Source organism: Phalangium opilio, unplaced genomic scaffold, assembly GCF_054372755.1.
Source record: "Phalangium opilio isolate 3A_F unplaced genomic scaffold, DU_Popi_V2 ptg000042l_1, whole genome shotgun sequence".
In the NCBI taxonomy this organism is placed as follows: domain Eukaryota; kingdom Metazoa; phylum Arthropoda; class Arachnida; order Opiliones; family Phalangiidae; genus Phalangium; species Phalangium opilio.
This window is the reverse complement of record NW_028324166.1, coordinates 8,584,905-8,656,306: the sequence shown is the minus strand read 5'-3', so window position 1 is coordinate 8,656,306 and position 71,402 is coordinate 8,584,905. Positions and strand designations below refer to the sequence as shown.

Below are 71,402 nucleotides of genomic sequence, written 5' to 3'. Positions count from 1 at the left end.
TGGGATTTTAGAACGTTTTAAAGTGTAGCAGTTCCAAAGTGAAGGTTCGCATATTTTTACATGTTCATTTTTTTTGGTAAAAATAATTTTAAAAATCTTAAAAAGTGCAAGCCACATTACCTTTTCCATTTCGAGTATAAATCTCTTGTTTCATACGATTTTCCAACGAGTACTGCAGAGAATGAGCTCTCCGTGTATTAGTGTTATCCTTTCAGCATGTATGTACCTACGTATTCAAAATTCAGTTCAGAGAATTAATGTCTTTGTGACAGCACTTTTTGTTGTGAAAATTATTATCTACCTACGAAATTTCTAATCACTATACGGTTGCGCAACTTTAAACGGGAAAACAACTGGTTGAATTTTAAAATTCTTTCTTTTATTTCATGTACTCATTATAAGTTGGTTTCATTTTTGTAATCATCGTCCCAAACGTCACATAAGGAATACTGCTTGAGCGCATAGGCGTAGAGTTCTATAGGCCCGTGGGGCCCGAGCCCCCCCAAAAATTTTAGAAGTGGCCACGGGCCCCTCCAAAAAATTGTCATCCATAATACCGAAATGGATGAAGATAGTGACCTCATAAAAATAATTTTTGCGTTTAACTGACTGCAAAAAAACCATTAAAACCACTACAGAGCAGTGTTTTCCGAACAGAATAGTTTTATTTTGTTCTGTAAAATGTAAACAAGACGACCCAAGGGCTGGGCCATAATAGTAGCCACATCGTTATCTACTTAATTATTCTCACTTCAATAAATTCACTTATGTTATAATTGAAATAGTGCGACATAAACAGAGAATTTGAAATTTACTTCTGTTATATTTGTAATAGTGCGGCATAAACAGAAAACTTGAAATTTACTTATGTTATAATTGTAATAACCCGGTTCCGAGAAGCTTTTGCTTTTAAAAGTCCCCACGATTTCTTTGAATGTTGAAATAGGGGAGTGGGATTGAAAGCGTGAAATACTTGTCGACGGGTGATAGGAATTTTAAAGGGAGTATTAAACCTTCCATTTTAAGGCTATATCATAATCCTCTCTCTCTCGCTTGAAACATAGAGCAAATGTGAACCAAACAAAGCTTAACCTTACTAGTTAAATATAATGCAATGCTTAATCATCTCATATTAACTCTTACTTCAATGACGAACGAAAAATATCACCTCACCACAATCCTCTCCCATCAGCTCCCATTGACTCTCCCTTCAGTGAGGAAAGAAAAATTTTATACTGCCAAAGGCAGTACAGAGATACTCCTACAATGCCACCGCCAACAGGACAGGTCATACAAATGTCCACATCGTAGATGTATATCATACGATGTGGCTAAAAATTGTAGTTTCTAAGAGATTTTTTTTTCATTTCGTTGAAAAAGTGAATTGACCGGTCAAGGCAGCAGCGGCTGGCAGCCCATCCTGGCTGGTTTTCATGGTTTTCACGTGAAATAAATTTAGATACTACAACAATTTCGTTGACCGTTGACACAAATAATGGAAGGAATGAGGGATGGGATTGAAAAGTGCAACTTGTCTTCTGAAAATAACCCGTTTTTAGCATGCTCTAGTCTAGTAAAGTCTGAAGCCGATTAGGCTTTAGACATGAAGTACGTAACATGTGCCATTGTGCCAGGAGAAGCTACACGATATTCTCCAAGCTCCGAGGAAAGAACCCCCCTTATGCGGAGGAATATAATTCGGTAGGGCGGCTCCTTCGGATCCTTGCGATCCTTCCGCTTTAAGAACCGATTTACCAGGTACATAAATTAGGGAACTAATATAAAGACTGAATACTCTGTAGTTAAAACTATACACAATACCATAGATTTTTTGGGAGTAAGGCACGAAGATTTTATCAATCTGGATAGCTTTTGCTTAGACTATTTAAGACGCCGTGAGTATTTTTTTCTGTTCTCGCGGCAACGGCGAGCCCAGCCGCTGGAGGGTCGGGAATCGGGATACCGCCGATACCTAGCCGAGGCTTAGTGTAGTTTTCGAGTCTACTATTATTCGCAGAGCTATTTTTCTGTTGAAATTAAAAAAATCTTTTAATATTTAGTTGAAGAGTTATTAAATGACTCGAAAATTTTCGAAACTTGAGCTTTAAAACGTTGAATATAATATTACGACTAACGAACGATACCGCAAATTGCCTTTCAAGCTTCCCGGTTATGTCGCCGGCGAGGTCGAGTCGAGGTTCCATGCAAGAAAATAGTAATAGCCGTCGCCGATTGGTCTGGCATTAAAGAGCCTATCTACGGTTAGGGGACTTATGATTGGTTAAGAGCTTTTTTGTTCGTCTGTTTTTACTTCGGGAATGTCATGAAATATATGGCCAAAGCTATAGAAAATTGGGACTTACGTACTTTATGTGTGAAGCATAATCCGCTTTTGGAATAGTGCGACGAATGTAAGGCCAGGGATACTAGATGCTTTAAGAGGGATTCGAAGGGAGACGGAAATTGCGACAGAGTTACCGGCGTGTCATGCGCAGTACAGTCTACCGGACTTCTAGATTTTAGTGCAATTCAAAGCCGAATCAAGGATGATGGCGGAAGGATGCGAAATATGAGAGAAATAGGCGCGCTGTGGAACGGCTTAGGTCCGGTGGAACGCAATAAATGGGGGAATACTCGGAATAGGAATTCAATTTGTCCTTGATAGTGAAAAACAAGACGGCGCGCATTATAGATCGCTGTTAAAAAACCCTCTGCCGCAGTCTCGTACGTGAAAGGCTTGGGCTGATAATCCTTCTTTAAACATCTAGTATCCCTGGTAAGGCGCGGCGCTGGTGAATTTCCATAGAGTAGATTAACAATTTTCAAAATGTTTTTCGAGGCACAAGTATAAATTAGTCTTATGGGTTAAGTTGCTCTGATGGTTTCCTAAGTTGGTGATTTTCCCGAGTTTTGAAAGTGGTCTCGCAATTTTTGTAAGGATTTTTACATTCGCATTGTAATGGGCAAATACGGATACATTTGTTTTAAAACGGCCTAGATTATCTTTAGAGGAAAACATAGTACATGGATATACTGAATAAATATACTATATAATGTAGTATATATAAATTTAGAACTTAATATTAGTTAGGGATTTATATACATCATATGCATGCATCATGCATGATGCTATCTATGTATTGGTCCAGGCCGGTTGGTCGGGCCCCACCAAACATTTTCGAAACTCTACGCCTATGTTGGTTAGATTGTATGGACAAAAAAAGTAATTATGAGATTTTAACATCGTTGTTTTTTTAGTAAAACAAAACTTCTTGAAGTTGCTAATTCACAGTTTTCATATACCATTAGAGGATTTTTTACCCCTTCAAAACCTTTCATTTTTTTAACCTTAACATTTTTTTCCTTTACTTATTTGGAATCATTGTTTAAAGGAAAAGTTCAGGATACCTAACATTAGACCTTAAATTAACGGCCTCGTTTAGAAGATATCGAAATGATTGATAAAAAAATTATAATTTCCCTAATTACGATTAAAATCCAATTAATTGACCCAAAAGTTGAATAGATCAGCCGCGCCATTTTTTAAAGTCACGTGATAAACTCGCACACACGCCGTTATTGGCCAAATGGCTAGCGAATAGGAAAGTTAGGTTTCTCTACTGCAGACGACGATATTTATTGATATATTCAAGGTTGACTTTCAGCATAGCCCATTCGATCACGCGCATCACGACGTAAGCTGCTCGCGCTATAGAAGCCCGTTCAATCGGCCAAATAGTGCAACTTTTGGGTTCTTGGCGGGAAATTCGAAGTCAGCGAAAATTATCATTAAGTTCTATGGGATGAGGTAGGTTTTTTGGCCAGATCCTCTGTCCTATTGATCGAAATGACCTGAAATTTTAATTGGACGTGTCTTTTGACGTGTTTTATTATTCTAAAAGGGATTCAAGCTTCTAGAGTGGAAAGGTTTTTTTTTAAAAATTATTTTCATAGCCAAAATGATGGGTTCAGTGCTAAGACTGAATATATCTTCAGATCTACTGGTCCAAATGTCCTGAAATTTTAATGAGAGGTGTGTTACAATCTATTATATTATATTAAAAAGGATTCAAGCTTTAATAGTGGATAATTATTTTAATAAAAATTTAGTTCCAATGTCATAATTTTAAACTAAGTACTTAATGCACTATATCTTTGAATCTAATGGCCCAAATGTCCCGAAAATTTAATTAGAGGTATGTTACAATCGATTATATTTAAAAAAAATTAATATCCCATGTCACAATTGTAAATTAAGTACTTACAACCTTTTTCCGCGATAAAAAACCAGCCCCATTCTACTTGTCCAAAACATGACTTTTGGGGATTAATAGATTATAAAACCTAGACCTCTTGAACCAATTTTCTATGATTTGTAAACATGCAGAGGGGCAGATGTCTCGAAAACCCTTGGCGATTTTTAATTGTTATCCTTACTTGTTGGGCGGGGCATTTAAAAGATTAATCGATTAAAATATAAAATATATCGTCAAAATAAGAAAAGTTGACAAATGCTAAAACAAAGCTTCAAAACTAAGATCAAGCACCACTCAATAAGCTTCAGAATGTCATTGAACAAGAAGAGGATCGCTGCGAGGAAGCTTTTTCTTCTTGGACCTCTATGACAATTAATTATAATTTAAAAATATCTCTCCACTAAATCTTTGTTTTTTACCAACTGCAACTGGTATTATGATACTTTTCACCAACCCCTTTCAGTTCGTTTCTTAATCATGATTTTTCTATGCTTAATTTTTGGTTTTGTAAAATATGTGATTTTTGCAATAAATATATTTTTGAGCTAAAATTGCGTTTACATAATAAAGTGCTTTTGGCAGAAAAACAGGGGTTCTTCTGAACTTCCCCAAAATAGGTGTGTTTTAGGCTTTAGGGCCTATAATTTTGTTTAATTCTAAGATTTTTAGCGTAATGTTTAAGCAATACGTTTAATCTTGGAAAGGGAGTGAAAGTTAAATTATTTTAACACACCTCTCATTAAATTTTCAGGACATTTGGGCCAGTAGATCCAAAGATATAGTGCATTAAGTTCTTAATTTACAATTATGGCATTGGAAACTAATTTTTATTGAAATAATTATCCACTCTAAAAGCTTGAATCCTTTTTAATATAATAGAAACGATTGTAACACACCTCTCATTAAGATTTCAGGACATTTGGACCAGTAGATCTGAAGATATATTCAGTCTTAGCACTGAACCCATCATTTTGGCTATGAAAATTTTTTTTTTAAAAAAAAGCTATCCACTCTAGAGGCTTGAATCCTTTTAAGATTAATAAAACACGTCAAAACACACGTCTCATTGAAATTTCAGGTCATTTCGATCAATAGGACAGAGGATCTGGCCAAAAAACCTTCCTCATCCCATAGAACTTAATGTTAATTTTCGCTGACTTCGAATATCCCGCCAAGAATCCAAAAGTTGCACTTTTTGGCCGATTGAACTGGATTCTTTAGCGCGAGCAGCTTGCGTCGTGATGTGCGTGATCTAGTGGGCTATGCTGAAAGTCAATCTTGAATATATCAATAAATATCGTCGTCTGCAGTAGAGAAATCTAACTTTCCTATTCGCTAGCCATTTGGCCAATAACGGCGTGTGTGCGAGTTTATCACGTGACTTTAAAAAATGGCGCGGCTGCTCTCTTCAATTTTTGGGTCAATTAATTGGATTTTAATCGTAATTAGGGAAATTATAATTTTTTTTTATCAATCATTTCGATATCTTCTAAACGAGGCCGTTAATTTGAGGCCTAATGTTAGGTTCCCTGAACTTTTCCTTTAATAAAGGTCTTCGGAAATTTTCAAAAACATTTTTTAACTATCCGCGACCTCGGCTTCACCGCTCTACCTTGCCCTAATATTGTAGCGGTCGACGGGGTCATGAGGCTGAACTTGTTTATTTTACGGTGCTGAAAGCGCCACCAAGCGGGAAAACACGGCGAACTAAATTAGTCAAAAAAATATTCTCGCTTCGCTACATGCATGGGCCTAGATATCTCGGAGGTTCCGATCAAAATGATACACGGAATGGGTAGATTTTACTGACGACTAATAATTTTGTAGCACCCTAGGAGCGAAGGCACTCGGCGTTGCCCGTCAGCCCGTCGGGACATTTTTTTATTACTTTTCACGCGGACATTACTCCATAAAGAAGGGTTTTTAAGTTTAGGTCGCCATTTAAAAAGATGGCAACAATTCGAACCCAAAAGACCATTCATTCCGTCTTTAGGTTAAAGGAAACTAGTGTACTAAATATTTGTGAAATCGGTTGAAACGCGCGGACTTTGTTGCATATAGAACATTTTTTACATTTCTGGGCGCTATTTTTTAAGATGGCGTCGGACTGGAAAACATCTTTCTTAGTACGCGCCTACTACTCATGAGTAACGTTCCTGCAAATTTTCAGTCTTCTAGGGCAAGCGGTTTGGGCTGGGCGTTGATTATCAGTCAGTCTGTCAGTCAGTCAGTCAGGACTTTGATTTATATAGATATAGATTATTTAATAATAATAACAATCTAAGTTTTGTCTATGAAGGGATGACCTCACTAAGCCTGTGGCTTATTTACAGGTGGGTGCCTTTACAGTGCATATAGTGAAGAGTTTTTTTTCTTTTTAAGGGCATTAATTATTATAATGTTCCGTACAGAGAAGAATTTAAATTCATTATACAATACAGATCTAGATTCTAAACGAGTTTTTTTAAACCAATTCTATTTATTCTCCTTTGCATATTAAATAGTGGTTCAATACATTTTAAAACGTTCCTCCTCAACATATGGCAATATTCTAGCGCTCTCTTAGATAAGACTGCCTTTAATATATAAGGGTGGTTTTTTAATTGGATGTAACTTTTTTTCGTATGGTTTTTCTTTTGTTTTGAAAAGAAAAAAAATCCACTGAACTACTAATTTGTCGTTAAAATTTCTAAAAGATCCTTCCAATACTTTGTTTTATAGAAGATAAAATTTCTGAGGGTGTTTTTTTTTCATAAAATTAATCAGTGCTTTTGGCGAAAATGTTGAAAACTTTCCTTATAAATAACATGTAATCTTTTTCCAAACTAAGCCATTTGGTCGCCTCCGTTTTGCAAAGAAATAGATTTTGCTAAGCATCGGTCAAAACCATAGCAGTTTTCGACTGTAGTCGGGGACGGAAATAAACACAGGACATTGCACAAAAAATGTTTAAATGTCTCATAGTGTTGACCAATAAATTTTCCTTAAGTTGTAGCTTGACTATGAAGATGCGAATATATATTTGCACACTCCAGTGGACAATGTCCTATAAATCTTTCAGTCAAATATATTTGATATTAAATATTTTTATCGAGTGATACTTCTCATACTTCTAGTTAAATCGTTTTAAGAGACTTTTCACCTAACATCATTTGAACCTAGCTATTATTGACGTTTGACGCCTAGAATATGCCTCTTATGTGATTGCCTGAAATTCTCGGTGGTGTTGTTAAACACATCGGTGATGAGAGATAATATAATAGTGCCCAGAACAAGTTTTTCATTGGTCTTAAGTGGAATACAATACAATTGTCCAGATATCCGTGAATTGTAAATGCGATCCGGAAATAAAGACCACTTTTGCTCCAATCGGGAAAGTGCTTACGCGGTCTATTGGGGTGTTACAAAGTAAAGACAGTCACATAGACAGAGACCTTGATAACAGAATCTCTCCGTGATGAACGTCAATTAAAGATCTAGCTGCTATATTGGCTTAATCTGAGAACAACATTGTTTGATACCTGTCCAATATCAGTTAGATAATAGTCCAATATCAGTTAGATAGTAGTCCAATATCAGTTAGATAATAGTCCAATATCAGTTAGATAGTAGTCCAATATCAGTTAGATAGTAGTCCAATATCAGTTAGATAATAGTCCAATATCAGTTAGATAATAGTCCAATATCAGTTAATTAATAGTCCAATTCTGAGAGAGCGGTTGCTCTCTTAGATAAGACCTCATACTGCGTTTAATGTATAAGGGTGGTTTTTTGATTCGATGTAACTTTTTTCCTATCATGGTTACTGCTTTGAAAAAATTCCACTGAACTAAAATTCGGACCCTTAATATGTGGTTAAAATTTCAAAGAGTTCCCTCTATTAGTTTTCTTCATAGAAAATAAAGTTGCTAAGGGTGGTGTTCATTTCCATAAAAAATTAAGACATTTTGGCAAAAAAAGGGAAATTTTCCCATAGGAATAACATGGCAAATGTTTGCTGTGATGGCCAAATTGACTCGAGCATTTTTTGAAGACTATTTATTCGATAGGTCTGAAAATGGTTTTAAATGAAAGGTTGAACATTTTTCTGGTGCCTTTCGAAGTTTTATTGAAAACAATTAATATTAAGTATTATTTTTTGTACTTTTAAGCACATACTTAAACTTACGACCTTTTATTCTGTTGGACTTACGTGGTTTAATCCTAGCTAAAATCATAGAGAAACGTACTGTTGGACTTACGCTGTTTTACCGCTAATAGAGCGACTGAGCGAAGATTTTTGTTTAGACAACGCGTGTGGCTATGCCGAGCTTAAGGCGAATTTTTTAACTTTTCACATAAAAGAAGGGGTTAATTCGTCCTCATTTTATTTTAATTTCGTAAGTTAAACCTTATTATAATTTAATACAAAAGAATTTAAATTTAGGATTTAGCCGATAATTTTTAAATTGACTGATTTCACTAAGCCTCGGTCAAAATTTAAATCCAGCTGATTGTATGTAGAGACTAGAGACCAATTGGCCGTGTAGCGTACGTTTTAAGGTGTTTCACCTGGTGCCATCGGCCCACGATAGCCGCTAATTAGGTAATTTGTTTAAATTAAATCAATTTTTGTTGTTTAAAGTAGATTAATGCAAAAGACGCACAAGGGTTCGTTCCCTGGTTTTTGACTGTTGCCACCAGCCAACAGTTACCGCTACGAACATACCTTTTTTACTGGTAAAATAAATGATAGATTCAATCACACTATCACTAAACCCTGTCACCAAATCATACAATATTTTTAAATGACGCTTTTCCAATAATTCTTGTAGGTTAACAATTTAAATTTTAATTATTTAGTGCTTATTCTAACATAACCTCAAAACAGTAAACAATGGCCATTTTTCCAACGATAACTGCGCAGATTATATTTGGTGCCACCGATAACCACTATGTAGATCATTTTATTGGTTTAAATTAATGGTAATATAATTGAATAATTAAACACACGATCACTAAACCCTGTCAACAAACCAACCAATGTTTTTTATCCCGGCTCTTGCAATCATTTTTATTAGGTAACAGTTGCGTTTTTAAGTACTATTTATAACCGCTATTTAGAATAAACCTTTTTGTTTAAATTAGATACATTTTTGATGTGTAAAGTAGATTAATTCAAACTACGCAGAAGAGTTCATTCCCTGGTTTCTAGACAAGGGTTACCGCTACGAAGATATGTTTTTTGCTGGTAAAATAAATGATAGATTCAATTCAATCACACTATCACTAATCCCTGTCTCCAAATCAATATTTTTAATTCAGGCTCTTCCAAGCGCGAAATTACAAATTACAGTGTGTTAATTAATTAATATAAATTTTGGATAAATATGTAACACACTATCATTATTAAATTTCTGAAGAGAGGAAAAAAGGTTGAAATTAATTTTTTTAAATTTAAAAAGCAAATTTGGCTCGGAAAAAACCCAGCGCCAGAAGCCTGGCTTATAAAATTTTCACAAGATGATTCGTTCAAGAATGTCTAGAAATAAGTCGCATAGAAGTAATGAATATTTCACCTAAGTCAGCTGACTTGGCCAGGCAGGGCATAGCCCACTCGATCCATGCTCACGGACGCTGCTCTGCATCTTGCGTAGTGTTACGCGTGATCGAGTGGGCTATGGGCAGGGTAAACAAATACGGGGCTGCCAGGCTGTCTCTTACACAATAATGATACAGGGCAAATGACTAGTTTAAAAATAAAACCATGGGACCACAAAGAAAATGCAAAGGTAACCAGAGTCCAGACATTAACTCAAAAAGTTTAATTGTTCAATTCCTAAGTTTAGCAGACGACGTGGTCAAATATTATTATATAGCGCGAGCAGCTTGCGTCCATGAGCGCGGATCGAGTGGGCTATGCTTGCAGGAAGAAACTTTGTCTCAGTTACACCAAAGAGAATATAGGGGAGGAGTTGAAGATCCCCCGCTCCACAAGGCTAAATTACATTGTTGCCCCTAAATTATACTAGTGGTACGAGGGAGTTTCCGGCTCAGTCGCGCCACCAACGTTACCGTTAAATGTCTCAAACGGAAATGCCTCGGTACTGCGCATTGAAGATGCGCGGTAGAAAAGAGCAACAAGATTTTCCCCTCTTTCCACTCCTCCCCTATATTCTCTTTGGTTACACCTTGTATTGGAAACCCCCATACCTATAGCGTTGCCTGTGTACCCCCACCTACGGCACCGTAGTCCTCCCAGCATCCTCAGCGGTTAGGTAGGGTCGTACTGGATGAAATTGTAAAGGGCGCCCCCTCTATCTTAAAATTAGAAGCTAGCTCTCATACAAATAAAATGGCGCTACGCGGCAGCACTTAGCAATCGCCTACCGAAGGGTAGGGGCGTGCGCGAGGTACATTGGGAGAGATACGGTGCCGTAGGTCGCCCATCTTCATTTGCAATCCATCTCAATTCCCTTATCCCTGGTTACACTGCTACAACGAAAACCAAATACCAGCAACATAAGTCCAAGCCAGTCATCTGAAAGACTTAAAACGATGACTCTGATTCTTCTGAATTTGAAATATCAGTAGAAATGTTTCTAGATAATCCTCAGAGTTATTTTAAATATTTTATTGCTCAAAGCCAGGGGATAAGGAAAGGCCAAAATAATTTTATTATGAAAATTTGATGTTTTCAGTAATAAATTAATCTCATTGGTAATAACTGATTAAGTGGTACCTGAAAGCATTAGTAACTAACTAGCAATATTAGGTCCCTTATGCTTACGCTCCCCTATATTTATGTTTGTGCTTAGTGCAGATTTTAAAAATGCCACAGTTTCTTAACAATCTTAATTAAAATGAAGACTGAAGGAACAGATATTATTAAAAAATGTCTTCGTGGACAAAGACTTGAAAAAGTAAATGATAAGAAAACAAAATGGAATGACCGAAGCAACAGATATTAAACTTTTTCTTTAAAGACATGATTATAAAACATCAATTATTTGAAAAAAAAATACTTATCTTCGTTTTTTTCACCAAAATTACATTTGCCCAAAAATATTGTATCATTAAATTTTCCATTCTTTTCAAAATGGTTCGTGTCAAAGATTTACTATATAACAGAAACATGCGACATCGTTTATATTTACAGCTAGATTTCCAGTGTAGACCATGATAGAAACAGTTCCTCGTTAGTGATATTTAAAAGGATTGCAGCTTTTAATTTGAACTACAATGCGTTTTAATACTGGAAACTAAGCCCAATAGTGAAATAAATACGCAGCCCACCATTTGTCGGTGTCCATTTACGTGTTTCGTGTTATACGTTTGCTCTACAATGTGTTCCTCATAGCGAGTTGAAGTCATACCAAACTAATTCAATCACAACTTTTAAAACAGTTCTCACGCACTCAATAATATACCAAAGGTTTTTTGTTAATAATGTCTTTTATCCAGATTTTAATGATTCATTTATAAAACATTTTAAATCATCGACCCAAAAAATGGGACCCAAATTGAATCGTGGTCGTATAAATGCAGGCGCAAAACCAAAGCACCCTAAAGCGACGTTTAAAATGTCAATCATGATGAAAGATAAAATTTCTTCCTTCGGTTGAATTTAGTCGTTTTAAACCACGTTTTGCCTTATAGTTCGAAAAGAGAAACCTTTAAAAATAACCTATATCCATACTCGGATATTTATTCTAATCCTTTTCATTCGAAAACTGTTAATACCACAAAGGATATATAGAATGAATAATCTGTCTTTCGAAAACAATGCAAATGTAATTTTGGTGAAAAAAACGAAGATAAGTATTTTTTTTTTCAAATAATTGATGTTTTATAATCATGTCTTTAAAGAAAAAGTTTAATATCTGTTGCTTCGGTCATTCCATTTTGTTTTCTTATCATTTACTTTTTCAAGTCTTTGTCCACGAAGACATTTTTTATTAATATGGGCTTGATTTTAGTCCAATATCGGTTTGAAATTTGTCCAGTGTGGGCTTGATTTTAGTCCTATATAGGTTAGATATTAGTCCAATATCGGTTTGAAATTTGTCCAGTGTGGGCTTGATTTTAGTCTTATATAGGTTAGATATTAGTCCAATATGAGCTTGATATTAGTCCAATATTGGGACGATACGAGCTAATTTTTGTCCACTCGCGTAAAATATGGATATTATCCTGACCATTTATGGATAATAGTTGATCCCTTAATAGATGATACTCGATCCAATTTTGGATGAGACTCCAAATCTGGCTTATCATTCGATCGTCCCTTTTTGGACACTAGTTACGTTATCCAAAAATGGACGAAAAACTGTCCTGTCTCAGAGTCAGCCGTTTGGATCCATTTAAATACAATTTTGGTCAACATTTTGAACAGTGTACGTGTAACCAGAAGGGGAGAATTGAAGAAGGATGACACTCTGTAATTCTTTGGTTACGTAACCAGGGGCGGACTGGCCATAGGGCCCCAACTGCCACTGGCAGTGGGGCCCCAGTCAATGGGGCCCTCCTTTTCGTTGTTGCATATTAGAAAATTAGACCTTGACTAATTCAAAATAGTTACGTATCTCGTAAGATAATGTTCATTTAATAATTTATAAAGCGGTAAGAGATATTTTTGTAATCTTATTGTTTTCGATTCCACTTTTATACAGGGACGGAAATAAGCACAGGACACTGGACATTGTCCAATAAAAATTTAAAATGTCCCATAATATTTCTAAAAACTAGGGGCCCACTGGACATTTTGAAGTATAACTTTTTCTGAAATTTTGATAGCTTGACCATGAATATGCGACACTATTTTTGCACACTCCAGTGGACAATGTTCTATAGATTTTCCAGTCTAAGGGGGCATCACTAGGCACATGTCTTAAGAAAGTTTCCATATTTCGGGCCCTGCTTTTATACCGCCTTTCAGACTTTGCCGCTTTCTCTATATCCGGCAAAAATAGTCGTCTGCTGCTGGGTCTACTCCGAACAGCGAGCCACGTCTGTTGTTTCATAGGTCTGAAATTTATTATACGAATTTCTTCCGTCGGCAGAGTCGCAGAACTATTCCCACTATTCTAGTCCACACCCCTTTTGACAGTAGGACGGTAGCAGCAGCAGTTACATTTTAAAATGGGGAAGGAGAAGCGTCAAAATACTACAAAAAGAAAGTATGTTTCAGGATATGAAAAACGCGCTCGCAAAAGGCAACGAGAACTTGAAGATGCTGCCTCCGATTCATCGCAATTGCATATTTCAAATATGTTTACAAAATCGAAAAACAATGTAGACGAGAACCCTTCCAAAGGTAACGACGATGAGTCGGATAAAAACTCTTTTAGAACCGAGTCAACCAAAGACGAAGAAAATAGGTATGGCCTCGAAAAGATGGCGGTCGAAAATAGGTATGGCCTCGAAAAGATGGCGGTCGAAAATAATATTTTTGCTAAAGATCTGCAAAAAGTCGATTCGCACCAAAATGTTTCAAGTAAAACAGGAAAAAGTAACAGCAATATTTTTGAGCCTGAAGAGGACTCCAAAATAATGCTAAATTCTACAAATTATACTGATAACGGTGACGGCGATCAGACTACAGATTTTGACTGGACTAGTACAAGTGCGCTTAGCATAAATGCTAAAATTAGCTTTATTTTAAATCATAAAAGAAATACCGATAAAGTTTTAGAAAGTCGTAAGCATTTACCATTTCAAAAAGACTTATTTTACCGACGAGATAGAAAGGGGGAAGTAACTACTCGGGAATGGCTTTTTTACTCAGAGGCACAAAATAAGCTTTACTGCTCGGTTTGCCTTTGTTTTTCTGCAAAAACAAACTTATTTACCGATGGTTTCCTAAGGTTTAGACGCGCATCACAAAGCGTCCAAGAACACGAGAAACATATTTACCACAATAATTCTGACAGCATTATCTAAGAATGACATTGAAAGCGGTTTACGATTATCAGAAAAAATAAGAACCAGGGAAGTAGAAAGTAATCGTAATGTGGTGGATGCCGTTATATCAATCCTAAAGTACATGGTTAAACATAATCTACCGTTCAGAAGCAAGAGAGGGGAATCAGCTTATACCCTAGAGGATGATATGAATCACGGAAACTTTCTTGGATTAGTTAAATCAGAAGTAATATAAGAAACCTCCCTACGGGAGGGAAGTATACAAGACGCCATAGGCATAACGTTAAAACACGCGAGACATCCTCGAACCGCCAAATACCATATTCAGACACTATTGCTCATGGACAAGGTACGGTAGATCTTAGTCCTTTGATATGGTCGTTGGAAAGAGGAAAAAGCGCTTCAAACTAGTGTAGTCTGCTTAGCCGTCTGTCGTAAAGAAATAGAAGGTTCCTGATTTTTATAATAAATATTCACATACGGTTATTTCGAAACGAAAATACCTATGAAAATCCTATAATCGAGTCACTGCCTGTTTATTAATGATTGATTATCATCAAAATCTAAAAATGCTGCATGAATTATTTCATTGGAAAAGTTTAAAATGACAATGAGTCTGTGAAATTGACTTAACTTAAGCAGCCGACGCATCGCGAGATCAGAGAATGTATTCCTACGCTCTACGCGGCGCGGCCCTATTTTTTAAACTTTGTTTACGGCCGTATAAGTGCGCGGGAACATTCGCGGTACAGGGATGTATCGGGAAAAATTCGCCTTTGTACACTTTCCTTCCGAAGGGAGGTTTCTTATATTACTTTTGGTTAAATTAATCAGTAACTACCACCCTACTTTAGCCAAACATCTCAAACGATGTATTTCTTCTTCTGAAAAACAAAGAAAGAAATTTATAGTCAAAAACCAATGCTCCAGTGGAAGAATTACAAAAAGAAAGAGAGGGAGAGGTAGCATTGTCACTTTCATTAGCAAAACTACAATAAATAAATTGCTTTCCATTATGAAAAGGCAATTGCTAAACATTATTGTAAAGGAAATAATTACCTACAGCGGAAATAAATTCGGCTTAGAATGTGATACTACCCAAGACGTTTCAACAAAAGATCAAGCTGCTATTGTTCTCCGTTATCTTACGAAAAACTGTACAATAGAGGAAAGACTTGTTGGTTTTAAACATTCTAAAGGTGGCTCTGGTCAAGGAATGTACACACTGATTAAAAAAACTCTCGAGGACCTTGGCTTGGAAACCAAAAACATTGTCGGCTATTCTTTTGACGGTGCTCAAGCCATGAGATCGACTGGGAAGGGCCTCAATCACTTTCTTCATAAAGACAACCCGAATTCACTTTACACATGATGCTGTAGTCACAGACTGAATCTTGCAGTAACTTCAAGTTGCGAGTCTAGTGTGCAGTCAAAATGTGTTCTAGGGCTAATTGAACAAACGGCTGTTTTTATCAAAGATTCATACAAGAGAATGGATTGCTGGTCTGACGTCGTTCGTGAAATTGAAGGCTACCCTACCTTAAGAAAACTCCAGCTTATAGGGAAAACTCGTTGGTGGTCTAAAGAAAGAGCCGTGAATCACATTTTTAATACTCCAACTGATCTATACGCTGTAATAAAAGTACTGTCATCTATTGCCAGCGATGAAAACAAGAGATTTGACCCTTCCACGGTGAATGGTGCTAAGCAGTTTTTGACCTCCTTGACAACGTACGATAATATTTTATGCTCTATATTGCTAAAGGAAGTGTTTCAAATAATGTTACCAGCAACAACGTATCTTCAAACCAAAGGATTGAATTTATTACAAGCCTTGAATATGATTAAGATTTGCATTACTCAGCTGGATGATTTGAGGAAGAAATTCAAACACGTCAAATTAAATGCATCCAAATTTATCGATAACGTCAATGAGATTCTTGAAAATGATGTTAACTTGGATGATTTAAAAATTGAAAATACTTTTAAGGTTAAAGCTATACGCAGAAGAAAACGTATGGCCGGAGAGAAATGTAGAGATGAAGCTCCTTCAACTCCGGAAAAAAAATTTGAAGTTGAGGTTTTCAACTCCATGATAGATGTTCTACGCGCTCAACTCGAAGAACGATTCTTAATTAATCAAAGAACTTATTAGTTTCTCTCTGTTATATGCTAAACTCGACCTTAAAAACCGGCCTGATGATTTAAGTAAAGAAGTGGCTTCAGAAGGAGGATACGTAGATGAAGATGCTTCCTCCAGCGCCTTCTCCTCCACGGAGTCTGAACTCGACGAACATGAGAGAGAAATAACTGAACCAAATTTACCAAACGAAGAAACAGATTTTAGTTACTTGGACAGTGGTGGCAATGAATTCGATTTAGATAGTTATAAGTGTTCTGGAAAATGTTTTAATTGTCTTGGCTGTGTGTTGAAAATACTACACAAATATAATATGCATAGTAAAGCGTACAAAAGGCTCTTCAAAGTGTACAAATGTGTAGTATTGCTGCCTTGCACTCAAGTACAATGCGAACGAACATTTTCAAAACTAACTATATTGAAAACCAAATTGCGTGCAAATTTAATAGAGGAAAATTTGGAGAGTAACATGATATTATCCTGTGAAAATAATATTATGTTCTCCATTGAAAATAATGATATTATAAACGAATTCGCTGACAGTTCAAAAACTCTTAAGAAAATGTTGAGTTAGATTTGTGTGTGTTTTGAATTTGTATTGTAATGTCTAATTAAAAAATACACTTAAGAAAATTTGTGTTGCATAACTTGGATTATAACGACCTACTTTTAGGGATCGGCTTGGGGGCCCTTTTTAAAACGGTGGCAGATAGGTGTGAAGCTTGCCAGTCCGCCCCTGTACGTAACAGATGGGCATCGCACCGTAAGGTGAATTCTTTAACTGTTTGGCACTAAAACCTCAGCAATTCAGCTCACAAACCTCGTCTTGAAGTGGGACAAAAATCCATAGGGGTTTGAAATGGAGTAAATAGGGGTTTGAAATAGAGTAAATAGTGGTTTGAAATAGAGTAAATAGTGGTTTGAAATTATGTAAATAGTGGATTGAAATGGAGTAGTTAGGGGTTTGAAATGGAGTAAATAGGGGTTTGAAATGGAGTAATTAGGGGTTTGAAATAGAGTAAATAGTGGTTTGAAATAGAGTAAATAGTGGTTTGAAATTATGTAAATAGTGGATTGAAATGGAGTAGTTAGGGGTTTGAAATGGAGTAATTAGGGGTTTGAAATGGAGTAATTAGGGGTTTGAAATGGAGTAATTAGGGGTTTGAAATGGAGTAATTAGGGGTTTGAAATGGAGTAATTAGGGGTTTGAAATGGAGTAATTAGGGGTTTGAAATGGAGTAATTAGGGGTTTGAAATGGAGTAATTAGGGGTTTGAAATGGAGTAATTAGGGGTTTGAAATGGAGTAATTAGGGGTTTGAAATGGAGTAATTAGGGGTTTGAAATGGAGTAATTAGGGGTTTGAAATGGAGTAATTAGGGGTTTGAAATGGAGTAAATAGGGGTTTGAAATGGAGTAAATAGGGGTTTGAAATGGAGTAAATAGGGGTTTGAAATGGAGTAAATAGGGGTTTGAAATGGAGTAAATAGGGGTTTGAAATGGAGTAAATAGGGGTTTGAAATGGAGTAAATTGGGGTTAAAATGGGGTAAATAGGGACTTGAATGGGTTTGTTTTACACCTCAAACGTGATGCTAAATATTAAACAAGTTGGGAAACCAAAATAAACCTCTCCGAGCCGAGACGAATTTACTTTCTAGGCACAGGTCCATCAGCCAATGAGTAAAACCAGAAATACAAGGTTCAAACTGGCGAGAGGTTGCCAAGATCATTAGTAAAGGTTGAAGCCTTCAATAATTTCCTGTGTATCCTCAATAATTCTAAAGAGAACCTAACATGTGTATTTAACTTTCGGCTCACTCTGAACCGTTAAGACCTATGAGAGGACACGAAACAAGGTCAATGCTGGTTTAAATCTAGGGTATCTTATTTCATAGACCCAATCGTTTCAACAGTTATGAAGAGATAAAGTATTTTAAAAGATACGTTTACACTATATAAAAATGTAGTAAAGCTGAATTAAAAAGTAAACACCAAATTTGAAATGTTAATATAAATAAGTAAGTTCAGTCATCTTGCGACTTATTGCCACTTATCTAACGCCTTTATAATGCATAGAGGGGTGGTGGCTAGCCCCTATGCCACAGCTAACCGACAGCGCCCTATACTAACTATTACCGTAGACCTCTGCAAGTTTTGATGGAAAGGAGAAACCGGGTTAGATGTTCTTGGAATATTGAGATGGAACAGAGCTTTATAGCTACACAACTACTAAAAGAATCGTAATGCCGAAAAATATTTAAAATATTTCCATTTAATATTCTGCAAAAAGAAAAATTTATCGTTTTGTAAGAGATCTTTTCATCCTACTCGCTTTATATTAACTTTGATACGCGTGTAGTGTTTCGATTCAGATGCAATCTTCATTACTCGTTCCATATTAACTTTGATATGAGTATAGTGTTTCGATTCAGATGCAATCTTCATTACTCGTTCTATATTAACTTTGATATGCGTAGAAAGTTTCAATTCAACTGCAATCTTCATTACTCGTTCTATATAAACTCTCACTTGTGTCACTTCAAAGAAAGAAGTTTATCTTAAATAATTAAACAAATATAACTGATATTAATTATTTTAATCGTCAGTATTTTACATTAACTATAGTTAAGTCGATTTAAGAAACTTTATTCCTAAAATCATTTTAAACATAGCTATTTTTAACGTTTGACTTCTAGAGAACACCTATTTCAGAACTTTTGTAAATTTAGGGTATATAAGGCGATTGATTCACGTTAAGGAATAAGATAAAAAACGCATTCGCGTGAACCGATGGTGGAAGCCCTGCCATTGGGAGGCTAGACGTTTCTCGTAACCCTAGCCGATCGCCGCGTATATCTTGAAACCAAACGATGACGAAGGAAAAGAAGCCAGAATGTACTGAGTGGCGTCCATGTGGAATGGACAAAGACCTGAAGATGGTGGTGCATAGAAGCTGGTGTCAATGTGGAATTGACGAAGAACAGAAGATGGCTGTGCTTACGAGCCAGCAAGTACAGGCTAGTGGCCATGTGGGATGGACAAAGACTAGCAGATTGTGGTCCTTAGAAGCCAGTTATTATTATTATTACTGAGTAGGGGGGCTCGCGCCCTAGCACCGATGCCATAGGCATATTGTGCGCCCTCGTATTCAGGCCTTGAATAGATCCGTTGCCACAGCGTAGCGTAGAATTCGCTCCACCGTAATAGAGGAGAACCGCGAGGGTTCCACAGTTGTGAATCAAAATATTCTAGTCTAAGCGAGGCGGAGCAGTCGAACTCGCAAAGTACGTGAGCGGATGTTTCTTCCTTCTCCCGACACGACCTGCAAAGAGGGTCGTCGGCAAAACCCATCAGATGGAGGTGGCTGTTTAGCCGGCAGTGTCCGGTCAGAAGACCGGCGGCCGTATTCTGCAGAAAAGTTAAGCTCCTCCTTCTGCCCTTGGCTCGCTGGTTGGACCGTCAACCATTGCCTTTGGCATTTTAATTGGCTACGTTACATGCCTTGGCTCAGTGATTGGTGCAAATTCCGCGCAGACTCAGATGTAAACTATCAAATTATACACCAAATTCAAAATGTTTTTTCATAAACTGACAAATGAGTTACCGGTTAAACACTGGTTTTAATGGTTGCTTCGGTAACGCTATGTGCTGAACGCACTTACAGCAGACGACATTTCAACACTTTTTATCAGCCAGTTCAACCGGAATAACTTTACTTTAGCTCGCGCATTCAAAATGCAGTTTTTCCAATAAATATCATTTCTTGTAGGTTAATTATATGATAATTAATTAATTTAAGTCGCGGAAGCTATTTCAATCAATATTTTCACTACCATAAAAACCCGACCAGTTCCTTCTTCCTAGCCACCAAATACCATAAAATATGTAAAAATCTAACCTAACCTAACCTAACCTAACCTTTAATATGAAGGGTAAAATATAAAAAACATGGAAAATATATATTTTAATTAATTTCCGCACCTTAATTTTAACTAATTATCCTATAATTAACCTTAAATAAATGATATTTATTGAAAAAACTGTATGTTGAATGCGCGAGCTAAAGTTTAGCCGTTCAACCTCCCGACGTTGATCAACGTGTCGAGTAAAGTGGTGAGTGTAATTTATGAAGGATTAATTAATTTATGAAGTATTCAACTAAACTCTTTAATTTTCCCCCTTAAAAATCCGATTTAAATAAAAACACACCATTTAATTTATTTCTTTTATGATTTATTACTTGTTCAGATTGTGTGGCAACTGTCGATCGCAGTATAGAAATTAGAAGTCACTGCAGTAAAAAAGTGAGAGGGCTGATCGCCGGTGGTAACTGAATGGTTAAAGCCTTATTTGAGCACTTAGCATGACCAAAATCGCAAGAGCAATTCCATGATTCATTCATGCTCTTGAGGCAATAACAATTTCGCACTTATCATATTCTCATGTGTTGATGAGCGAGATACACCCTTACCCTTTAATCAATATTTATCCTTTCCTCTCTCAGACGAGGTATATCTTCCAACTGCTGACGAACAAGCTTATCCAGAGACTGAGTGTCAAGCCATTTGCGCCTCGCAACTAACACTGGAAGTCGCGGATCACCCGCTTAGCGCTTTACAACTGCAAATCGACATAACTTATAAAACATAACCAGTAACCATATTTACTCCTTCCCAATGAACAGTTACTTGAAAAGTAAGCATTTCAGTATGCAGCAATTGGTATAACGACCTCTTTGTTTCTCTTAATATGAATATGGTAAATCTGAAATAGGTCTAATGAATGACAATATAATAGTTAAGTTATATTTAAAATAGGTATGTGGTCATGAAGACTTCGGAGGATGTAAATTGCAATCATGCAACAGAAAAGAGCAATGAACTCTTCACAGTCAGGTTAACGGTAATAGTTAGTATAGGGCGCTGTCGGTTAGCTGTGGCATACGGGCTAGCCACCACCCCTCTATGCATTGTAAAGGCGTTAGATAAGTGGCAATAAGTCGCAAGATGACTTGGTCCAATTAGCTAGCTGAACTTATTATTATTATTATAGAAATATGTAAAGTTTAATACATGTGGAAAATAAATTGCTGAATTTTTGGGTTTGAGAGCTTATCGGGATTGATTGGGTGCTGGCATTCTGGTTATAAATAATGTCATCTTGAGTAGGCTAGAAATCATCAACATAATTCTAATGTGAACAGATTAAAAACATGCCATTAACGGTTTTAAAGCATTAATAGTACAGTCATTTTAGCTCAAAAATAGAGGGAACCCGCAACAAATTGAAACAAAGCTGAAAATTTCAGATCTTATAGATTTTTGGGCGCTCTTTAACGTGGTGTGGTCTCCCACACTGTCCCATTGGAGGAATTTCCGCCATATTGGAAAATGGCGGACAAAATCGAGAAAACGTTTAATAACTCCGGTTCTACTTAACCGATTAACACGTAATTAGGCTTCAATTGTAGATCACCTTCAAACACATAATTCACCTCTTAAAATATGTTGTCCTACAACTAACCGGAAGTTCACAATCCAGCCCGGAAGGTAAGGCAAATCTAATTTTTGAGTATTTTGAAACGGTTTCAAGCGAAATAAATGCAAAGAGGGTTTTAAACCTAAAATATATTATTCCCACTATATTTTTACCTCTTTAAGTGACGATGACGTCACGGAGAGGTATTATACTGGACGTGTGTGTGTTGAGGGGGGGTGTCTGTCTGTCTGTGTGTCGGTCACTGCGTCCGCAGTTGGCAAATCGGAGCAAACGTTTTGCTTCTACTCCCAACGTTAGGATCAAGAAGTGCGTGGCGATCGGCTAGGGTTACGAGAAACGTCTAGCCTCCCAATTGCAGGGCTTCAACCAAAGGTTCATGCAGTTGCGGATTTCTTATCATTTATTGTGAATCAATCACTTTATATACCCTAAATTTCCAAAAATTGTTAAAGAGGCATACGCTAGAATTCAAACGTCAACAATAGCTATGTTTAAAATTATTTTAGGAAATAAGTTTCTTAAAACGACTTCAGTAGAATTACGTTAAACTACGGACGAATAAAGTAATTAATATCAGAAGTTTATGACTTCTTATCCTGGGAAGTATTGGACTCAACCATATCCGGAACCATCTCTGTTAGCCAACTTCTTATTAGGTCCGATCACCGCGCCACCTACGGCGCTTCTCTCATTTTGAGCTGGCAGGCTGATTTGCGCGCCAGCAGCGGGCAAGTAACGAAACTTTAAGGTGTGTCCTGTGGTTTGAGGTAACGAATCAGAAACGGCTCAAACTAGTGCAGGGTCCTAGGCCCACAGATTTTTATGGGTTTTAAGATTTCTAGACAGACGGCTTTTCAACGATTGGCGCTGAAGAAGTTTTGAACACGCCCCACAGTTTGAGAGCCACAGCCTCTCGGCATGGGATTTTTTTCAGTAGACTAGATCGTTTTTCTAGTGGGGAGGAAACTTTCGACCCTCTTTTACGATTACCATAGGCAATTTTGACTAGCAGGCATGGATACTATATAATGCCTTAGTGTCCAATACTTCCCAGGATAAGAAGTCATCAACTTCTGTTAATATCAATTATATTTTCTTAATATTATTAATTGCGTCTCGTATCGGAGAGGTTTATTTTGGTTTACCAACTTGTATATTAGTATATTTATCAATATTGGTTAAGCTTAAGTTTAATCATAGTCCTTTACTTGAGGTTGAGCCTCAAAATCTCTATGTTCATTTGAACAAGATACTCCCTTGCATTGTCTGCAAATTGAAGAACAGACTGGACCAGTTTTACCGCATTCACATTTCAAATCACAGACTTCCTTGCATTTACGAGGGATCATCTCCAGAAGCTCAGCTGGAGCAGGTTGTAGAGTGGTAACGATTGGTTTGATTTCAGATCCTACCTGTCTCCAACCCCATTCTCTAGCATTTAGGCTGCTTCCAAGCTATGTTTGAACTTGGTGATAAACTCTATTTGAATGTTGCTTTGCTGCCGCACTTGTTGGTGGAAGAGAAGCTAATTCAAAAGCTCATTTCTATAATCTTCATTTAAAGTATACACTTGGTTATGTCAACTTTGTTTCACACGCTTTAACTCAACTTTAGCCGTATTGACAAGTGTGGGCGAACAATGATATATATTAAAACATTAAGTTTTATGATGGTAAAAAGGCTGTTTTACCCTCTCCCGTACTATACATTATAGCTCTTGTCTGAAAAGAAACAAAATTTGTCAGTAATAGGAACTATATGTTTAATTTTGGAAACGTATTCTGAAAATTGAAACCATAAATGCTTTAAATCCCCATTTTTTATATGAGGCTAATCTTCAGGGTCAGATTGTGAACTTCCGGTTAGTTGTAGGACAAAATATCTTAAGAGGTGAATTATGTGTTTGACGGTGATCTACAATTGAAGCCTAATTACGTGTTAATCGGTTAAGTAGAACCGGAGTTATTAAACGTTTTCTCGATTTTGTCCGCCATTAAAGAGCGCCCAAAAATCTATAAGATCTGAAATTTTCAGCTTTGTTTCAATTTGTTGCGGGTTAAAACCTATTTTTTCCTGTACTATAAAAGCGGTAACAGACTTTTTCTTCTTTTTTAAACCCCTCCCCGGCTCCACTTAGCTCTATGAGGATGACAAGCACTATCCACACAGGCTCACAACCCCTTTTAATAACAGTCAATGATAACAAAAATCCAATAATTTAAACAATGTTATGAAGTCTATCTAATAAATTATTCAATGCATGCATATAACCCATGCAATAAATTATTCAATGCATGCATATAACCCATGCAATAAATTATTCAATGCATGCATATAACCCATGCTATAAATTATTCAATGCATGCATATAACCCATGCAATAAATTTAATTTCTTATTAAATGAAGCGTCTACTAAATTACAATATAAGTTAACAGTAAACTAACATGTATGCGAGAAATAAGTCATAAAATACAGGCAAATAGCGCATGTAATAAATTAAATGGATTAAACGCGAAAAAAATAACTATTTATAATGAGAGAATGAAAAAGAAGTACGTGTCAAATTGGATATTAAAGAAACTGTGGTGAAAATGAATCAATAGAATATCTACAATGAGTACTATAAAATCACAAAGGAGAATACAATAATCAGAGAGAGTTCATGTCGTCATGAAGAAAGTGCATGCCAAATTGAGCATTGAAAATAATCGAAATACAGGGAGACGATATTCAAACAACCTTTCATGGCATTTAGAAAATTATCTACAGTAATTGAGCATGTCTTCAAAAAACAAAACTAGTCATTATTTTCAGGCTGCAATTTTTCACTTCTGTCATGATGTTGGCTTGAATACTCTCGGTTTCCAGTCTAAACCTTTTATTTTCAAACCTTAGCTTTTCGTATTCATTCCTAGCCCTTTCATTTTCAGTCATTATTTGCCAAACAGACGCAAACATGAGTAGGGCCTCCAAACATGCATTAGCGGAAGCTATGAGCGTTTCTTGCTTTTCTTACTAGGCAGCGACTAAGCTATAAGAAAGTTTAGCCCATTTATAAATGAAACAATAAAGGAAGGCCATTTATGCAGAAAAAATAGCAGGGAATGATGAAAAAAAAAACAATGAAATGTTGAAGTAAAGAATAAAATTAAAAGGACACCGCAGTAACTCTTAATGGTTAACTGACTTTGCAGCAACCCTCTATCTCAAAAAAATCTCCAAATGAAATTTTCAGAAGGTGGACTATTATACCCTACGTCGAATAGAAACCATTTTTATGACCATTTCTGTGTTCTTCAGTGGCAAGTGGATGAGCACCATGTTCAAGGAAAGCAGAAGGCTCTTTGAGGAATCTTCAGCAAAAACTGGAGGAAGGCTATTCAAGAAGCTTGCACCCACCTGCAACAAATAATAATGTTAATAACATGGTTAATACATTACGAGAACTTACCAAATTTGCAATACGCAAAGCTTCACGTTCTTCTATAACAAGTGGAATATTGTTGAGGAATGCCTTTCATTGTCACCTCGGGAAAGAGTTCTCTGTTGGCGGTGGACATCATTTACCTGCTTTGTGATATGTTATCACATCTTTGTCCTCTCTTCGGGCGTGTTACCTAAGTCACTGATGACCAACAAGGGTACAACCTTCAACTCATAGAGGGAATGCGGCGCCTTTTTCAGTTTTTTAAACATGTTTCATTACTATGTATAATTCAATACAATAACTACAGATAAATCTTACCAATGTTATAAAATATAAATATACATGTAAAAACAACTTCAAAAGTTAAAGATAAATTACACAGGAATGAAAAAAATACTGTTTCACCATTACCAATAAAACTACTGACACAAAAATCTGTGTGCCCTTCACTTTATGCCTTCATTACGCTTAGGTGGTTGTGGTTCGATGTTATCAAAGTAACAACATGGAAACAGGGAAAGATTTGACGTTTAATTCTTAATTCGGCAATTACAATTGTTTTTTAATTTTTTATACAAATATGTCAAGCACATTATTAACGTGAAAATATATAACTTACTCAACATTAAACGATGTTACCTTAACAAGCGGCTGTCTCAATTTTTTTTTTTTATTAGGAGAAAAAGGCCAAGAGGGAAATATTCCGCGGGCCCGCCCAATACACAGTGTTCAATTTTTTATAAATATACAGTGTTATTATGTACATAAATTAGGTATTATTAGTTTTTTCGTTGTTTGTAATTTTTTTTTTGGTGAGTCAGGTTCCAAAGTATTCCCGCAAGAGCAGCCTCTTGGGGGGTGGTATCCTCTGGAGGACGTCCTGGTATTGAAGGGTCGTTTTGAGGACTCGGTTGAGGAGCAATGTGAAGAGTGAGATAATTTCCTCAAAGGCAGGCGGGGACGGTTTTGCAAGAATCAAGACGGTTTCGTAGAGCATGCTGAGAATGTCGTCGAGTGATTGTTGAGGCGGTTGGGGACCGGCGGGGGCCCACGGCGCTGGAGGAGGAGTGGTGCGAGTATGAGGAGCGGCGATGCCTGTCGGTAGAGGGGGAAAGTTGCTGAGGGTCGGTTGCGGGGCGGGTGGCTGATGGGATTGTCGGTGGGCTTTGATAGCATCCGGGCGGGAGAGATTGTGTCGGTCTTGGAGGCGTAGGATGGAGAGTTCGGTCTGTCGGTGAGGGCACTTGGCGGCTGTGGCAATGTGATCAAGGGCGCCGCAGTTAGCGCACTGCTTCGAGCCCTGACAATCCTGAGCCTCCGCGTGGCTGACACCACACGTGACACAGCGGAAAGGGCTCTTGCAGTACTTGGCGGGATGGCCGAATCGGCGACAGTTTTTGCATTGGAGTGGTTGGCGTTCATACGGGGATACTTTGTAGCGGCGGTAGTACATGCGGAGTTCTGAAGGAACTGCGGCTTGTCCGAAGTTGAGCAAATAGGTGTTGGTGGTCCCTAAACGGGACACTTGAGTGCAGGGAATGTGTTGTCGTGTCAATGCGTCGCTAATAAGGGCTTCATCGAGCGTATCCGGAACCCGATAAATGACCCCCTTATTACCAGGTTCATGGGTCGGTCCCGGGTAGGAAATAGAAAATTCGACACCGTCGATCGGACCCCAGCTGAGGAGGTTATCATGTTGCCTTTGCGTTAAGGGCACCACCAGCAGAGCGCCACCTTTCAGGACCCGAAGGTCTTTCACCGCTCCGATGGTGTTGTCGAATTGCTGACATATGTAAATAAAGTCGACGCCATGGAAGGTACGTACATTGCTGTCTTGTGTAGCCGTGGCAATCGGCCCATCTCGGGTAACGGCGGGTTGGAGTATCAACGGTTTGACCTGAATAGAGGAGGCCGAAGTTTCCAAGTCGTCGGTGCTGTGTCCGTTGTCCGTGTCAGAGTGGGAGGCATCGTCGGTTTTGGGCGAGGTCGAGGCTTCGCGCTGTTGTTTTTTCCGTTTTCGAGGCATAAAGGGGGAAAGGGGAGGAGGGAAGAAAAGGAGCTAAAGTAACGGGGTCGAAAACACCAGTTAAGCGGAGCGCAAGAGAGGCGACCGAACGTCTCGCTGTCAAAATGTCGAGTGGCTGTCTCAAATACGTAGACATCATTTAAAATTAAAAAAGAGCAGACGGCACGAAATTACTATTCAGTTCATATGATAGGTGGCGTTAATAGCTTAAACGTTTCCGGTGAAAGGTTGCAGCACTGACCTTTGACGACAAATTTACACTGTACACTGACCTTACACCGAAATTTGGTTCAACTTGAAACTCAAACTGAACTGAATTCAAAGGCTTATTTTTGCCGGTTGAACCTCCAATCACTGAGCCAAGGCATGTAACGTCATCGGTAGACGTAGCCAATTAAAATGCCAAGGGCAATGGTTGGCGGTCCAACCAGCGAGCCAAGAGCAGAAGGAGGAGCTTAACTTTTCTGTAGAATTAGGCCGCGGTGGCCAGCCTAATATCCCATCTGCTGAGCGAAATTAGGTCTCTAGCACGAGACCTGCAGGGACCATTGACTAACTGTTTTGTCTGTCTCTGGCCCTCCATGTTATGCCAGAGCTGGTTTTGTATGACAGTCAACCTGTCATGCAGACTCCGTTAGACGTGCCCGTAGAGGATGGGGACGGCCGGCTCCGGCCCCAAGAGCTTGGCCTCCGCGGCCCTTTTCGCAAAACTATCGGCTTGCTCATTGCCATAATATCCGCTATGCCCTGTTGCAGGACGCCAGCCGCGCTAGCAGATCAAGGCAGCTGCGCACCAGTTGAGAGGTAAACTGACACTGGTTCAGCGCGTTCGTGGCGGCCTGACTGTCAGAGTAAATTCTCACAGTCCGTCCGGTATACCCTTTGATAATCCAGTAGTCTGCGCAATAACAGATCGCGGCAATTTCCGCCTGGAACACGCTAGCAAAGGTGCCCAGGCAAGCAGAAAAGCCGACCCTTGTGGTTAGGCAGTAATAACCAGCGCCAGCGCCGGAATCAGTCTTGGAACCATCGGTTAGAAGCCAGTTAGTAAAGACTGGTGTTGGCAGATGAATGGCCAAATTTCCGTGAACCGCGAACGCGTTCCGGAAATTGGGTATTTGTTTGCTCCGATTTGTAAACTGCGAACGCGGTCACGTGGGGTCTGACAGACAGACAGACACAGAGACAGACACGGCCGGTGTAATACCTCTCCGGGACTACGTCACTCACATATTAACACATTTTTCACTTCATTTGGTTTAGTAATGCGACATACGTGGCGTAATTTTGCCTATTTTTAGCACCATTAAACTAAAATCCAACAGATTTCCTGAAAAAGATGTTAAAAAGCACTACAAATGGTGCATAAATGCTTAATATTTCCTTTATAGTTGCAAATAATGTTTGTAAATGGCGTGAATTGATCATAAAAATGGTGTCATTTATGGCACCGAAAAAACAGCATATATGGTGTTAGAATGCACCGTCACTTTTTACAGTGTGGGAAGTCAGACTATTTGATCAGTCCTTAGTTATCCATTATCCGCAGTAGGCACGTGACTAGGGTCCCCAGATGGATTAACGTACATATTGGGTAACCCAAAGTCATAAATGGACAAGAAATGTCACTTCCTCTATGCTTGTTCCCAACAGACTTATTCTATCTTCAATTGAGGTTTACCGTCTTGGATTTGGTTTTAGAAGAGATAAGTTTTCTCAGAAGTGGATCATATTACAGCTCCCTAGAAGTACTGAACGATATAACATCGCCGTGCATCAGCATTGTCTCCTATCTCTGAAGAGAAAGGGGTATATGCGAAACGCAGCGGCAAATTTGTGAACTAAACCAGAGGAATGATTTTGGCGCGAAAGAAATTTTTAATAAGCGGGGCAAGCAAACGGAAGTAAGTGTTAGCCAATGAGGAAAGGTTTGAGAGAGAAGAGCGCGGAAGGAAACAAGTTGTTCCATACAGAGTGTTGGGTTGTGAATATAATAGTAGAAGCCCCTTTTATTTTTCCGATTTTAAAAAATAATTGGCGGTCTATAGGTATTTTTTAAACGCTTGTGTTGAAAAGGAAATTAATATGAATTCAAATGATCAAAATAGCCTTCATCATGCTAGAATATTTTTAATGTATCCTTAGTACAGCACCGAGCTTCCACCGATCTAAAGGTTTTTAGCGGGGATAGTTGGACCGATTTATTACTAATTAAAGGTTATGTGCGTCGACATAGAAATTTGTTTTCCTTTTTTAAGTATGACAAATTTTTTCAATGCTTTAACGTTTTCCGTTTGCGAAGGATGATGGTCAATATTTTTCAGTTTTACAAAACGTTTTAGTCGCTTACGGTTAAGTGCTTTTAATATCACATAGATCGTGTTCAGATGTCTCTTTAATTTGGGCATTGCAATTAGTTACATTGATCCTAGGCGTTTTACCTAATTAGCAAAGAAACATAAGCCATTCTAAATCAAAACTATAACGCGATAACAAGCTTCACACTAATCATGACACTGACGGCGGTCCGACAGCCATTATCATCAACCGGAACTTCCGTAGGTTAAACTAACTCAAGATCCGCCTTAATGGGAAAACTATACTTGTAAAACTGAGCTATAGATGGCGGGCTTGGATGTCTTGGAAGAAAACGCTGTTTACAAAAGCATAACCTACGTCCAGTACTTATAGGGAGCTGTAATATGATTCACTTATGGTTTTCTTTAAAGCCTTGATGTGATTTTCTACTTTGTAATTTGTGATTTAGACCTATCGTATCTTTCGTCAAATTGAAATGAATTCTTCTATTGGTTTAAGGATTCTACTATTTTTACGAGGATAAATTGTTAAATAAATTTTAGTCGTTAAGTTCAACTCGTATAATCTGTAATCAGCGATCCAAAGATTATTTATCAATCTTCCCGATGAATAAGGACAAAATGTACAGTTCAGATTAAACCATTTTTATTCGCTGGAGTCTGGCATTTTGCTATTCAGCTCCAATGTAGAGGAATTCGTTCTGAAATAAACAAGTTTGTGTTTTTTCGTGTGAAAGTCGATCAAGGTCCTTTTATGTACTGTTTCAAAATATCACCATAGCGCTTTACTGGAAAACATTGAAAGTATTAGTTTGACGCCCGAAAACATCACAGTGACTAGTCTGTGAAACAAGTTGTTCTAAGTTAGTGTTATTCATCTTCAAATGGGTTCCCTCATATTGGATGACTTTTGTAAATCTCCTTTTTGGGTAAGGTACTTGTTTATTACTTTAAGATCTTATTATATTGATGGCATTTGCGTTTAATTATGAGCTCTAATTAAATTCAACAGGACTCGAATTTAACATGGTACACTGATGATCCGGACTTTACTCCGTGTTTTCAAAAGACCATCTTGGTCTGGGTGCCATGCGCGATACTCTGGTTGTTCCTCCCCTTGGAATTCGCGCTGATTGCCAAGTCTGAACGGCGAAGTGCCCGTTGTTCTAATCTTTCCATTACTAAAAGTGTAAGTCCTTATGAGCTAGGATCATCGTTGTAAGTCACAAAATGCACTGCACTATATAGTTGAGCGCGTTTTCGGCACTGACTATTCCTTCTCATTGGAAATTATTTTAAAGACGAATGTCCGAAAAGTTGTTAAAACATATAGGTACTACTTTTGGTTTGTGTTTCCAGCTGTTTGTTTTGTTACTGGAGGCAATTAGCGTCTTAAAATTTGGCAAACAAATATACTACGGTGACTTTCAAGTAGTTGGCAATTTGGCAGTCGTCCTTCAATTCGGAACTTACGTAAGACAAATTAAAACAAGTTGGGAAAGCCAAAATATTACCTCTCCGAGTGGAGATGACTATCACTACCCCTTAAACAACCTAAATATATGCATCTTTCGCTTTTTTTAATTCTTTGCAAGTGCAGGAATTCAATTTTAAAATAGTCAATTGTTCAAGCCTTTTCAATATCTCTCAATTGCTGGGGAAACTCTACTCTCTTGCTATACCTCAACCGTATTCTTAGTCTACCAGTATGATTTGTAACATTTGTCCATATCAAAGCTGAATCATACATCGCCACACAAAAAGCAAATGTCCCCAAAACATGGAAGCCACAACCCAATCACACATAAGCTAGGCTCGTACTTGTTCATCGCTTTCGATGATTTCACTAATATTAGCATTAACATTTTGTACATTATTGGGTTCCTTATTAATAGATATGCCTACGCCTACAGTACTTTCAATAGAACATTTATTTAGTGCATTATCTTTCGTACGATCATGGCCAACTGGCCTCGTGGTAGGACCAACATTTTGCGTGCTAGAACCTGTTCCAGAAACAGCCTTTTTTCCGCGGCTAACGCTCTTCTCCTTTCATTTTCTCGTTTCCTAAATTCAGGATCTGACCTTTTTGCCCTCATTCTTTCCCTTGCCTTTCGTTTTCTGATTTCCTCTTTACTTAAATTATTATCTTCCTCCATTTACTTATTAATCAGTTAAATACTCACAAAGGTTAGCAAAATCAATCTCCTTAAATACTCACACAGGTTGGCAAAATCAATCTCCTTCAGTAATACGTAAGGCTTAATTATATTATTTGCCGAACAAAATTAATCGAGCAAATTTAACACTTAACTTCTTCCTTCGAAATTCTATCAAAGAATGAATCAACTATTTAAAAAAAGGGTTTTTTCGCGAATAGGGCGCTATCATACCAACAGCAATTCCGTCATATTTAAAAAATATACATTGCCAACACTTTTTTCAAATAAAGAATGATAAAAGTGCGTAAAAAAAGGTCTTTCACAAATAGGCCTAGGGGGCGTATAAACTAAACAGCAACAACGCTCTACAGCTACACTAATCTTACACAAACAAGGAGTACTATAAACCCACTACTGGAAGCGGTATTTTTATTCAAACGTAAAACAATTTCGCTTAAGCTTAACATCTCTAGACATCGGTAAAAATGTCTCTATCACTCCTAGACATTATAACTCAAATTCATCTGATTATGTTTTAACAAGGTTAAATCTAACTGGGAGTAAGATGAAAGGAGTAGAAGCTTATCTGTCTAAGGAAATATGAAATTTTATCTTAACAGTTCGTTAAATCATAAGTTTATAACGAAAAAACGCGGAAGGGGAAAACGAGCAGACAACTGCGATTTTTGGGGGTAGAAGGTTAAGAGCGCCATCTGTCGTCCGTGCCAAAGTTGAACTTCCACTCGAAACGCAATGAGAAAGTGGATAAAATAATGCCATCAGCTATTTAACTGCGTCGATATATTTAACGACTTGACCCATGACATGCCCATAACACTGGCTTCTATGAATCCTATTTATTCTTGGATGCTAGGAAACTTGGTAGACGTAACAGTCTGTACCAAGTACCCAAGCATCCTTCAATAAACGCCTGGCAACATTGTGGTACGCATGGTACAACTAAAAAATAGGATGTGTATCTATCTTTCCAGTCACTCCAAGTCGTTAAGCCCTCATTACAGAGGATTTGAAACACTATCGTAATTCCAAGTGTCTCGAATCTCTAAGTTCCTGTCCATTATGAACAGTGCTGAGAGAATGATACATCAGAAAGAGCCATTCAAATCGAATTGCCGAAAATATTATCCATATTTTCATTTCATATAACCAGGGGTAAATAACGAAAGGAGTTAGAGACGCTAGCTTCCGTAGTGTAGAATACAGTGGGACTTTCAAACGTAGACACAGAAAAGAGAAAACGCCTCGGTCGCGCCGCCTATAATTCAAAATAAGTATGATATTTTCCAACCAATAGCGTGGCAGTAAAGATTCGAAAGGCATGCTGGGATATCGATTTTCTAATGTCTGCTAGTATTCGTCTGCTTACGACTGAGTGACAATTAGACTTAGAGTAAAGTTTATTCATTAAGGTGCACTTGAATTAGAAACATGCAACTTTAAAGTTGGTAAATTCCTTATTCGATAATGAAATGGAATTAAATGTCGTTTTTGCATCCTTCAATACAGTTTTAGTTGTTTTAATTTCTTTAGTCACAGATACAGTCGATGATCCTGATCCCACAGTTCCCACTAAGCCTTGGCTCACTGGGCCGACTCTGTCTGTAACCGCGCACTTACGGCAAAACAAGTTTGATCACATTTTGAGGATTTCCCCGGCTTCAAATTGCAAATTGTTGACTTATCTTTCTTCTTTAAATCGCTATTTACTCGCGATTGAATATAATAATTATATTGGGTTGATTTATGAGACGACTTCACAACATCGACACCCGCCATTTTACTTTACCCAGAATACCTTGCGGAGCGAGATTTTAAGGCAAAACTTTTAAGGTTCTGGTCTTATTTACAATACAGTTCCAAAGATGGCACTACGTTAGTTACAAATTCTATGACGTTTCAAGGTCCCACTGTATTCTACACTACGGAAGCTAGCGTCTCTAACTCCTTTCGTTATTTACCCCTGATATAACAGAGAGAGAGGAGCTTCCCATTTTGGTTGTTGTTCTCAAAAATATATCGCAATGCACGGGCCTAGATAGATACAGGAGGCAATGTAGGAAATATAACGCAATGCACGGGCCTAAAAAAATATAAGAGACAATGTACGAAATATAACGCAATGCACGGGCCTTGAAAGATATAGGAGGCAATGATTTAACGACTTCGGTACTTGGGTTTATCTTTAATATTTAAATAAATATAATTATTTTTAATTATTTTAATCGCCAGTAAATAACTTTAAAAATAGTTAAATCGTTTAAAATAAAGTTGTTCCTATTATCTTTCGAAACTATGCTAATATTGACGTTAAAAGTGAAGGGTACCCCTCTTGCCCGCTTTTTTCAAATTTTGGGGTATATATACGTTTCGTTTCCATTATAATAATAGATAAAAACGCATTCGCGTGAACCTTTGGTGGAAGCCCTGCCATTGGGAGGCTAGACGTTTCTCGTAACCCTAGCCGATCGCCGCGTATATCTTAAAACCAAATAATAGATAAAAACGCATTTGCGTGGACCGATGGTGGAAGCCCTGCCATTGGGAGGCTAGACGTTTCTCGTAACCCTAGCCGATCGCCGCGTATATCTTAAAACCAAATAATAGATAAAAACGCATTTGCGTGGACTGATGGTGGAAGCCCTGCCATTGGGAGGCTAGACGTTTCTCGTAACCCTAGCCGATCGCCGCGTATATCTTGAAACCAAACGATGACGGAGGAAAAGAAGCCAGAATGTACTGACTGGCGTCCATGTGGAATGGACAAAAGACCTGAAGATGGTGGTGCATTGAAGCTGGTGTCAATGTGTAATTGACAAAGAACAGAAGATGGTGGTGCGTAGAAGCTGGTGTCAATGTGGAATTGACGAAGGACAGAAGATGGTGGTGCATAGAAGCTGGTGTCAAGGTGAAATTGACGAAGAACAGAAGATGGTGGTGCTTGGAAGCTAGCAAATACAGACTAGTGTCCATGTGGGATGGACAAAGACTAGCAGATTGTGGTCCTTAGAAGCCAGTTAGTAAAGACTAGTTTTGGTAGATGAATGGCCAAATTTCCGTGAACCGCGAACGCGTTCCGGAAATCGGGTATTTGTTTGCTCCGATACGCAAACTGCGAACGCGGTCACGTGGGGTCTGACAGACACACAGACAGACAGACAGACAGACAGACAGACACGGCCGGTGTAATACCTCTCCGTGACATACGTCACTCGGAGAGGTAAAAATCCAAACGTTTTGATGAATTAACTTAAACTCTCGTGTTGCAGATCTTGGCGTTATTCCTCATAATTTACAGCAGAGGGGGTGCACGGTGCTGTCCGGAATCCTGACAATGTTTTGGTTCTTCTTAACAATAACGCAAACTATCACACTGAGATCCACCATCATGAAATACTATTTACAAGTAAACGAAAGTTCCAGTTAATATTTTATAATAATATTACGGCAAAATAAAAACGTGAATTATTTCAGAACGACAAAGATGACTATTTCGGGTTGGTAATTGAGTCGGTAATTTACCCTTTAGTAGTAGTTACGCTAGTATTACACACATTGAGTGACGCTTCTCCATACTACGAACAACACACGAACGCAATTGAAGTCAAAATGGTAATAATCCATACATTTTGTTGTTTATATAAGTTTTACACTGGCGCTGTTGCCTTCTCGCTTTTCGTTCTTGATTTAACTTTCATAGAACTAATAGGAATAATTGTGCTCCCTTTTGTACTATGTTGATTTCTATGCGATATTTGTCGGCCGGGATCGAGTACTATATATCCGTCAGACTCATAATTCTGACGCCTTTCGAAAACTGGGATTTCATTGATTAGTAGTAACGCGAGGTCGGGTACGCGGGCAAGGTTCAACGTGCACCGAGATAGATTATTCGCCAGGTAAAATTCGTCATACATAATGAAAGTCTAGCTCTTCCCACAAAATTCGTCTAGATACGATGCAAAATCATTCCTATAAGCTGTATGTATGCCTGTTATGGAACATACGCACTTAAATTTTCTATTTAAGTTCCTTAACATAAAGATAATTATTTTAAAACATAAAGAAATCAAGGGAAGATGGTGCATCGTTTTGTTCTCGCGTGGTTCATTCATGGCTTACCAGGTAAATCTGGTCCCGTTCTTACGTTCTCACATATATTGCCCTCCAGACAGTGCAGGTAATTGTATTTTAATTCTAACTTCCAAGTTTTTCATTTTATTTTTCAACGAATTGAAGCGCCCTGTGGAAAGGTTGGAAGAAAAACCTGGAGCCATCGGATGTGTACGACTTGAATGACTCGGAGCGAGCGCTGACTGTGTCGTGCCTTTTCGAAAAACACTGGAAACCCCAAGATGAGACAAATATTGTTAGCGATGAAATGGAAATGAAAAGTTTTTCGGAAGAACCAAAAAGAACCGAATATCTCAGAAAGTCAATCATTCGGCCGTTGTTGAGGACAGTCGGGCCTTGCTTGATATCTGGAGTGGTGTTTCAAGTTCTGTCCGACGTAGTGTCTATTGGTCCTGCCCTTTTCACAGGGTAAACAATTTCACATTTTAAATTTTTAACCATACAGAGTGTTTCTGATAATTCCGGAATAAATTCAGGGGATTTTCATTTTCTTTATGCGATTTGAGTTAAAAATGTTTTGTTACACAGAAAAAAGGGTGTTTATATTTTCAACATCTAAACATGTTTTGAAGTTAAACGTTGGTGTGAGGTAATGTTTATTGCTTCAATATTACATCTCTGTTTCTCTAAGGATCCTTATACATGTGTTCCAAATAGGAACACTTCTTATTTTATCACGTTTAAGAGGTAAACACAGAATAATCTTAACACTAAGCTAAACATCAACGCTTACCAGGTGTTATTTAACGTAACATGTTTTTAATACGTTGGTATATAGCTTAAATTTTTTTAAATCTTTATTTTAAGAAGAATTATAATATTTTAAAAAAACAACTAAAAAGTGGAGGTATATTTTACAACAAGGTGATTAATCTAACACCTTGTGGCTATATTAATAATGTAAGACACAATGACTTTCATTTTATATTGAGAAAAGGACTTCCTTGACTCAAATTTTGAGCAAAATATATGTTTAAAGTGATGGTTCGACTTGAAGAATTAATAAGCTTTCTTGGCTTTAATACTAGAACAACATTTCCAACAGGTCGGCTAGATTTGTTTAAATAGGTATATTCCCATTGCGCAGAATTCCATTAGACCAGAAGTTGATGACTGGGAAGTATTGGACACTAAGGCATTATATAGTATCCATCCCTGCAAGTCAAAATTGCCTATGGCAATCGTAAAAGAGGGTCGAAAGTTTCCTCCCCACGACGAAAACTATCTAATCTACTGAAAAAATCCCACGCCGAGAGGCTGTGGCACTCAAACTGTGGGGCGTGTTCAAAACTTCTTCAGCGCCAATCGTTGAAAAGCCGTCTGGCTAGAACTCTATGAAAATCCATTACAATCCGTGGGCCTAGGACCCCACACTAGTTTGACCGTAATTTCTAGCAGTCTATTAAAACAGCTGTTCTTGTCACCGTTTCTGATTCGTTACCTCAAACCACAGGACACACCTTAAAGTTTCGTTTCTTACCCGCTGCTGGCGCGCAAATCAGCCTGCCAACTCAAAATGAGGGAAATGCCGTAGGTGGCGCGGTGATCGGACCTAATAAGAATTTGGCTAACAGAGATGGTTCCGGATATGGTTAGAGTCCAATACTTCCCAGGATAAGAAGTCATAAACTTCTGATTAGACCGAATCCCGCCGAAGTTTCTAATGAATTTAGCCCAACCGCGGTTGTTGGTATTTACAATTCAAACGACGCTATTTGTTGAATTAAGCAACCTCAAAAGTGCTAGCGTTTTCAATACATTCGTGCTGCCTTGGAAACGCCACTATTTGACAACTATGTAACAAGATGATAATAAAAAACGACCTCGAGAAGTTTTCAACACCGTGTTTTTTAAATACTGTATATAATATAACAGTATATAGAAAAACTGAAAATTGGACTTGGGTTAAGCACTAAAAAAAAAAAAACAATTCCGTCCAATAAAACGTTTTTGTTCAAAACCAGGTTAGGTTAGTAATATTTTATAAATCATTTAACATTGTTACGCCTTTCCCAAAATATTGATATTTATCTTCATTGACTTATCCACTACCTCCTATATAAGAATAAAGGCCCGAGTATGCTCCCTCGTCAGATGGGGATTTAAACTTGTATATAATTGTGCGGTTTCCCCGTGAGGTGGAGCTCGTTTCAGGATTTCTTATTTCAAATCACGCCCGTTCGCATTAGCACAATGACTTTGACAATTTGGCCAACATTGGTTAATTAGAACTATTTTATGTTTGATATTAATAGACTTAATTCAATACCAGTCTCATACTTTTAATTTATAATTGTAGGTAAGCTTAAAAAACAGGTGTTATTAAAGTTGAAAAATAATTTTATTAAAACTCAGTGCATCAGTTTCAATTTTAAACTTTTAAATAGACCAAGGGTTAAATGCAACCTTCAAATTTTAAAAAATGCTTTTTAGGTCAATATATAATACAAGCAAATCGATAATCAAATAAATATTTAGTACTTTTTTAGTTTTTTGAAAGAAAACGTTAAAGAAATTACCCTAACGCATAATTCACAAATGTGACCAGAGAGAATTTATAAATACTATTATATATTATAAATTCTCTCTGATGCGACGAACAAAAGGACTCGACTGTCTCGAGCAGTCCCAATCCGCCAAGACAACCATGAGAGCCTCTCGTCCCTGCTACAGACGTCACAGACACGTGATAGCTGTGACGTCAAAGTCTGAAAACGAGCGCCGCGCTGCGTCTAAAACCCGCGAATTAAAATGCCTCATTTCGAAGATAAAAAAATTCCCATACTCGGGCCTTTATTCTTATATAGGAGGTAGTGACTTATCAAATAATATGCCTTTTCCAAAAAGTTACTGTTCGGTTAGGTTTGGTTAGGTTTGGTTTGGTTTGGTTAGGACGTCTCTTCCTCTTTGGGGCGGTTATACACTTCAAGTACAGTAAAATGTCTGGCTTAAAGTATTTTCATAATGAATATAACCTAAAAAATAAATCAATATTAGCAATTGATTTTATTATTTCATATATTGCTGATTTATTACTATTTTGTTCTTATAATAATTAGTTGTAAAATAATAATTTAGAAAATGTTTGGATCTAGTGTTCATTTTACGTAGGCCGTGAATTATTTTAAGTTAATTTAATTAAAATTCCATCGGCAAAACCCGAAGTGAGGGTTTTTCGGTGCAATCGGATTGTCCCATTTTACAGCATCGTAAATCATCCGAAGTGAGAGTTTTTCAGTCGAATGGGGTTGGTTCGGTTGAATGGGACTCGGCACAATGTTACTAAAGTGTTGAAATTAAGCTAAGTTGAAGTTCAACGGAAATTGTGATTTCCCACGAGGAGCGGCACGGGTTTTTCTGAAAACAATGTATCTTATTTCGCAGCAATTACTTCAACCTATGTATTTAAAGCGACGCAGGTCGTAACACCATTCAAAATATTTCAAGATCAACCTGAAAATATCTTTAAAACTAAGCTTATAAACCCTTAAACACGATAGGAAGCTAAGCTTATAAACCTTTAGTCATGTTTAAAACCTAAACATATAATCCTGAAAACATGTTATACAACTAGGCATATAATCCTGAAAACATGTTATACAACTAGGCATATAATCGTGTAAACACGTTTTGTTACTAAGCACTATAGCACAATAACATGACATATACCACGTTAAACATGTTTAAATACTAGATATGACAAGCGATCAACACATTTTGAACCTAAACATAAGGTGTTGCAAACCTAAACACCATTCTTATTTAAACATGAGTGTTGTTAAACATGATAAAATATCTGTTGCATTTTCGTGTTTAGGCAAGTGTTTAGTTTCTAAACACTTTTTTTTCTGTGTACAATTTGTCCAACGGGCCACTGTTTTCAAGTAAAGATACGAGTATTTTAGGGATGACTCTTTAAATCTAATTAAGAAACTGAAAAGCAATGCTATTTTAATTAAGTGGTCATCCCTAAAACACTCAAATAATTACTCGAAAACAGCGGCCCGGACGGTAAAATGTCATAGAACCTTTTCGACTCAAAATCACCCAAGTATGATCCCCTTAATTTATGCTAAACATATCGGAAACTCTCTGTAGGAAACGTCATAACATAAGTGATTATTTATGGGAAATCAAATTCAAATAAAAAGAACGAGATATTTTTCACTTAAAGCGTGAAAATAAGTTACTTTGTTGGTGTCAGTATAGTTCTTTGCTCATACTGAAGCGTAGAGTATCCAATCATACGAACAATAACATTTTCTGTTCTGAGTTAACCACACTCTAAGAAATGGAAGTGTAAAAAACGTGTTAAAACGGTGTAAACACCGTAAAAACACCCAAAAGAGAGTTTTTTTACCGTGAGTTTTTAGGGGCCAATTTAAAGTGTAAATTCGGTGTAAAATAACACTATTAAAACACCGTTCGAAATTAAACATGAAAAATTATAATACTGCGGGTTTCTTAAAAAAGGTATTTCATTTTCATTTATGTTTTAATATTAAAGTCAATCCGAACAGTAAAAAATTATTGAAAAAGTTAATTTCTAAACATTTTTTTAAAGATGATATTCATGAAAGAATATATTTTTATCCTTTAAACAAAAATTAAAAAGGAAATTGGTAATCAGGCGGTATTGTACATTCATAAAACACAGCTAAACGTGTTAGGCGACACTCTGAAACGTGTTAGATGACACTCTTAAAAGCGTTAGGCGACACTCTTGCAGTGGCGTCGCTAGGCCTTTTATGGGGGCTATAGCGCCACAAATTTCAAAGTTAGGACCCTTAAAATAATCCGTAAACTATACCAAAATATTGCTAGTAGCCTCCTAAAATTCTGTAGCAATAAAGTGTATAAAAATTACAATGAAAAGTTCGTTAAGTTTCATCTTTGTAGAGATGAATTTCAGTATCAAATAGTTGTGGGGACTAAAAGCAAACGAAAACTAAACTTACAAATAACGAGTGAAATTCTTTCATCCACAATTGTCTCAGTCAATAACTCGGTTCCGTACTCTTTATCAATAAAAGTTTTCTTTAATATACGAACAATAATATTAAGCCCCTTTCCCCCCCCCCCCAAATTTTAAACCCTAGCAACTCTATTGCATTCTTGAAAGTGCTATGCGATACTCTTAAAAGTATTGTGTGACACTAAAAGTCGAGACTAGGATAGGTACTGGCCTCACAGTAGGGCGACTATAAACGCCAGCTTGAGAGGTAAATATGTGAGACACATGTTTTTGTGACATGTCTTATCTTTGTTTTGAGAAAAATTAGTGTACAAAACGGATTTATTTTTTTAAATATTGTAGAGTAGATTAGGTCCAACCCGTTTCTGGTGCTCGAAAAACTCTTAGTGAAAAGAGATTATTAAATTTAACGAGTACGTCTTTATCTACTGCTATGATATTATTTCCTCCAAAACCAATTTAATACCCGATGAATTTGCACTGATTTAAAACTTTCTGCCTTTTCAGAAGTTATTTAGTCAGTGAAAATGGCCAACTTATCATGCAGTTTCACGCTGAATTTTAAGTCGATCAAGTGGCCAAGTTTTTACGCAGTTTCCATTGCATGCGAGAACTACCCTTGCTTAAAGGGGTATAGCTCTGCATGTTAGAACTGTCCTCTTAAGTTCTCTCAAGGTGGAACATTGCTATGAATATAGAGCTATTTGCCATAAAATCTAACACTCTTAAAGGTGTCATCAGACACTCTGAAAGGTGTCACACGACTCTAGGAAAGATGTCATGTGAGTCTAGGAAAGGTGTCATGTGACTCTAGAAAAGGTGTCAAGCGACACTCTGAAAGGTGTTATGCGACACTCTTAAAAGCGTTATTTAAACTCGGAAAGGTGCTATGCCACACCTTTTAAGGAATTGCACAACACTCATATGAGAGTAAAAAATTAACTTTTAGTTCGATATAAGAGTTAAAAAGGTGTTAAACTACACCTCTGTTGCACCATTTTATTCTTATCTTTGACACCAATTGCTCAAATAAGTGTTATTAAACCCTTTCAGGGGTGTAAATCAACACCTGTAACCGTGTCAAATTTGGACCCATATAAACTACTTTTAAAGGTGTTAAAGCACACTCCATTTTCTTAGAGTGCAGTTTACTCACTTATGTTTTCAGTTCCATTATTGATTACTCGATGAGCGAAGATCCTTTGTGGAAGGGGATTTTCTACGCTTGCCTTTATGGTTTGGCCAGTGTCGCGCAATCTTTGTTGCAAGAAGGAAGCGCCATTTTCCATACCAAACTAGGACTGAGACTCAAATCCGCCACCATGCACGTTCTGTACAAAAAGGTGAGTTAGTGTTATCTTAATAGTGAGATATTCGTTTACTTATGAGATTCGTCGAAGCAGACATTTCGCTTGACGAGCAGCGATCGACGTGACTTGACAATGGGCGAAATACTGAACACGATGTACGTGGACACGAACAGATTCGAAATTCTGTCACCACAACTGGGCCTCTTATGGTCGGTCCCGGTACAAACAGTACTGTGTTTCGCCTTCATGTATCAAGAACTGGGCTATTCAGCCTTTGCTGGCATCGTACCTATTGTCCTTCTTCTTCCATTGAACTATCTCAGTACCAATAAATACAAAGACTTTCAGGTAAATGCTATCCAACAGAAAGGGTACTATACCGTAATCAGAACCATACGCATATACAGGGTGTTTTTGAAAAGTCCATCACAAATTAAGGAGCGTGTTTATTGGACCAAACTGAGTGAAACGTATCAAAGAACATGGGGTCTACAACATTTAGTTTCGGAGATATGGCCCCCCAAACATTTGCCCCAAAAACGAGAAAATATCCCAAAATGTGGAGTAAGGGTTATTACCATTACCCAACTTGTTTCGAAGTCATAGACAATTTCAATAGCCTTGAATTTGAGAAACACTACTGTAACTTTAGATAGCAGAAGGGTATAAATGGGTAGAAGTACGCGTACGGCGGTAATGTAAAGCTAATACCAAGTGTCATAGTGTTTTAAGATTTCTCAGCACCCAGTAAAATGGTTGCGATTGAAGGTTGTGTTTGTTCAGTACGTTAGTGTTTGATGTGTCACAGAGAAAACGCCATGATACGATCCCAATGTAAATGTATTCTTTATTAGTTCTTCATTCTTAATCTGTAACAAATAACTACTACGAGAATTGTTCAAAGTGTTCACCACCCGCGTTAAGGCAAACTTGAACACGCCTTACAAACGATTCCCTAGCACGTTGCAAAATGCCTGGAGTATCGCGAATAGTTTGACAGGCATTAACGATTCGTCGACGAAGCTCGTCCACATCAGGTACTTCACTCTGATAAACTATGTCCTTCAAGTGGCCCCAAAGGAAGAAATGGCTCGGGTTAAGGTCGGGTGATCGAGCAGGTCATTCCACGGGTCCACCTCGACCTATCCACCGAAAAGGGAACGTCGCGTTAAGGTGAGCTCGGACAGCGAGACTGAAATGTGGTGGTGCACCGTCATGCATGAACCACATTCTGCGCACCAAACCTAAGGGCACGTCGTCAAGTAATTCCGGTAAAACGTCTTGTAAGAATTGTAGGTACGCCTCACCGTTTAACCTGGGCTGTAGAAAATACGGTCCAATTAAATTTTCACCTACAATACCGCACCACACGTTTAAACTAAATTGTACTTGGTGAGATTTAACGAACGTTGCGTGAGGGTTTCTTGGGGACCATTGATGCTTATTATGCAGGTTAATAATACCATCTCGCGAAAAGATAGCTTCGTCTGTGACTAACAGACTACGCGGGAAAACAATGGCGTTTATCTGAGGCTGAAACCACTGGCAAAACGCCATGCGTCGTGGGTAGACCGCGGGATTCAAACCTTGAACCTTTTGAAAATGGTAAGGATGAAACTGGTGACTTTTGAGGATTTTCCACACGAGCACGTGACCAAAGCCTAATCGCTTACCCACCTGGCGGGTACTTGCTGCTGGTTCGTCCTCGAAAATAGTAAGGACTTCGTCTTCTACGGCCTCTGGGACTTCTTGCTCTCTAGGTTGAGGTCCAGCCGGTTGGATTCATCCGTCCTGTCGTAAACGTCTGTCCACAGCCTCGAACGTCAGTCGGTTTGGTAAGCGTCTTTGCGGAAATCTTTCCTGATAAAAACGTACAGCTGCAGCAGCATTCCCCTCGGCTCGTCCATACATTAGGTTCATATCCGCATATTCGGCCCAGGTTAAACGGTGAGGCGTACCTACAATTCTTACAAGACGTTTTACCGGAATTACTTGACGACGTGCCCTTAGGTTTAGTACGCAGAATGTGGTTCATGCATGACGGTGCACCACCACATTTCAGTCTCGCTGTCAGGGCTCACCTTAACGCGACGTTCCCTTTTCGGTGGATAGGTCGAGGTGGACCCGTGGAATGACCTGCTCGATCACCCGACCTTAACCCGTGCGAATTCTTCCTTTGGGGCCACTTGAAGGACATAGTTTATCAGAGTGAAGTACCTGATGTGGAAGAGCTTCGTCGACGAATCGTTAATGCCTGTCAAACTATTGGCGATACTCCAGGCATTTTGCAACGTGTTAGGGAATCGTTTGTAAGGCGTGTTCAAGTTTGCCTTAACGCGGGTGGTGAACACTTTGAACAATTCTTGTAGTAGTTATTTGTTACAGATTAAGAATTAAGAACCAATAAAAAGTACATTTACATTGGGATCGTATCATGGCGTTTTCTCTGTGACACATCAAACACTAACGTAATGAACAAAACACAACCTTCAATCGCAACCATTTTACTGGGTGCTGAGAAATCTTAAAACACTATGACACTTGGTATTAGCTTTACATTACCGCCGTACGCGTACTTCTACCCATTTATACCCTTCTGCTATCTAAAGTTACAGTAGTGTTTCTCAAATTCAAGGCTATTGAAATTGTCTATGACTTCGAAACAAGTTGGGTAATGGTAATAACCCTTACTCCACATTTTGGGATATTTTCTCGTTTTTGGGGCAAATGTTTGGGGGGCCATATCTCCGAAACTAAATGTTGTAGACCCCATGTTCTTTGATACGTTTCACTCAGTTTGGTCCAATAAACACGCTCCTTAATTTGTGATGGACTTTTCAAAAACACCCTGTATAGTAATAACAATCTTGGGTAGAACGTATGAATGAAATGTTAACAGCCATTTTCAATGAGCATTTTCAAAAATTTGCTAGAGATAATGCCAAGATGGAAGATATGCGTAGCGTGACGTAGAAACCGGAAGTGCGAAAAACCGTACAGTAAAAAATCGGTCTCCGATGCGCACAGCGCTGCGTACGCTAGCAGTTACTGAACGTAGCCAAGGTAATTAAAAAAAAATCTAGTACTGATTGAGCACTCCCATCCATTATTCGTAGTAGCAGTAATGCGAGTTTGGGAAACACTGATCCCGCTTGCCTAGTGATTAGCGATAACCAAGTTTTCCCTTCTCCCATGAGCGGGAACAACTTCTCTCCTTTTTACTCGTCTCTGGTACAGCATTAGCGAGCTTTATTCCTGCTTGGATTCTAGTGCCTGTAATCGCGACGAACAGATCGTACGCCGTAGGGTTTCTTGTAAAGACTTACATTCTTGGAACTCGTGTGTTAAAGTGACTGTACAGTTGAATCGGCGAGTGAGTAAAAACTATTTGAAATACGTCACAGGCACCACGTGACGCCAAAATACTTAGTCCTTGTTTTTCGCGAGATTGCAGTAGTTTTCGAATTAAAACGAATGAAGCTTCTTTGAACTACGTCTTTCCTCAGTCACTTACCTACGACGTATATTTCAAATAATTTTTATACATCCGACGATGCCTCTTTATAGGTCCTTTTAGCTTCAACAGTTTGCCTGATGCTCTTTATTCAGGCGAATATAAACTGTGGAGTTTATGTGAATAGTTTCTTGAATTATCTCACCTATTAGATTGAGCTGATGAAGCTGAAGGACAACAGAATGAAAATGATGAGTGAAATCTTGAACGGAATCCGCGTCTTGAAGTTGTACGCCTGGGAGAGATCGTTTAAGAAAATTGTTCTTGAAATCAGGAAAAAAGAAATTGCACTCATGAAGAAACAAGCCCTCTTCCAAGGAATAAATGGATTTATAACTGCTCTCATACCGGTTTTGGTACGAACGTAAAAAGTCTACAAGATATGGATTATTATTATGAAGAAAAAATTGAAGAGTATGATACTTGGGTCAAAATTTAACTTTAGCCTTGCTTTTTACTTCCTATGAGGGTCGTCCTGTTTTTCACCCCCCTAAAACTTCAAGTCTCTGGAGGCTAGAGGTTATTATATTGTGTTTTTGAAAAGAAGCGCTGCTCAAGGCATTCTGGAAGAGGGACCCACTCTTCGCCCGCCGCCTCTAAGCCCGTAGTCTGTTTTGAGGGAACTATTTTTCTCTCACTAAAAGCTTGAGGAATATGAGGAGGCTATCCTGCTGGGAGGCGGTCGTGACACTAGAGCGATAGAATTCTAACCCCTCAAACAACGCGCAGCACGCGGAGGTAGAAGTATTATACTAACTTCTATTTTCTCTTGTTATTAACGCTAGAGTTAATAATACCATAAAGTTCATAAGATAAGTTCCATAAGTTTGTCATTGGTTACTGAGAGCTTGTCATGAAGTGACGTAGGCGAAACGTCCTAGATTCTTGTAAAGCCTTAGTACAGAATAAATTAGACCACGGGGAGTTCGAAAAATGGGGGATTATGACCGGGGGTCTGTTGTCATGGTTGTATTTAGTCCGTATATCAGAGATTTCAGCTCCATACGCCTATTAGTTATTTTCCAACTTTCTTAGGGAAACCCTTCATATGAGCGGTTCCCGTACACTGTAAAAAATAACCGTACTGTCTAGTACCTTTAAAGGTATTTTTCAATGCATCCCCAGACGTACCTATATAGGTACTACAAAATACCGTTGTTTAAGGGTACTATGAAATACCTCTTGAAGAAGGTACTTTTGAGGACTACAAGGTATTTTGTGATCCCGTAATGGGTATCATTTAAACCTCAACAAAGGTCGGAATAAAACTTTCAAATTGTGAAAGGTACTCCTTATTACCGAAAAGGGTACCTGTTAACACTCAAAAAGGTTCGATAATATACTTCTAAAGGTATTTTGTGCTACCGAATTAGGTGTCAAATAAAACCCACAAACAGGTCTAAATTATACTTTCGCGCCATCAAAAATATTTGCGCCACATTTGAAACTGGTAAACTTTCCTTAATTACCGCGGGCTTGAATCATTTTTAGACATGGTAAGCAATACACCACTTCGATGCAAATGAGACTGAAAGACACGATAGTAATATTTTCCTTCCATCTCAACTTTTAGTGTCTGTGTTGTGGGCTTACGGGATGAGGGTAAAATTTTGCCTTCCATCTCGCCTTTAAGTGTCTGCGCCATAGGCTTGCGGGGTCGTGAGAGTTCGCATAGTAAGCAAGGGATTAACCACTCTACATTTCCCGATACTATATTTAGCTTCCCCTTGTTAAGGAAGGTGTGATACTGTTATAGTGTAAAGGTAATTCAGGGTCACATATACATGGATATTTTCTGAATGGCGACTGAAGGCGTAAGCTCGGATTCAAACCTTTATATTAACTATGTAAGCCTTATATCATAATTGTATTGCCTTTAAATGATGTAACGTATGCTAGTGTACATAGCTGTCAAAGAAAATAATTAATGTTAATTATATGTAATTATATATTTAAGAAAAACCACTAGCTAGGAAACTTGAGATTGAAATTGAAATCTCGGGTAGAAAACCACTACCCAATTCTACCCTACCGAACCTATTCTTTATGGTTATTAATAATATTCCAACAGAGATTTCTTCTACGCTGTCATTACTAGTGCTACTGGTGAAGTAAACAGTTAGTGTTAGAGAATTGGGGCTTGAAGTATTATATCATGTATTTTACTTTAGTAGTGTTAATTATAATCAGCACGCCGGAACTAAAAACTCCCTCTAAAGGAGTCTGTTAAGTCCTTTTCTACTTCCAGGGTACGATAACATACCAGCAGAAGCGCAGAAACTCTAAAAGGTTTCATTATATACCTTATATTTCCAAAATACCTTTTTCGAAATCATTTAATACCCGCACTGTGAGACAACTAATAAAATACGTTCATGGGTACTAAAAAGGTCGCGGAGGTATTTTATAGTACCTTCAAAATACCTTTATTTTTAACAGTGTATGAGTGGATCCCATAAAAGCGGTTCTTATAACCGCAGTTCCCTAAATAGCGCTTTCCCAAAAACGTAGTTCACCCATCATGGCAGTTGCCTATACAGCGGTTTTCGTAAATGCGGCGTACCATTGCAGCAGTACTACCGGGATGCGAAAAGCGATAGTCGTTTATGATGCTATAAGTTTGGTTATTTGAACATCAATAGTATTATGTCAGGTATGGTTAATTAAATCACCTTAAGGTTTGAAATTTGTACCCTAATAGTATTACGTTAGGTGAGGTGTGGTTAAGTAAGATTTGGTTAGGTTTTGCTACTTAAACCCCAGTGGTACTAGGTCAGTTTAGGTTTGATTATTTCGACCCCAATAATAACACTGCTCTTTCCCGAGACAACAGCCGCCATACCTAAAACAGCAGCCACTATTTCTAAAACAGCAGTTTTGAAAAACACCGCTGTTTTTTGGACTCGCGGTTGCTATTTCGGGAATAGAGCTCGGCATTATCTATCCATTATCCACAAATTGGTGGATAACCGATTATTTATAAACAAAGTTGTGTATTATAATACGATTTAACATGTAAGTTTTGTGGATAATTTTCAAGTATGAATAAAGATAAATTAACGTGGATAATGGATAGATAATGCCGAGCTCTATTCGGGAACCACTCTTCTGAGAACTGCTGATACACGGTACAGCCCCTTTCTCACTCTACTGAAAAAGAAAATGTCCCTGAAATTTCTACGCTTTCGCCACACTCAAGAAAGGCCACATTTCGGCGGTGAAATAAGAACACAGGTTGATGTTGATTTTACAGTTGGTCGTCATCTAACTATTAACTATTCAACTTCAGAGCTTACGCACATTTTTACCTCCATTTTAATTGTAAGTTCCTTCAGGTATTGTTTCTAATTTTCAGATTACTTATCCATGTTTCGCCATGTACGTATTAATTGACGACGATAACATTCTCACCTCGAGGAAAGCTTTCGTCTCCTTTCAGTTGTCACGATTATTAGCGACATCAATGCTTACGTTTCCGGATTTAGTAAATACTCTAGTTTCGGTAAGAACGGTGTCTGGGAGGGTCAAGAGTTAAGTCTAGAATTTCCTTCTTTTACAATTGCCGTAAACCCAGTATGGGAGCACGACATTTGGGTGACGACGACTGGGTGTTTGAACATTGGGAACGCGACAATTTGGAGCGCTGAAAATTGAGTGGCAATGAAACTGACCGAGCATCAATTGGGCGAATAAAAAAATTATTTTTCAAAAAGCACATACTTTTTAAAAACCACAAAATTCGGATGATAAAAATTTAAGGTTATATGAGGTCAGGTAAGGTGAGGTTAGGTTTTGTTCAGTTAGATCGGGTGAGGTTAGGTTTGGTTCAGTTAGATCGGGTGAGGTTTGGTTTGGTTCAGTTAGGTCAGGTGAGGTTAGGCTTCGTTTAGTTAGGTTAAGTTTTGGCTCTCGCCAAACTTTTATTGTTTTCAACAAATATGTACATTTTGGAAAAAAAAAATAATTTTTATCCACCCCATTGACGATCTGTTAGTTTCTTTACCACCCAATCGTCGAACACCCAATTTTAAATTCTCCCAACTGTCGGACACGGATTCGTTGTCACGCAAATGTCTTTCACCCAATATATATACCAAAATTATATAGAATGTAACAAAAGGTTTCGATTTCCCACATTTTTTTGTGGTTGCCACCTTATTAACTTAGCAGACGATGCGAGTGGACCATTCACCCAGTCTCAGGCATTTAAAGCAACACCTTATGAAAATAAAAATTTGGACTTAGTTTACCCACGCTTAAGTATTGACCGTACTATTCTTGTTCATTTCATCGCGTAGAGAAAGTGAGTGACTGGATGGTCTACGTAAATTTTTTTCTTTTACGTGTAACACTGGGTTTTCACTTGGCGTTTTTCGTTGCGCAAAAATATCGCAAAATAACGCGAAAACGTAAAATTCGCGGCAGTGGTTTTTATTGACGCGTGTCGGTTTTCACTGAGTAAAAAACGAGAAAATAAACCCACAAAGTATGCGAACATTGCGGCGATTGAAGTTATTCTGTTATATTTTATCCCAAAAGATATGGCTACTTCATAATTTTTCCAATTAGTAATTTCCTATTGAATTTCGACACATAAATATCACAAAGCCACGTGGTTCTAATTTGTATAATTTCTAAATCACAAGCAAGTACCAACCAAGGCTTAGCACATACGCTCAGCGAGTGTAGATTATAAAATGGCGACACAAATCAAAATCTTTACCCGTGTGTTCAATGACGTCAAACCAAGAAAGCCTATGATTGGTCGGTTAGTGCGTAAGAAAAAACGCAAAGGAAGAAAAAACTAAAAATAGAAATAGAGACTTCGACCTTAAAACGCGTATTTCGCAAAAAAAAAATGGTAAACTTTTTTACATTTACGCAAAATTTTGCGAAAAACGCACGAAAAACGCCCAGTGAAAACCGAGTGTTATGGATTTAAAACATCTCAATTATTTTTTTCGCTCGAAATTTGTATCACAATTCAGGGAGCTAGAATTCTGTTTTCGTCATCAGTACGCCCAAAATACAAGAAACCGCAGGTTCACTAGACATGTATCCAATTTCCGCGATTCGAAGCAGGACGGCTTAGAAGAGGGGATGCGAAATCGAGACTTTGGTTTTAAAATATACGCTTTCGATATTATGCATCGTATGTGAAAGAGAGTTTTGAATATATAGTTCGCGTCATTAAATAACGGCAATTAATTACATGTTTTAAAACATGTAGGCATAGTACAATATTTTCCAATCAAAGAGGCATTGTTTTTAGAAAAATAGTTGTTAAGGATTATGTTGACCTTCTCTTTAGTTAAAACATCTCAAAACTACGCAAATCCACTAAGTAATTGCTTACAGGCACACGTCTCGGTAAGGAGAATTGCAAACTTGTTGAGTCGTGAGGAAACCAAGCATTACGTGGAGAAGATGGCTAGCGACGAAAAATACGGTATGTCCCCTTACAAAAATCTTCTTTAGAACTCTTTAGAAAATTCCTTGGGAAATTTCTTTTGAAATCCTTAAGGGGTTCTTTGGGAAATTGGGGAATATTGGCCTCTTTTTCTTTGGAAAATGCTTTGGAAATATCTTTGGAATTTTCTTCGGAAATATCTTTGGAATTTTCTTGGGAAATATCTTTGGAATTTTCTTGGGAAATATCTTTGGAATTTTCTTGGGAAATATCTTTGGAATTTTCTTGGGAAATATCTTTCGAATTTTCTTGGGAAATATCTTTCGAATTTTCTTGGGAAATATCTATGGAATTTTCTTGGGAAATATCTTTGGAATTTTCTTGGGAAATATCTTTGGAATTTTCTTGGGAAATATCTTTGGAGTTATTTGGGAAATATCTTTAGAATTTTTTTCGTAAATATGTTAATAATTTTCTTGGGAAATATCGTTGGAATTTTCTTGGGAAATATAGGGAAGATTATCGGGCAAATTAATTTAGCCTTCTAGAAACGAGGATAGTTCTCACATGCAGAACCATACCCCAATGCAGGGAGTACAGTTCTTATATGCTGAACAAAACCCCTTATATCGCGGGAAGTTCTCGCATGCAGTGCGATACTGCTTATAAAGTCAGACATTTAATCGACTTAAATACCTCTGAAAACGGCATTAAGTTTCAACCTTGTGCAAATTTATGGGGTACTAAGTGGGTTTTGGAGGCTTCAATGGTCAAGCAGTAGATACAGATGTTGTTGTTAAGTTTAATAATGTATTTTCACTGAGAGTTTTTTGAGTACCAGAAACGCGTTTAAACTAATTTTATCTACAATATTTAAAAAAAATAATTATTTGGAACTCTAATTACGCTCGAAATAAAGATAAAACATATCACAAAAGAATTAATTTTAGGTTAGTTTTACTTTTCAAAAGCGAAAGTTTCGACTGCCAGCTTATGCTCCCTCTAAATCTAAACATGACGATTTTAATTATGCGTGTTTTACTTTTAATTTAATTTATCTTTTGCATAAACACCTCACGGATTATTAAAGGGAAAAAAGAAAAATAGGTAAATATGATAAACCATTTCAGCTGAGCCTTAGCTACTGGACAAGCCTTCGTGAAACGTTTTTAATTTTTTAGCCATCAAGGCGATGTCTTTGCATAAAAACTTTAGCTAAACAATTTGGGTAAAAATATCTTAAGATAATTATATGTAAAGCATAATTGCAAATATATCAGGCCCTTTGAAACTCATCTCTAGAAGTCTTAACGAATTTCATTGGAAAATAAATCCCAGACCTTCTTTGGAAATTTATCTGAAGATTTCCTTAAGAATTTCGTTAGAAAATATTCCATGGACGTTCTTTGGAAAATTATCTCAATAATTCCTATCGAATTTCTTTGGGAAATTAACCCTAGACTTTCTTTGGAAATTTATCTGAAGAATTCCTTAAGAATTTCGTTGGCAAATATTCCCTAGGTGTTTTTTGGAAATTTATCTCAAGAGTTTCTAAAGAATTTCTTTGGAAAACAAACCGTAGACCTTCATTGGAAATTAATCTCTAGAATTCCTTAAGAGTTTCTTTGGAAAATAAACCTTACACCTTCTTTGGAAATTTATCTCTAGAATTCCTAAAGAATTTCTTTGAAAAATATTCGTTAAACCCTCTTTGGAAATTAATCTCTAGAATTCCTAAAGAGTTTCTTTGGAAAATAAACCTCACACCTTCTATGGAAATTTATCTCTTGACTTCCTAAAGAATTTCTTTGGAAAATATTCGTTAAACCTTCTTTGGAAATTAATCTCTAGAATTCCTAAAGAGTTTCTTTGGAAAATAAACCTTATACCTTCTTTGGAAATTAATCTCTAGAATTCCTAAAGAGTTTCTTTGGAAAATAAACCTTATACCTTCTTTGGAAATTTATCTCTAGAATTCCTAAAGAATTTCTTTGGAAAATATTCGTTAAACCTTCTTTGGAAATTAATCTCTAGAATTCCTAAAGAGTTTCTTTGGAAAATAAACCTTATACCTTCTTTGGAAATTTATCTCTAGAATTCCTAAAGAATTTCTTTGGAAAATAATCTCAAGACCTTCTTTGGACATTTGTCTCAAGACTTCTTTAGGAATTCTAAAGAAAGTCTTTGGGAATTGTTACTTTAGAAAATGATCCCAAGGACTCCATAGGGTTCCAAAGAATGGCCTTTGGAATTCTTAAGAACATTTTTGTAAGGGTCAATTAATCAATTTTTAGACGAAATCCCGGCAATGAATTAACTTCCTCCTTTAATAACCATATTTGTAAAATAAGTAAATCAACTTGTCGTACTTACAGACGAAAGCTCGAAGTTGCTTTTAGATTGTTTCCAAATGTTTTTGAACTCGCAATTGATCAATTTATTTCTATGAATATTTAGCAATTGAGATTCAGAAGGGAATATTTCACTGGAACCAGGAAGAGCCGGGAAAGGCGTCTCTTCGGGACATCAATTTGAAAGTGTCCCGCGGCTCATTGGTGGCCGTGGTGGGTCCGGTGGGTTGTGGCAAGTCTTCCCTCTTGTCTGCTCTGGTGTCTGAGATGCAGAAGGTGGAGGGAGAGGTGAGAGTGGCCGGGAGAGTCGGATACGTCACTCAACAACCCTGGATCCAGAACGCCTCACTCAGAGAGAATATCCTCTTCGTCGACGACATGGACCAGGAAAGATACGACAGCGTCATACGTGCATGCGCCCTACAACAAGACCTCAATCAGTTACCCGCTTACGACGAAACGGAGATCGGTGAAAGGGTATGTATTATTTTAACCAAAAGTGTATTGTGAAAACAGCTGACACATAAACTAAATTTTTAGTGGCTTCGGGTTAAAAAAAAGCAGATTTAGGCATTTATTGTAAAAAAGAGTGGAATCTTTCGCGGACAGTCTTCAGCAATGCTGGTCTATTTATGCGAGCAGAAGTAGAAAAGGAGTGGAATTAGTCACGCTTTTAGAATGACAACCGAAAATATTAACTTCCACAACAGAAGAAAGAGAAATGTTTGATAACTTGGTTATAACTTATCACGTGCTAACCGCCACTACTAACAGCCCTCTCGAGAGAATCAATTCCGTTGGTTGTAGCTGCGCAGTCAGTACGAGATTTTGTTTGAAGTACATTTTGTGTTGGAGAGAGAGTAACTAAATAATAATAACCCACGAGACAGAGAAGGGACCAGATTAACCTCTTTCGACCCTCTTTCTTCCACTGTGGAAGTTTAGGCTCGCGTTGTACAAAACTGGTTCACCCCACAAATTCCACAATGTCTTTTTATTTTCAACTTATCCCTGTCATTTAAAGACGGTGGGGTTTCAAAAAAGAGAAAGGTTGTTATTCTTCCTAGCTTCTAAAAGACGTTTAGAAATGAAGATCAAAGTAGCCCGATTCATAGGAAGTAACGTATTTCCATCCAGTGTGGCTTAACCTGATCCTTCTGTCAAGTCCTTGAATGCACTAAAAATCATGAGAGGTGTCGCACTTCCGCGCGTTTAGCATAGGACAGTGGATGTTATTAGCGGGAAGCTGAGGAAATATATTGAAAAATATAATGCTCTGTACTCGAAATTCCAAGCCACTGCCATCTCAAATATTAGGCCATGCAATACGAAAAAAAGGGGGGTGGCAGTTAGTATTTCACAAATGGCGCTAGATGTTTCTTTTCTGGGGTTTTAAACTGGCGGCAAATTCAAAACTAGGGGAAATTTTTTGAAAGCTTGCAAGACAACGGTTAAAGCAAAGGTATTGAGGATAATATAGCAGCTGACTTAAATAAAAAGACACATAATTCAAACGACAATATAAAAAGGCATATATCACAGTGTTGGTAAAATGTATTTACATCTTTAGAGTTTTTCATGAGAGAAGTTTGTTCTTGAACTTTTTGTACGATGGTAACAATGGTCTTATAAACTTTGTTAACAGTAGTTTCATTAATGCCAAATATGTATCACAGTCATATTTTAAAGCCTTCGCAAAATATGATTGAATGAAATATACAAGTATCATCAATGAAGTGCATTACTTCCTTCACAAAATCTGCAACATCAATTAAAATGTTCGTCAAATAATTGCTGGAATACCTATGTCTCTATCGATCTAGCAAATGTATTAAACTCAAAAGTTTTTGCGTTGGATCTAGGTTGAGAGACACGATCCAAACACATTGATCTATTCATTGTAGTTGGGCTTCAGATTCAACTGAATTTGACGAAAAATACAATCATACATACCCAAGTATCATTTTAGCGACGAATTGCACCACTAGTCCGCCACAGCGTGGGAAATAAGGCGGTGGCACATGGCAAATGACCAGTTTAAAAATTGCCTGGTCCAGTTTAAAAATTAAATCGGAGGGGGTCAATGGTCTTCGGGACCACTAAGATAATTCAAGGGTAACTAGAGTCCAAACATTAACTCTAATAGTTTAATTATGTACAGTACTTCTCTAGTTTAGCAGACGGCGTGCCCTGGTCAATGACTCAATGGTCAATGACTCAATGGTCATTGTGAAATGGACCAGGTTATTTAGTCCAGTTTAAAAAAAACCGTTATTTCCCACCCTGGTCCGCCATAAGCGCAAGACGTGACGTCATGCGAGACTGCGCAGTACGAATGTACTTTCGTCATCGCGAAAATTCTCCCCAGAAAAGAGCCATCTAACGGTTACTAAGCGCAAATTCAAAATGTCAAATAAAAAATACTTCTGTTGTACATTTCCAGGCCTAGTATTAGAGAAGGCAGTGTCCAAGCGAATCGCTGTTTCATTCAAAGTTCCATAAATGGCTGCTATCTTTAGTAATGCGTTACTTTACTAATTTTTCATGATAGGGTATCAACTTGAGTGGTGGTCAGAAGCAAAGGGTCAACGTGGCCAGAGCAATTTATCGCGATGACGATGTTTATCTCTTCGATGACCCGTTGGGGGCGGTTGACTCGCACGTGGCCAAACATCTCTTCAACGAAGTCATCGGACCAAAGGGATTACTTCGCAAGAAAGTAAATGACGTTAACCTTATGTTCCTATGAAAGCGTTTAGCGTCCATTAAAGGGAGGGTCAAGTGGAAAATCTAGTTATTTTTTATCGATTCTTCTTCTAAGTATAAGCAAGAGCGGATTATGCTTCACACATAAAGTACGTAAGTCCCACTTTTCCATAGCTTTGGCCATAGATTGCATGACATTCCCGAAGTAAAGACTAAGCAGACGAACAAAAAAATCTTTCAACCAATCACAAGCGCTTATCCGTAGATAACCTCTTTAATGCCAGACCAATCGGCGACGGCTACAGTACTATTTTCTTGCATCGAACCTCGACTCGACCTCGCCGAGTCGCCGTCGACCTAACCGGGAAGCTCGGAAGACGAATTTGCGGTATCGTTCGTTAGACATTATAAAATATTCAACGTTTTAAAGCTCAAGTTTCGAAATTTTTCGAGGCATTTAATAAGTCTTCAACTAAATATTATAAGATTTTCCTTAAATTTCAAAAGAAAAATAGCTCTGCGAATAAAATTAGACACGAAAACTACACAAGCCGGGCTTGCCGTAACGGCGAGAACAGAAAATATACCTAGTTAAAAAACAGATACACGGCGTCTTAAATAGTCCAAGCAAAAGCTACCCAGATTTATAAGATTTTCGTGCCTTATTCCCAAATAATCTTTGGTATTGTGGTACCTTGTAAATCGGGTCTTTAGGCGGAAGGATCGGATGGATCAGAAGGAGCCGCGTTACTGAATTATTTTCCTCCCCGTAAGGGGAGGTTCTTTCCTAAGAGCTTAGAAAATATCGTGTAGCTCTCCCGGGCACATGTTACGTACTTCATGTGTAAAGCCTAATATAAGACCAGTCTGCATATAGAAACATTGAGGAAATACCTCCGAATGATTTTAAAATACAAATTAGGTTCAGATTTTAAGGATAATTTGAAATAAGATCATCCGACCAATCTCATAACGCCCTGCCTCTTTATTAACAAAATGTGACTAGCTATCGCAAATAAACCCATATGAATGTTGCTCCTGCTCAGTAGTTCGTTTCTAACTCTCGTTAAATTTGTTACAGACGAGAGTTTTGGTGACTCACAACTTGAGCTTCATCAGAGAAGTGGACGAGATCTTCTTCATGAACAACGGACGAATCATCGAGAGGGGAGCTTATGACGAAATCATGAGTCGTCAGGGAATGGCCAGAGATTATTTCGAGCAACATATGAGTGACATGAGCGACGAGAATAAAGAACCGTCGTGAGTAAATTTTCAACTAGATCTACACTTTTTACCCCTAGTTTGAAGCAGTAAAGCGAAAAAGCTGCAAGTCAGAGAAGTTATCCATTTATTGTACATTTTTAAATAAGCGAGCGAATTTCTTTGTGGACAACCGCCATGTGGCATGTAATGTTTGCAGAGATAGCCCTTATTTAAAAATGTTCGGATTAATTCTTTCACGTTGAATACAGCTCCGTGGTTGAATACGCTTTGCTAATTTATGAATTTTGTTAACGCAATTTTTTAGTACGTTAAATATCAAATCGGAGAGATTACATCTTGCTTCCCAAGGAAAGGTCTCTGTTGAAGATGAGTCAAAACTCATGACTAAAGAGACCCTCAAAGAAGGAAATGTGCGTGCTCTTTTCTATACGAGAGTAGTTTGAACTTTTCTTGGCTTTTTGAGAACTAAAACTAAATCTTACAACTTTTTCCTCATGATAATGTTATCACGCATTTGCAGATATCCGTGTCACAATACAAACAATATTTTAAAGCCTATGGTATAACATGGTATGCGATCTTCGTAGTAACAATCACCAGTGCTGTCGTCATAAATTTCGTGTCAGTTATCTGGCTGTCTCTGTGGTGCGCAGACTCCAAAGATGATTTTAAAGCGAACCTAGACTTAAAGGTAACCCGTATAGCGGTCATAGTCGTTCTTGGTCTAAGCCAAGCCGTTACGACATTCCTGTACACAATCGTCAACGCCTTTCGCTGTCTACGAGCGGCAAACTGTCTACATGGGAAGATGCTCGACAGCGTATTTCGCTCTCCCATGTTCTTCTTCGACACGACCCCAGTTGGAAGGATACTCAATCGTTTCTCCCAAGATATCGACGCCCTCGATCAGCAATTACACGGAATGTTAAGATTAACCAATAGAGGAGTCATATTTTTGGTTGTTTACCCGTTAGGAATTGCAATGTATTTGCCATTATTCATAATTCCCTGCATTGTTGTTGTCGTTGGATATATTTTACTTCAGGTAGGAACTCGATTTCATTCTTCATTCATAAGTGATTTTTCAGAATCACTCTCAATTGTTAATTGTCGTGGTTAAACACGGAATTCGTAAAAAGTGAGGGATAGCTACTTTTGATCTTTAATAATCTGGGAATTGGTTGTAGATCAGAGCTTGGACAATAGAAAATATACCACTAAACATTAAATATAGTCAAGATTATTATCAACATCTCCTAAAGTTAACATACATTACATTTTATAAAGTTTTATTAAGCAATGAAAAGCCATTAAATGGATGTACAATGTGTAATGTAGGGCGGGGCCTTTATCAAGCTAATCTTCCATCAAAAATAGCTCTGTTGGGCATACGTGAATTTCGTACCATTATCAGTGCATTAGGAATGGACGTCAGCCTTTTCGTTGAATCTATCCGCAGAGTCATTCCAAGCTTACTACATACGAAGACAGTCACGTGATATTACCTAACAATTTCTCCGCGAAATAATAACACCCAACTACTACTTCAAAATATAGTTCTTGACACGCCACAACATAACGGATTGTACATTGCTTTAGAGCGACAGGATTGAGGCCTTAATTGACGCCTTGACTGTAATATCGCTTTTAAACTGACGATTTATTCCACGTCTTTTGCAGCGTTTCTTGATGTCGAGCAATCGTCAATTCAAGCGGATAACAAGCTTGAGAAATTCCTTCTTGTTTTCGCACGTTGGAGGATCAGTGGCTGGCAGCACTGTCATCAGGGCGTGTGACGCCGGACAGAACTTTGAAGGACAATTCCTGAAACTGATCGACGAATGCACCGCCGCTAATTACATGATGAACATGACGCAAAGGTAATTTTGTAATTGCGCCATTAAAGGTTACATTAAGAAATATTTTTCTTCCAACCTTAACAAATAATTGTGCAAAGCCTCAACACACTGGGAGCACACTTTTGCGTTCAATTTTGCACAGTAAATACAGGTACCAAAATTAAACACCAAAACAGTGTGCTAGGTTGACCACTTTCATGCTCATTGTTGAACACTGTGTGTGGTAGGACTTCTTTAAGATGCAAAATTCAACAGTATAGTTGACAATTTGGCACACATAATGTGTCAATTTTGAATGGTAGAAATGACAATTTGGAAAGCTTATAGCGGCAGTTTTGAATGGCATTAGTGACAAATTGGCATAATTAAGGTGGCAGTTTTGAATAGTTTAGCGAGCAATTTTATCTCTTTTAATGCCAACCTTCGATATTTGTGGTGCTTCCTTTCCAATGGACCGAATTCCCATTCGACTGGAAGCAAAATGGGGAGATTACATTAGATCAAACTCCCGCACCTTGGGCGGTTTACGAAAACTGGTAAATAGCCTCCGAGGACTGCACTTGACGAATGTGATCATTGTCATTTTTCTCCGATAGTAATGGCGATGCAAAGAATTAAATTTTCAAACGATTTGAATTTTTATGTAAATATAAGGGTAAGGTGAAATACGCAATAATCCGTGACATTTCCTTTGATATTATTGTAAAATGATGTTTGTAAAGACAAATTTATATTTAATTTAGGGTAAATAAGCATGTTCCAGTAAATTGTTGAGATATTATCGGATATTATTGGATTTTTAATGAAAGTTTCGAAAATAAACCTCACGACTTATTAGGCAAACTGAATTGAACACCTTGAATGTCATCTTGGATAATCCAGCACACCTTTCACGATTGAACGCCTAATATTTCCAAACTGTTCAAAAATGAACAATTGCGTTCAAGTTTGAATACCCATTGAACGCTTTTTTCTTGGAAGTGTAGTTTAAATTTGGGGGTTTTTTTGAGCGACAGCCTTTTTGTCATCTACACTACATTTTTACCTTTGGGTTTAAAAGAGATGTGGATGCAAAGAAAAGCTGACATTCCAAGTCGCTACTCATTTCTCTAAGTCAATAAAATGCAATTTCTTTCCAGATGGCTGACAGTACGCTACAATCTCTTGGGCAATTGCTTGATGTTTTGTACCGCAATATTCATCGTCTTGAGCAAAGGGACTCTGTTCGCTGATTTTGTAGGATTGATCTTGGCTAATGCCGATCGGGTAAGCGCTACCAATGAAGACCAAGGGTGTAAATCAAAATCTTTTCCACAAGCGGAAGTCTCGTTTTTCGTTTAACTCTCGATACTAGGGTCATAGTGATTCGTCGCTAAAGTGGGACGATACAAAAAGGACCAATAAAGTTAGTGAATAAACAAAGAGTATCACGAGATGCAGTTCCATGCAGGGGTTTGAATGGGAGATTAGTATAGCAAAATATCACCTAAACAGGTTTAGGGACTATGTAATTGTAGACCTACTGCCGCATTCTTGTTTTTTTGTTCTTTTTTTTGTAAAGCATAGTTGTTAGTTTGGCTTCCATTCTGGTATGTTTTCAAGAAAACGTTTACATCAACGAGTGACGGAGAGGACGCGTAATACCTCCTGGAAAGAGAATATTGTTACGGGTATCCCTATTGATCAAGACCTTTTGTTTTAATTCATATACATTTGGTCATATACCATTATCTTTAAATTGAAGTTGTTAGCAAGTCTTATTTATGAAAGATATTTTATTCTCTAATCGAACTGGCTAATAAGTATTTTCCCTGTCTTTTGAAAAACAAGTGCAAATGCTTTTCTACCACGTGGAACAGCTAATAATTTTTTTCAAATTAAGTAAAAATTTAATATTTTGAAATTACAGCTTCTGCAATATCTGAAAATCTTTATCGCTGCCTATACGGGTTTGGAATCAAATGTCGTCTCCATAGAAAGAGTTGACGAATACTGCCGATTGGAATCCGAGGCCGAGTGGGAGAAACCAGAATGTCAACCACCTACTGACTGGCCTCAACGAGGACAAATCATATTCCACGACTACAGCACCAGATACCGAGAGGGACTTGATTTGGTCTTGAAGGACATAGATGTCAGGATCGAAGCCGGAGAGAAGGTGGGCGTGGTGGGGCGAACAGGCGCGGGAAAGTCGTCGCTTACGCTGGCGCTCTTCCGTCTCATCGAGGGCGTGCGCGGTCAGATCGTCATAGACGGAGTGAAGGTGGAGGGATTGGGTTTGTCTGATTTGCGGTCGCGGCTGACCATCATCCCCCAAGAGCCCGTCCTCTTCTCGGGCCCGCTTAGATTCAATCTGGATCCTTTTGATCAAAAAGATGACCAGCACTTGTGGGATGCCCTCGAACACTCGCACCTGAAGCTCTTCGTGGCGTCACTCGAACAGGGGCTGGATCACCCCGTGGCTGAAGGAGGTAACAACTTGAGCGTGGGTCAGCGTCAGTTGTTCTGCTTGGCTCGAGCTTTATTAAGGAACACCAAGATCCTGATCTTGGACGAAGCGACGGCCTCTGTCGACCTGGACACCGACGATCTCATTCAAGAGACCATTAAGAAGGAATTTGCCAACTCTACCATCATCACCATCGCGCACAGAATAAACACCATATTAGACTGCAACAAGTTAGTTTATCAAACTATTAAACAGTCTTACCAATGTGATTGCCTAATTTGTCGTCGTTTAACTCTTCATAGGGTGATGGTTCTCGATCAGGGCCGAATTGTGGAATTCGACTCTCCACATGCTCTCTTGAGAAATGAACAATCAATGTTCTACGATTTGGCCAAAGATGCCAACATAATCTAAACAACCTTTAAACTAAGCACCTACGTTTTAGGTTATGTACAGTTCGTAACGAGTCTAACAATTAATTTTTTCATCTCCGAGTGACGATATGTCACAGAGAGGTTCTGTTCCCGACGTATCTGTCTGTTATTACACCCCACTGGATAGCGTTCACAGTTTGCAAATCGGAGCAAATGTGTTCGCCATTTGCGGAGCGCATTCACAGTTCACAGAAATTGCCACCAATCTGTACTTACTGGCTTCTAAAACCGACATCTTCTGGTCTTTGTCTATCCCTCATAGACGCTATTTTCTACTTACTGGCTTCTCACACCACCATCTTTTTGTCTTTGTGTACCCCACATACACGGCAGTCTGTAGCATTGGCCTCTCTCAATTATCATCGTCAGGGTTAAGGGGGAAGACAACTGAACACGAACCAAAATGGCTAGTTTTAGTCCGAGTCCAGTGTTCAAAATAATAGCCCCATATGGATAAAATTTTACTCACTTATAGTTCAAACCTTCTCCTAGCGATTAAATTGTTTTTATTATTTAAACTCAATTATTAAGTCAGAATGTTCTTTCCCGCGGGTTTAGTTTTGGATGTAGTTATACGAGACAGCTCTTACAATTCAATACCTAATTTTTTGCCCAATATGTCATTCGAAAGACAATTTTGAGATGTATCGATTAAAATTATATACAATTAAATGCGTTCACTAATAAAAGAGCTGCACCAGAAAAAATTCAAATCTAGATAGCTTCAATACTTAATTCCTAGAGGGCACCCTATCTGGGTATAGGCTAAACTCTGAATTTCTCATACTATGTAGAATTTTTCCTTCTAAGGTGGTATAAAGACAGTCGGGAACGAAGGGCAAAGGTAAAACTGGTCGGCTGCCCCCCGCAGCGAGATTTTGAAGTTCTTTTGTTGTACAGAACTACCGAGGGTAAGGGTATATACGGGAAACTATGAATGCGATTTAGAAAGGCTTCATTCGCTTCGACAGAGAATTTTGCTGCCCGTGGATTTCGGGGCTATTCCCGCTTATCACCAACAAAATTCTAGTTTATCCTTCTTGAAATTGGGCCTCAATGACCCTCTCCCGGGTGTTCAAATAAAATTTACTTTATTAAATGATTTTTAATAACTAAAGGGAGTCAGAAATGGTCATACAAACAGTTTTAATCGATTTAGATTAATTTAAAATAATTTTTATGTTATTTTATTACTCTAAATATAGATAGTTTCCACTAAAAGGGCTTGAGATATTCCCCCCCCCCCCGCTTCTCTTAGGTTTAACTGCAGTGCAGTGTTGTCAGGCCCTCTGAAATAAGCCGAGTAAGTCAATTACCGATTGAAACTGAACTGCTAGCCTTCCTCTCTGCATTTTGTTTGGCGCACAAACGGTTTGGCGTCGAAAAGAGACGTGGTCATAGTCTGATATTTGGTATTGGCGTAATATTTCTTGCTATAATGTCGATGGCGCTTTTTGCGACAAAGAACTTTACTTGGTGGTCTTTTTTTTCCATTAACTTGATTTTTTCTTAGGGGTGATTAAGGAAGACTTAACTTTGTTGCCATATACATTTTAATTTCGAAGTTGGTTAGCGATATAGTCTTAGGAAAAGTTTTGCTAAACAAATTAAAAACTAATCTCGTTGTAAGAAAATTGACTAAGCATATAAACTAGTGGCGGTAGAGAGGGGCGTAGACTGTGTATCCCTCCATCTGGGCGCGCTCTTGTAAGAAGGGGATACTGTACGCGCCCAGTGGGGGATGACACTGAGCTAAGAGAGAAGACCATGACGTTTGCATACGCAGCACTGCCATTATTGTATTAAAATGATGCAAAGGTTCACTAAACCAAGATCTCATTCATGTAAAGAGAGAACGTTCGAGTTTACCTTCATCTTCGCTACCATCAAGTACTACCTAAGCCCCTCCCTAAAAAAAATCCCGCCATTTTATCGATACACTAACACCGCCTGGTGGACTATCCATTCATTATTTATCGAAATTGTCGTTCTCGATCTCGACGTGAGGGAGGCTGACTCCAGAATTAGTAGAAATGTTTATTAGAGCAACAGTTGATAGTGCTGGTTATGTCGATATAAATATAGACCGAATAGTAAATAGTAAAATAGACAATAGTTATTCGATTATTATAACAAGGAAAGGCCACAATTATTTTCCTTAAGTGCCAGAAAAACCAAGGCTTACGTTTGAAATTTAAAATAAATAAAAAAGTAGATAGCCATATTTTAATATAAAATCCACGTTATTTTTATCTGTCCCTACCCCAATTGATAATAAATATATTTTTAATTAGGCCCATCCGATGTTATTAATCTGGATCTTATACTAATACTTAACATTGTTGTCAATAGTTTCTTTCCACTTCTCTCCTAGGCCGACTCTCGAGTCGCTACTACCGCTAGTCGCTTGTCGCTACTGGCCGCGTCCATTTTAACATTTTATTCAGTAATTTCCGGTTAGTAGGTGGCGTGCTAAACTATAGCCCAATCGATCACGCGCGTCACGACGCTGCGCTGCTCGCGCTATAGCTATAGCGCGAGCAGCGCAGCGTCCGATACAGCGCAAAATTGTCTTTCTAATGACATATTGGGCAAAAAATTAGGTATTGAATTGTAAGAGCTGGTCTTGAATAACGACATCCAAAACTTCACCCGCGGGAAAAAATATTCTGACTTAATTATTGAGTTAAAAATAATAAAAATTATTTTAATCGCTAGGAGAGGGTTTGAACTGTAAGTGAGTATAATGTTATCAGTATAGGGCTATTATTTTGAACATTGGACTTGAACTAAAACTAGCTATTTTATTTCGTCTTCAGTGGTCTTCCCCCTTAAATGAAAAATGTCCAGGCGAACATCCCCTCAGGTTCAGGTCGCTTTCTATCCGTGATCAGTCACGCACGCCCTTTCCCTTTCACCGATAATCTTAATCGCGCATGAAAAAAAAACTCCCTATTTCCAAAGATGCGAGATCAGGTTCGTCACACCTAATGTTCAATACATTAAGGCCTTCATGACAGTTATTTCTATCTTAGTATAGCGTTAAATAATAATAAATAAATAGTTAACTGAATTCCGGTACAGGGATGGTTTATAGAAGGAAAACTTCTAAATATTCACTATAACACCTACCACACGGGGAATAGAATTGTGTTATTCCCCGCTGATCTGAGCGCCATCGTTTGAAAAAGAATCGAAGTTTAGGTCAGTGGTCCTGCCCCTTAACTCCCTCTATATTATTGGACTTGCTGCCTTCTTTTAGGAACGCATTACATGAGGTATCTTTTGACAAGAATTAATCCATCGTATTGTACTTGAGTTTGGATGTTTGTTACTTAATACCGCTTTAACTACTGAACGGATTTGGATGCAATTTTACATGCTGGTAGGAATCAGAGCATCAACGCTTAGAATAACCATTTATCCCGGTAGTATATTTCCGACGGTTAATTTCGAAGTTTTTGCGCTATTACGTCGGTAATTCCTATTCATACTTTTAAGTTATAGACATTTTTCTTCGTATTTTTAACATATAGCATATGTTTTCGTGGGATAATTTCAAGTATTTGTAGAACATTAAATATTGGGTTTTTTATTTCGTCATTTCAACTTTTATTTTCTGCTATTACGTCGAACTAAATCTAACTGATATTTTTACTTAAACATAAAGGATAATTTTAGCTCTGTTGTTCCTGTAGTACGATTCCGTATGATACTATTTATTTTACTGCAGTTTTATCGAAGGGTCGAACGTTTCGGAAAAAGTGTACGGGATTTCAAATCCAATTTGATTTCGTCGGATTTTGTTTGATTTCACAATTCGATAAAATTCAATTGCGTCGGATTTTGAGATTTTTCCCGTGATTTCGTAGGATTTTGTGATTTTTTTTTGATTTTGCATTTCGTGAATTTTGTAATGGATTTCGGGTTTTCTTTACGGATTTTGTGATTTCATTTCTGATTCTGTGATTTATTTACTGATTTAGTGATTTCTTTATTGATTTGGTGATTACTGATTTTGTGATTTCGTTGTTGATTTCGGATTTTTTATGGGATTTGGAAATAAGAAAAAAACGTTCGATTTCTGATTTTGTTATTGATTTCGGATTTCTTAAGTTGGATTTCGCGCGTAGCGTACGGGATTTCGTGAATCTTCGACCCCTCGAGTTCTATTGTTTTGCTTTGCTTTGCAATTCTGTAAAACCTAATATTAATTCCACTTGAACGAAGTCGATGGTAACATCTAGTCTACATTTTACTTGTAATCAATCGTATGTGGTATGTAGTTCATCAAAGATAGCCACCTTGAACGTCACGAATTATAAGAATATAGTTCTAGAATCTTATTTTCTAGAACCATTTTAACACGCAAGAATTATTGACGAAATGTTATCTTCAAGTTTATTAATTTTCTGAATTAAAGCTGCTCAGTATTTATTTGATTTTGGCATCAATATCACTTTCATGAATGAAAAATACTTCGTGTTATATGTTCCTGTTATATCATAATGAAGAATGTAATCCCAGGTTCTACTATAATCGACAAACCTTAATTAAAGTCCAGGACGCGTAAAATTTCCAGCTTTATACTTCAGTTACTTTAGTATAATGCTAGTAGAAGTTTGAATCAATGATATACTTGACCATAGCACCTGTATCCCAGTCGCTTTATTTAAGTTGATTCTGAGTTTGGTTTTTTGAAATTCGCTCCGTTTGACCAAATAGTTGAGTGCTTTTTTTATGAAAACGGAAGTTTAGAGGGGGTAAATTTACTGTACCAGTATCTAAGCTACTGATATTTCCCTTGAGTTTATTTGTTGCGTGAATAAGACCAGTTTCTATTGATTAATTTTCAATTTATACGGTGTTCAGCGCAATCTCTGGCAGAACTTGGCAAACTAACACTATAAATTACTTCAAGAATCGTGCACTTGCAGTTTTATAATAATAATAATATTAATTTTTTTTAATTAGTTTCACACATAAAACCTTTTATTTTAAATTAATTGAAATCTTCCCAAAATTGGTAATTTTCTGCAAAATCACTTTCTACTGTGTTGCTCTTTCGGAAATGTTTGAAACATTTTAAGAGAAACTAAACAAGACGAGTCTAGTTTTAAGGTTCGTCTTTAAGAAATGCAGTCAACAATCTTTAAATATTAATCAGCGTATTTATTTCATCAATACATTAAGAAGTCATCAAGTTGTTGATTATTTTTTACTAATGAAATGTATAAATAATTGAATTTAAGAATGTCAATCTAGTGCCTCTCGTACTTGCCCCTTCTCTAATAAATTAGTCAGCCACCCTTGTCTCTTTGTATTTGCTCCTTTCTTTCTCTTTTATGTGTCGGTCAGTGTAGTCCACTTCTTTTTTCCGCTTTCTTTCTCTTTAATGTGTCCGAAACCCTAGCCCTCTTGGTACTTGATTCTTTCGTTGTTTTTAACGTTTTAGAAACCAAAGCCCTCTTGGTACTTGATTCTTTCGTTGTTTTTAACGTTTTAGAGACCCGAATACCCTTCGTTTTTAGCCACATTCCGGCTTCTTCTCCATCGTTGTCGTTAGGTTTTAAGATATACGCGGCGATCGGCTAGGGTTACGAAAAACGTCCAGCCTCCCAACGGCAGGGCTTCCATCAAAGGTTCACGCGAATGCGTTTTTATCTATTATTTTAATGGAAACAAATCGCATATATACCCCAAAATTTGAAGAGAGCGGGCAAGAGGGGTACCCTTCACTTTAAACGTCAATATTAGCAAAGTTTCAATAGATAATAGAAATAACTTTATTTTAAACGATCTAACTATTATTAATGTTAATTATTGAAGATTAAAATAATTAAAACCAATTATATTTATTAAAATATTAAAGATAAACCTCCGAAGTACCGAAGTCGATTAAATCATTGTCTCCTATATCTATCAAGGCCCGTGCATTGCGCTATATTTCCTACATTGCCTCCTCTATCTATCATGGCCCGTGCATTGCGATATATTTTATTCATTGCCTGCTATATCTATCAAGGCCCGTGCATTGCGTTATATTTTTCAAAACAACAACCAAGATGAGAAGCTCCTCTCAGAACCATAATAATTTCTTTTTCTCTGTATATGAAATGAAATTACGGATAATATTTTCAGCAATTCGATTATTTTAGTTGTTTAGAAGCTATTTAGCTCGGTTTTAGTTCGATAATCCAAGAAAGTCATTTGTTATTATATTGAAATGCGCGTTCATCCTTTCTTGTAGGTATACTACATTTATTTATAGCCTTCTGCGTGAACGCTGTATTTGACAATGTTAGCTTCAATGAAGTAATCACTGAATTGCACTTTTTGCTGTATCACTCTCTCGGCACTGTTCATAATGGATAGATACGTAGAGATTCGAGACAATATGAATTACGTAGTGTTTCATACCCTCTGTAAAGAGAGCCTAACGGCTTTGAGTGGGCCGAAATTTAAATACAAATTTTATTTTTTAGTAGTACCATGTTTACCATAACGTTGTCAGGCGTTTATGGAAGGGTGTTTAGGTACGGTGAATGAATTCAGCATAAGCTTTGGTTACAGGTGTAGCATTCTAAACGTGTGCATTCTAAAAGCCCAGAACGGTTCTTTCAAAATTGGTAGTCTATTAATCTTTCACATTTACATCTTTTAAGGACATGAGAAAGAATAAATAGCCATCTAAGGTAAGGAGAGCCTGGAAAAGAGGGGAGAATCAGAGGTCACGATAGTAAATACTGTCATAAAAGGATTCGTGAAATCCTTCAATGCCAATTTTTCAGTTTTGTACTTTTGGAAACTGCCCAACGCGTTTCCGGAAAGTGAAGGGCAAGCTTATTATTGAAAGAGTAGGACTTTCTTACGGCGTTTATGTCTCCTTTATGTGTACAGTGGGTGCACCACTGTGTGACGTCGACAATAACAGTAAGTCCATGGAAAAACAAGCTAACAGATGCCTAAACAATTTAACGAGACATTTATTCGAACTTTGATCGTTCCCCTGCCTTACCTGGGTTCTACATCTTGTTTAGAAGATAGTGTTTGTCGAATTACTTTTTATTTCAATTGCGCTCATTAATTGATAACAACAACCTAAAAGATGACGTAACGGAAATAAAGTCCGTTTTACCAACTATTATAATTTTTTCGATCCTCAATTTCGAACACTTTTACTGTCACAAATTCGGAATTATGCATATCTCTTTATCATGTACAACATCTCTGTTCAAATAAATGGTCTGAGATTTTATTTTAGTAGAAAACAACTTTGCTGTAATTTAAATTTTGATCACATGTGACTTGGTACTAGAAAAAGGGAACGGAACGACTCTTTAAGCCTTTGGTGCTAGTGTTAGGAGAATCGGTTTTAAATTAATAAAGCTTATTTTTCAAACGCTATATTTCGTGCTCGTAATAATAACCGTTAACGTATCGCTTCGTTGATTTAGACTTCAAGAAAAACCGTGGTAAATTGGTAAATGAAATTTTTTCATCAATAGATAATAAAACATTAAAATAAAATTTTTTCCTTAATTATAGACTGTTTTTTTTTCTAAATATATGAAAACATATATTAACCTCTGTGTCTTACCTCAGTGTCAAAATGTAAGTGAGAAAAGCTCCTTCTAAGCAGGGATGGAATATTCTAATTTTAATCGATATCTGGGTGCACGGCAGTGCACCCGCCAAGTTGTCGTGCACTACCAGCAATCCTTTACCCGAAACATTTCAGCCTCATTTTCACCCCCTCGTAACTCGGTACTGGGGAATAGTGCACCACTCATATTTGCACCTCAAGGGCACAGTGTTAATCCTAGGAAGTCCTCCAACTTCCAGCTTTCTAACTCATTTGGTTTCTGTGATAATCCTATGTGAAAATGACACATTATGAGACTGACTGACTGACACATCATCAAAACCTCTAGGGCATTTCCGATGGTGCTAGAATGATGAAATTTGGCATACTTGTACCACTTAGCATACAAGCAAAGAGAAAAGTCCCAAAAGCGGGAGTTTTCCCCTTTTAGTCCCTGAAATGGGGGTTTAGAATTAGAGTCATCATCTAAACCTCTAGGGCACTTCCGGTGTTGCGGGGATGATAAAATTTGGCATACAAGTAGGACTTAGCATACAAAGAAAGGAAAAAGTCCCAAAAGCGGGAATTTCCCCTGTTAGCCCCTGAAATGGAGGTTTTATAATTTAGATCCCCTCGTAATAGGACATTATAATTTAATTTTTTCGTCTTTTAATATTAATATTTTTTACTAATATGATTCTTTCGTATAAAGTCCTAAAAGTGGGAATTTTCCCCTGTTAGCCCCTCAAATGGGGGTTTTATAATTTAGATCCCCTCGTAATAGGACATTATAATTTAATTTTTTCGTCTTTTAATATTAATATTTTTTACTAATATGATTCTTTCGTATTGTAAAATTTGTTTTTTACTTAATGTTTTAGTAAATAAATTTTTTACTCATTTCCTTTTCATTTCGTCTGAAATGGTTCTAAGCGTGTTTTGATTCATTTTGTTTTTCTTAAATCTATTCTGTTGATTAAAAGTGTTACTTGCCACAATATAGTGTTCTTCGAATAGAAATACGGTTAACAACTGTGATTATAGTGTTCTTCGAATAGAAATACGGTTAACAACTGTGATAAATGTGGTAATGTGGTAATGTGGTAAAAGTCGATTTAAGAAATATTTTAAATCTTTTAATAATAATTTCGCGCTTTCATACTACAATGGCTCAATGCGCTTGAATTGGATTTCTATAAATCTACAAGAACATGCACGTACAAAAAGGAGTGAAATCCCAACAAAAACATCTCTGTAAAAATATGCCAAGTTGTTTGGCCGTAAAAAGAAGTGAGATCTAAAATACGGCCAAGTTATTATCTCCAGGTGAAACAACATTTTATTCGACTTAAAACTTCTCAAGAATGTTTTTCTGACTTGGCCATTAGCATTCCAAACTTGCATCCTTCTTCTTTGCGCCCGTGAAGGTGAAGAACGGAAGTTACAAGTTTAACCACAAAGGCTATTCAAGAATATTTAACCAATTTGATTTAATATTTTAATTTCGATCCATATCTGGAATTTAACGAATCTTTGAAATGCTAATGGCCAAGTCAGAAAAACATTCTTGAGAAGTTTTAAGTCGAATAAAATGTTGTTTCACCTGGAGATAATAACTTGGCCGTATTTTAGATCTCACTTCTTTTTACGGCCAAACAACTTGGCATATTTTTACAGAGATGTTTTTGTTGGGATTTG

At 37.6% G+C, this 71,402-nt stretch overlaps 4 protein-coding genes and 3 long non-coding RNA genes across 16 annotated transcripts; 5 read left to right on the top strand and 2 right to left on the bottom strand.

Moving 5' to 3' along the window:
• The first annotated feature begins 8,300 nt into the window (after positions 1 to 8,300).
• On the top strand, positions 8,301 to 9,669 carry LOC149678996 (uncharacterized). 7 transcript variants are annotated; one of them, XR_016366186.1, is made up of 5 exons: positions 8,301 to 8,384; positions 8,464 to 9,066; positions 9,127 to 9,316; positions 9,384 to 9,486; positions 9,561 to 9,669. It is a non-coding gene; the product is annotated as an uncharacterized LOC149678996 (long non-coding RNA). The 7 variants fall into 7 exon arrangements; XR_016366187.1 differs by lacking the exon at positions 8,301 to 8,384 and having other exon boundaries at positions 8,406 to 8,635; positions 8,746 to 9,066; XR_016366191.1 differs by lacking the exon at positions 8,301 to 8,384 and having other exon boundaries at positions 8,406 to 8,975; positions 9,163 to 9,316.
• Positions 9,670 to 15,651: 5,982 nt separating this feature from the next.
• On the top strand, positions 15,652 to 20,948 carry LOC149678995 (uncharacterized). The gene is made up of 5 exons (XM_089835961.1): positions 15,652 to 16,313; positions 16,369 to 16,763; positions 16,973 to 17,062; positions 20,547 to 20,624; positions 20,803 to 20,948. The coding sequence occupies exons 1-5, from the start codon at positions 15,652 to 15,654 to the stop codon at positions 20,946 to 20,948; spliced, it is 1,371 nt and encodes a 456-aa protein (XP_089692087.1).
• On the top strand, positions 19,824 to 25,240 carry LOC149678994 (uncharacterized). 3 transcript variants are annotated; one of them, XR_016366184.1, is made up of 5 exons: positions 19,824 to 20,411; positions 20,547 to 20,602; positions 20,803 to 21,200; positions 24,994 to 25,037; positions 25,100 to 25,240. It is a non-coding gene; the product is annotated as an uncharacterized LOC149678994 (long non-coding RNA). The 3 variants fall into 3 exon arrangements; XR_016366183.1 differs by having other exon boundaries at positions 20,547 to 20,993; positions 21,116 to 21,200; XR_016366182.1 differs by having other exon boundaries at positions 20,547 to 21,200.
• Positions 25,241 to 26,026: 786 nt separating this feature from the next.
• LOC149678993 (uncharacterized) lies at positions 26,027 to 27,252 on the bottom strand. Its single transcript, XM_089836961.1, has one exon. It carries the CDS (start codon positions 27,250 to 27,252, stop codon positions 26,044 to 26,046), a length of 1,209 nt encoding a protein of 402 aa, XP_089693087.1. The 3' UTR covers positions 26,027 to 26,043.
• Positions 27,253 to 41,037: 13,785 nt separating this feature from the next.
• Positions 41,038 to 42,007, top strand: LOC149678992 (uncharacterized). The gene is made up of 2 exons (XR_016366287.1): positions 41,038 to 41,272; positions 41,367 to 42,007. It is a non-coding gene; the product is annotated as an uncharacterized LOC149678992 (long non-coding RNA).
• Positions 42,008 to 42,585: 578 nt separating this feature from the next.
• Positions 42,586 to 44,168, bottom strand: LOC149678991 (uncharacterized). Of its 2 annotated transcripts, none has more exons than XM_089836825.1 (2): positions 43,843 to 44,168; positions 42,586 to 43,762 (listed from the first exon to the last, which is right to left on the bottom strand). In XM_089836825.1, exon 2 carries the CDS (start codon positions 43,724 to 43,726, stop codon positions 43,289 to 43,291), a length of 438 nt encoding a protein of 145 aa, XP_089692951.1. In that variant the 5' UTR covers positions 43,727 to 43,762; positions 43,843 to 44,168; the 3' UTR covers positions 42,586 to 43,288. The 2 variants fall into 2 exon arrangements, with proteins under 2 accessions (XP_089692951.1, XP_089692950.1); XM_089836824.1 differs by having other exon boundaries at positions 43,847 to 44,168.
• A 1,125-nt stretch (positions 44,169 to 45,293) lies between these two features.
• Positions 45,294 to 62,123, top strand: LOC149678990 (ATP-binding cassette sub-family C member 1-like). Its single transcript, XM_089836960.1, has 16 exons — positions 45,294 to 45,328; positions 45,407 to 45,542; positions 45,836 to 46,039; positions 49,039 to 49,185; positions 49,982 to 49,986; positions 50,672 to 50,835; positions 50,995 to 51,132; positions 53,551 to 53,921; positions 55,996 to 56,163; positions 57,232 to 57,413; positions 57,682 to 57,787; positions 57,898 to 58,422; positions 59,058 to 59,257; positions 60,376 to 60,502; positions 61,146 to 61,915; positions 61,988 to 62,123. Exons 1-16 carry the CDS (start codon positions 45,294 to 45,296, stop codon positions 62,097 to 62,099), a joined length of 3,390 nt encoding a protein of 1,129 aa, XP_089693086.1. The 3' UTR covers positions 62,100 to 62,123.
• The last annotated feature ends 9,279 nt before the right edge of the window (positions 62,124 to 71,402 follow it).

What these genes read in the sequence shown, in the direction of transcription:
- LOC149678995 (XM_089835961.1), top strand. Translation starts at nt 15,652, where the DNA reads ATGGATTGCTGGTCTGACGTCGTTCGTGAAATTGAAGGCTACCCTACC. An exon ending in TAACAGATGGGCATCGCACC is followed by an intron (nt 17,063 to 20,546) that starts GTAAGGTGAATT and finishes TTACTTGTTCAG; the next exon opens with ATTGTGTGGCAACTGTCGAT. An exon ending in GAGAGGGCTGATCGCCGGTG is followed by an intron (nt 20,625 to 20,802) that starts GTAACTGAATGG and finishes TTCCTCTCTCAG; the next exon opens with ACGAGGTATATCTTCCAACT.
- LOC149678993 (XM_089836961.1), bottom strand. Translation starts at nt 27,252, where the DNA reads ATGCCTCGAAAACGGAAAAAACAACAGCGCGAAGCCTCGACCTCGCCC.
- LOC149678991 (XM_089836825.1), bottom strand. Translation starts at nt 43,726, where the DNA reads ATGGCGTTTTGCCAGTGGTTTCAGCCTCAGATAAACGCCATTGTTTTC.
- LOC149678990 (XM_089836960.1), top strand. Translation starts at nt 45,294, where the DNA reads ATGCGAGTTTGGGAAACACTGATCCCGCTTGCCTA. An exon ending in CTGTACAGTTGAATCGGCGA is followed by an intron (nt 45,543 to 45,835) that starts GTGAGTAAAAAC and finishes CTCACCTATTAG; the next exon opens with ATTGAGCTGATGAAGCTGAA. An exon ending in ATGATGAACATGACGCAAAG is followed by an intron (nt 59,258 to 60,375) that starts GTAATTTTGTAA and finishes ATTTCTTTCCAG; the next exon opens with ATGGCTGACAGTACGCTACA.